This window comes from Talpa europaea, assembly GCF_964194135.1.
Source record: "Talpa europaea genome assembly, chromosome: 2".
Taxonomy (NCBI): domain Eukaryota; kingdom Metazoa; phylum Chordata; class Mammalia; order Eulipotyphla; family Talpidae; genus Talpa; species Talpa europaea.
Window position 1 is genome coordinate 37,035,583 of NC_140068.1, and position 72,089 is coordinate 37,107,671.

The following is a 72,089-nucleotide window of genomic DNA, read 5'->3' on the forward strand; positions in this document are numbered from 1 at the left end:
AGAGCAGGCAGAAGGACCGAAGTACACTGCTGAGGGGAAGAGCGAGCGGCAGGAGAGGTCTGCGCGCCATGTGGGACCCTCCTCTGGTGGCCAGGGAGCAGCCGGGGATCGAACCGGCGCCACAGAGGCCGCGGGCAGCTTCGCAACCCAGCGCTCAACCGCTGCGCCACCGGGGAGGCCCCCTCCCCAAATAATTAACAGGAAAAGATTGGAGCATTTTTTTCTTTCATTTAAGATCATGACACATTATCTATTACTTGTTTTTGAGTTTTTATTTTTATCTCAACAATTTTAGCCAAGTCGGGGCTGGAAATTTGGGTTGGATTTTGGAATGGTCTCATAATTGGGAGCCGATGCCTCTGAAAAGAGGTCAGTACTAGCTCTAGAATCAACTTTTGGCTTTTGAAAAACAATTTCACTATCCCAAGAATCCTGATCACTTTCTCTAATACTGTTTTGTTAATACAGGGCTGTCAGCTGAGTCCTCTTTGATGTCCTTTAGGCATGCAGACAGCCATAATTTTCTTCTGTCTTTTGGAAATCAAGAACAACACATCTCAACAAAATTTAGGAAACTAGCCAATTGCGCATGAGAGATCTTAAGGCCTCTCTTAACAAGTATACTTTATATCAATAAAGAGTCCTCTTTCCCTAGACTCAATATGGCCCAATAGCTTCTCAACGATAAGACACTCACTCGCCTTATCATGTAATAAGACACTCACTCGCCTTGTTATGGTTCTGACTTACCGTTGCTCCCCTCAAACCTGCTTTGCCCTACCCTATGGAGCAGATCCTAGCCGTCCCCGCACGGGAAAGAAATCTTACCTTTCAAGTCCCTGCTCCAGGTGCCACTTGTCCGGGACCAGCCTCCAGCAAAACGTCGTGTCAGGGGTTTCCGAAAGGATGAGATGGCATCGGTGAAAACGAAAGGGCTGAAACTTAAGGGCTGAAGGGAAGAGGATGAGGTAGTGAGGAGACACTAACACTTGGATGAGGTGCAAGCATCTTCTGCCGAGAGACTCAGCAGGTCTTTATTCATTTTTAGTAAGCAGAGAAAAAAAAAATACATTGTCATGTGTAAAGCAGAAACAATTAGTGTATTTTATTCCCATGGACTACTGGCTCCTACGGGTCCCAGCTAGACGGTAGCCTTCAAGGTTAATAGATAAAAAACCAGACCTAACACTAAAACTTATTTTTTCAGCTAGACAATTATCTAAGACAGTGGAGAGCCGCCAGTGCATCCCTATCAGCTAAAGCCTAAGCATCAAAAGACTATTTTATTCACATGGCCTTCAGTTAGAGACCAGCTGCTACTCAGCTATCAGAACTTTTTCCACCTACAAACTTCTTAACACAGTTAACTTCATTTAAAAACTTTCTTAAGAAACTTTTAAATAAAAGGAACCTCTAAAAAAGCAAAAGAAGGACTTACTATAATAGTTGTGCTGGGTTGCTTGTCAGATATGTACAATAAATCATCTCCCATTGTCAAGTGGGCCAAATTGTTTAATAACTAATATCTAAACAGGTAATTTTCCATGCCAATTGCTTGCAGTCTACTGATACATATAATTTACTGCCCAATGTACTTTTCTGATAAATTTTTCTCTTTTTATGACCAAGAACAAAAAATAAAGGAATGTTCGATCTTCAGCCCCACGGTGTGAGGCACAAGGAATCTTCAGCCCCACAGTGTGAGGCCCTTTACCTTCCAGTGTCTTATCTGGCTGGGGCATCAAGGCCTCCTGCAGCAATTAAACATCCTTTTGTTTTTTGTTCTTGGTCATAAAAAGAAAAAAATTCTCAGAATATATATTGGGCAATAAATTATATGTATAAGAATATAGGGCCTCCCCAGTGGCGCAGCAGTTGAGCACTGGGTTGCAAAGCTTCCCACAGCCTCTGCAGCGCCGGTTCGATCCCCGGCTCCTCCCCGCCCACCGGAGGAGGGTCCCATATGGTGTGCAGACCTCTCCTGCTGCCCACTGCTCCCCTCAGCAGTGTACTTCGGTCCTTCTGCCTGCTCTGCTCCCTGCTCTGGCTCTGGTGAATTCTCTCACCCTCCCAAGCTTCTGACTGTACCCAGTGCGTGTATAAATAAATAAATAAATACTTAAAAAAAAAAGAAGAATATTGTAAGTACATGGCCCAGAGAATTACTTGCTTAAAAATTAAATGCTGAACAATTTGGCTCACTTGACAATGGGAAATATTTATTGTACAAGAGCATGCCTGGTAAGCAACCCAGAGTTGGCTGCAATTTTCCTTATATAGAAGTTCCGTGAAGAAGTCTTTCAATGGTTCATAAAGTTAATTACATTAGGAATTTCTAGGTAGAAAAAAGTTTCTGATAACTGATAACCAGGAAGCAACTGGTCTGTAGCTGGAGGCCATATAGATAGAGGAGTCTCCTAATATTGTAGCCATGGCAATAGTACCAAGGACTATTAGCTGTCTTAGGTAGTTGTTTAGGCTGAAATAAGGTTTTAATATCTAAGTTTTTTCATCTATTATCTTTAAAGGTCAAAACAGGTAAATGCCAAATGTCCATGAGAAAGGAATGTACTGATTGTTTCTGTTTTGCTTCTATGCATATGACAATGTAATCTCACCGCTTGCCTTAATGTATAAAGACCCGCTGAGACCCTCAGTAGGAGGTGCTTGCACCAGGTGGAGTGTCTGTGTCTGCCTCACTCCCCCTACCTCTCAGCCCTCAAGTTTCCCCAACACAGTCTCATTCTTTCAGGGACACCTGACTCGACATTTGGCCGGAGCTGGTCTTTGGCAATTGTCCCCCTTGGTTGAGCGAAAGTTATCGAGGTGTCCTTACACCATATCACAAAGGGAGAGACAGGTCCTGGGGATGGCTCTTCACCATTGTTTTATGCCACCTTTTTTATGGATTCCACATTCTGTCCAGTTAGTTTGTCTTCTAAATAGAATGGCCATGAAAAATAATTATTCACAGTTTATACAAATTCCTTCTATATTCACTTAGATTATTGACCATAACTGCTACTTCTCATCTATTGTTAGTGCTTCCTGAATAATAGCAACTTCATGAAATAATCATGACTCTTTTGCATTTGTTGATTTTACACTGGACACATAGCCTAATTTGGAACATAACTCAAGCTCTTCCTAATACTGTTCCCTTCACCCTTATTCTGAGCACTGTACCCAGCAGTCAGCTGTAGTTCTTACTCAAACCTACTGTTGGTAGCTTTGGAGTTCACGTTTTCATCTTTCCTATTATCACATTTGAAAAAATATTTGATCCAAAAAAAGACTTCAGTCCCTTTTATTAGAGAGGTCTCTAATAAAAATAAGGGTTTAATGTGACAGAAATTTGATCTTGTAATTATTCAAACTGCTTTTTTCCCACAGTGATTTCTAAATCTTTAAAAAAAAAAAAATGTCCTTTCATGGGGGGTGGGGGGCTTGCTGCCCCAGCCAGGTAAGACACTGGCAAGCAGCTAAGAAAAGGGCCTCACACTGTGGGGCCAAAGACTTTTAAAGAGCCTCACACCATGGGGCTGAAGATTAAACATCCCTTTGTTTTTTGTTCTTGGTCATAATAAGAAAGAACTTCTCAGTAAATACATTGGGCAATAAATTATATGTATAAGAATATTGTAAGTACATGGCACGGAGAATTAGTTACTTAAAAATTAAACACTGAACAATTTGGACCACTTGACAATGGGAAATAATGGGCAATAAATTACAGAGCTGGTCATAATATTCCTCATATGAAAGTTCCGTAAAGAAGCCTCGTAATGAATCATGAATGATTACGCTAGTGGTTTCTAAGTAATAGAAAAAAGTTCTAATAACTGATTACTGGGAAGCAACTTGTCAGTAGCTGTAAGTCATATAGATAGAAGGGTCTCCTGATATTGTAGCCTTGGCGACAGGGTGGTACCAAGGACTGTTGGCTGATCTAGGTAGTTGTTTAGGCTGAAATAATGCGTCTAAGTTTTAATTATATATTAACTTTTAAGGTCGTTTCTTTTCTCAAAAACACACAGGTGACAAAATGCTATGGGAAAGGAGTGTACTGATTGTTTTATTTTGCTTCTATGCATACAATGCTGTAATCCCATCGCTTGCCTTAAACATATAAAGACACCCCCCCCCCCTCCCCCGGGCCTCCCCGGTGGCGCAGCGGTTGAGCGCTGGGTTGCGAAGCTGCCCGCAGCCTCTGCAGCCGGTTCGATCCCCCACTGCTCCCCGGCCACCGGAGGAGGGTCCCACATGGCGCGCAGACCTCTCCTGCCGCCCGCTGCTCCCCTCAGCAGTGTACTTTGGTCCTTCTGCCTGCTTTGCTCCCCACTCTGGCTCTGGTGAATTCTCTCACCCTCCCGCGCTTCTGACTGTACCCAGTGCATGTATAAACAAAACAAACAAATAATAAATAAATAAATAAGACATGCCTCTAAAAAATAAATAAATAAATAAATAAATAAAGACCCCCTGAGACCCTCAGCAGGAGATGCTTGCACCAAAATAAGAGTGTTTTGTATCTGCCTCACCTCCCCTTCCCTTTCCCTTCCCTTCCGCCCTTAAGAAAGTTTCGCCTAGGCCGCCTCATCCTTTCAAGGACACCTGACCCTTCATTTTGCCAAAGCTGGTCTCCCGCACTTTCATGAAAACAAGGTGTTAATGGTTAGAAAAGAAAAATGGTGAGTCCCTTTCTAAAATGAATAACTTGAGGAAAGTAAATCAAAACTTATGCTTGTTGGGCCTCCCCGGTGGCGCCGGTTTGATCCCCGGCTGCTCCCGGCCACCAGAGGAGGGTCCCACATGGCATGCAGACCTCTCCTGCCGCCCGCTGCTCCCCTCAGCAGTGTACTTCGGTCCTTCTGCCTGCTCTGCTCCCTGCTCTGGCTCTGGTGAATTCTCTCACCCTCCCGCGCTTCTGACTGTACCCAGTGCATGTATAAACAAAACAAACAAACAAACAAATAAATAAAACATGCCTCTATTAAAAAAAAAAAACTTATGCTTGTTAAACTTTTTAATTTTTGCCAATATTATAAGGATGAAAAGATGGGGCAGAAAGAACAGCTTATAGTTTTTAGACACAACTTCTGACCTATTATTTTGTATTGAGGTTATGTTGGTTTACAACTTTATATATAATCAAGGGATAGAGATTCACATTTCTTCAAATATATAAATCTTCAAGACTAGGTGAGGTTGAATTGCCTAAAATACAGAATCAAATATAGAGAAGCAGGAATAAACTATTTGATGAAGAATTCAAAGTAATGGTTATAAAGATGCTCATCATGCTCAGAAGAAGAATGGATGAACTAGAAAATTTAAGAACAAATCAAATAGAAATCACAGAGTTGAAGGACAATGGAATAATATATACAGTAGAATACATCAACATCAGACTGTATGAAGTAAAGGAATAAACAAGTCAGTTGGAAGACAAGTAATAGAACTGATCCAGATAATAGCAAAATGTAAAAAGAATTGAAAAAATTGAGTATACCATATCCTAAGTGGAATAATATTCACATTACAGGATAGCAAAATGAGAAAAGTGAAAGGGCCAGAAAAGTTACTTGAAGAAATAATCACCAATAACTTCCCTAATATGAGGGTAGAAGAAAACATCCAGGTACAGAGAACTTAAAGAGCTCCAAATAAATAGAGCCCAAAGAGGTCACACCAAGACAAATAATTAAAATGATAAGATTTAAAAGAGAATCTTAGCAGCAGGGAAACACCATAATCCTGTCAGCTGATTTTTGGATAGAAACCCTGCAGGCTAGAAGAGAGAGGCATGACATACTTTAAGTGTTGAATGAAAAAAACATTGCCGGGGACCAGCCTCCGGCAAAATGTCATGTCAGGGGTTCCTGAAAGGATGAGACAGCGTAGGTGAAAACGAAAGGACTGAGGGGAAGGGAATGAGGTAGAATGAGGAGACACTGACACTTGGTGAGGTGCTAGTATCTTCTGCCGAGAGACTCAGCAGGCCTTTATTTATTCATTATTAGTAATAAAAAAATACATTATCATGTACAAAGCAGAAACAATTAGTGTATTATGTTCCCATAGACTACTGGCTCCTACAGGTGGCAGCTAGACGGTAGCCTTCAAGGTTAATAGATAAAAAACCAGACCTAATGTTAGGGGGAAAAGGATGTCCCAAAGCTAATTCCATACAGGCTTTGTGGACTCCACCCCCACCCCAGGTCAAAGCCAAAGACACTGGGAACTCCAAATCCCATCACCACCAAAGGGAAGGTAGCTGGGACCTGAGGGTGGGGTTAAGCAGCCAGGTGGATATAAAAGGCAGACACGTGGGCTTTGGGGAAATCCCCCATTTTTGGCTCTCCGCCAGCTCGCAGCATCTGGCCAGCTCTGAGAGTGACTTTGGGTTTCCAGGTCGTCGGATCGGGTAGGACGCATTAAAGACTTTATTTCCCTATTTTCTCCCTGAGTTGTACATTTTCCTTATTTCCTTTTCTCTTGTAAATAAACCTTTTATTAACCTTTTGTGTGTGTCTGTAGTAGAGTATTCATAAGTCCCTTTAAAGCGCGCGGGTGAGGACCCACAGCTTGGAACCCGTTTAATATCGGGGTTGCTCTATAACACTAACACTAAAACTTATTATTTCAGCTAGACAATTACCTAAGACAGTGGATAGCCGCCAGTTTCTATTTAGAAACTCCTAACTCAAATAGCTTCATTTAAAAACTTTCCCAAGAAACTTCAAGGGAAGGCAAAAGAAGGACCTACTATAATTATTGTATTGTAATGCTTGTCAGGCATGTTCAATAAATTGTCTCCCATTGTCAAGTGGGCCAAATTGTTTAATAATTAATTTCTAACAGATAATTTTCTGTGCCATTTATTTGTAGTATACTAATGCATATAATATAGTGCCTAATGTACTTTTTTGGGGAATTTTTTTCTCTTTTTATGACCAAGAACAAAAAGTGAAGGAATGTTAAATCTTCAGCCCTACGGTGTGAGGCACAAGGAATCTTTGGCCCCACGGTGTGAGGCCCTTTGAGTTTCACTGCTTGCCAGTGTCTTATCTGGCTGGGGCAACAAGGCCTACTGCAGCAAAACATACAACAAAAACATCTATACCTATCAGTTACTATTCAGCATTGAAGGAGAGATCAAGAGTTTTCCAAACAAACTAAAGGTGAAGGAATTTATTGCCACTAAACTGGCCTTACAAGAAATGTTAAAGGCACTTCTCTAAACTGAAAAGAAAAGGCACTAAACAAAAACATAAAAAAACTCACTAGAAAAGGTAAATTTACAGTAAAAGTAGTGAACCAGTCACCTAAAAAGAAAGTGAAGATTACAATATGAGAATGATAAAATTAAAACTGTAACAATACACAACAGAATTTATATAACATAAAAATGACATCAAGTAATAAGACATCAAAAATATAGAACAAATGACATCAAAGATACAAAACAAATGGGACTCCATCAAACTGAAAAGCCTCTGCATTTCTTTTTCGTTGAAGAATGAAAAGGCAACCTACTGCATAGAAGACATTTGCATTGTTGTAAAGCAGTATCACCTCAATATAACAAAAATTAACAGACTAAGAGACTTGTCAAAAACATCAATTATACCATAATATATAAAAGAAGGAAAGCAAAGAAAAAAGCAGAAAAAAAGAAATTATGACCCAAACTTCCCAAATTTGATGAAAAGCATTAATCCATGCATCCAAGAAGTTCAATAAATAGCAAGTAGCAGAAACATGAACAGATCTATACCTGGCATATAAAAGTCAAACTGTTGAAAAAAATGTTTTATTTGTGAAGAATGCCTTGTGAATTTTGATAAGGATTGTGTTGAATTGACCAATATCTTTAAGTCAATGACTAAGTTTTTTAAATATTGACATTTTAATATTAATTTTTCCAACCCAGGAATACTATCTATCTTTCCAGTTGTTTATGTTTTTGATTTCCTTCAGTAAAGTCTTGTAGGTTCTTTTTGTATGGCTCTTTCATTTCCTGGGTTAATTTACTGCTAAGTATTTTATTGCTTTTTAGGTTATTGTGAATAGGATAGTTGTGTTTTTTTTTTTTCCCAAATATTTCCTCATTAGCGTAAAGGGATTAAACAGATTGCTGATATTCAGTTTGTATCCTGCCACCTTCCTGAAATTGATTACTTTCAGCAGTTTTTCATAATGAATTCTCTGGAATTGTCTATATAAAATTACACCATCTACAAATAGTGACAACTTTACTTTTTTTTAAACTAGATCACTTTTATTTCTCTTAGAGTTTGGTTGCTGTAGAATTATCATTTTTCTTTTGTGATATCATATTACCATGATTTTTCATAGTGTTTGATGAAGTGTGCCTCTATCTCATTTGAAATAATAGACACCTTTCTTATTTAAAGAAGGTTTTGTTTACTTTGCTTCTAGTAGTTTATGGGTCGTCAATTAGAAACCTTGCCTTTGTTTTCCATAAGGTGGTGCTATCACTAGTTTGGGGCTTGAGCAGCATGAACTGTTGAAGTTGGGTGCATGCCTTAAAAAGCTGACATCACAAAAAAAGCTGGAGGCAGTGGAGGACGGTATGGGTTCAGTAATTGCGGATTTGGGTGTGCCCATAGTGTGTCAGGGGATCCTCAAGTGGGAGTTATCCCCAAGTCCATGAGTGACTGCTGAAATTCTGGAACAGATAACAAGAAACAAGTTCCTTTGACTCTGCTTTTTTCCAATCCCCAGTCAGAGTTTCCTACTCAGAAATCCAGGTTATGCTATAGAGCAACAGGTCCTTCAACTATAGCCTAAGCATTTTCATTTTCCACTAGCTGTGCAAAAGAGTGTTGCCGATGCTGCTGCCACCCCCTTATTAAACGGTCACCTCCTCTGCAATCCGACACACCTACTTCCAGATGCACAGATGGATGGACCTCTCAAAGTGTTCTGCACAGGCACTTTTGTTCAGTTTTGGAGAATTATTTGTAAACACAGAGGGAGAGAAAAAGGAATGACTATTGTCATCATGATGCTGACCTCACTCCCTATTTTTCTTATTTCAATGGAGGTGATTGATTGAGAGACTAAAAGGAATCTCTTCTGAGATTTTATCTAATCAGGACTGAGATGAGATTTAAATGAAGTACAACAGGTATGTGGACAACAATAGGAAGGCAGGAAGAATTAGGCAGGGAACCTAATGGAGGCCAGATTCCAAGGAACAATTGCAGGTGCCTGTTTTTCTTTATGAAATATAAAAAGAAAAGAGACTCCTACTTGGAAGGTCAGGTTTTGTCTGAGATCACTCTTGTCTAGATGAGTTGAAAGCTCAATGTGGCTACTCATAGCTCCACAAAATTCTAGAATCAAAATACTATTACCTGAGTTCTGATTCCAGTATAGCAGTGTAATCCTCCTTCAATTAGTCTTCAAACATCTTAGGAAAAAAAGACTATTATGAATAAATCATTTCTTACAAAACAGTAATAATGTATTTGTATTATATGGCAGTTCCAAATGAAATTCACATAAATCTCATTTCTCGCATTCACATCAGATAAACTTATCTAATGAGCTTATTTTTGCACATTTGCCATCATAAGAAATATGGAACAATAAAAAGAAAAGCTTGGTTTATTTGCTCCAGCACAAGCACTACTATCTTTTTGAAACAGCTAGTACTAAATATTCTTGGTGTATAACAGCAGTACCTACATGACTTCCATACTTACAAGTATCTTTAGTGGAGTATCCTCTATGCATATTTATTAGCTAAGGAATTTGCTCCCTAGAAGTCACCTGATTGCACTGATTCAAATTCAAGGCAAGGCTTTAATTATATTTATCTCATTTAATTCTCCCACAACCAAGTAAAGGGGTTATACTTTGTGACTCAGCAGCATATGCTGAGTATATTTCTTGTTACCAATCTCATCTTATTCTCAACCCTCCTTCCCTCTACAAAACAAAGAAAATTAAATCTATGGATTAAAAATCATATATCTTCTCCAGTGATAAGCAGTGACTTGAGGGAGGTGAACTTAATAAAGACAATTTAAATTCCCTGTGAGAGCTGTTTCTCCCCTCTCCGCAGTTCTTCCTTATCCCTCCTTCTCAGAAAGGCACACGCGTTGGAAGAAGCCCAGTGTTCAGATATTGGTGGAGGAAGACCCTGTTAGTCTGAACGCAACAAAATATAATCCTTTCTCAATTTACATAGCAATTGCATTTGTACACAATTCAGTAGTTACTGACACTGTACAAAGCAAATATTGAGTTTATATGCAAAATGGAATGAAGCTGAACACAGGTAGTTTTTTTCAGTCACAAAAGTACAGAGGAATATTAGAAAAATTGTGCAGGATTCTTAAGTTTTTTCGTGTTACAATGCTCCCTACACCAGGAAATGTCTTCTATCCCTAGCTTTTACCTTTTCTGATATACTGTGACAACCAAAAATACTCCCCCACATATCCAACCCCACCCAGAACCACTTCCCTATCTCCACTTGGGGTGTGTGGGTAACACAAGGGCACAAACTCAATACCCATCTGTAGAGGCAGGACTGGACACTGAGCAGGTTTTCTGATCCAGCAGACCAGGTAAAGGAGGAGTCAGAGTCCTCAGTGGTTTTGCAGGTTTTTATTGGGATTACCAGGTACACGGCAGGCAGGGGTGCTGGGAGGCCTCCCAGCCCTCAGCAGGTCTTCACTCTGGGCTCTCCGGCCTTCTCTCAGCTTCTGCTGCTCTTGCTACTCTCTTGGCTTCTCTTTTGGCTTCTCCTGGTGTCCCCGTGACGCTGCCCTTAAAAGCCCAGTCTTAGCCCAGGTGAATCCCATCTACCTCTGCCCACACCCTATTCCAGGTGCCCGCCATCAGGCATGCATTCAGGACCGCAAGGATCTATCATCTATCCTGATGGCAGGAGGGCAGAAAAGCCTGACATTTTTCCTTGCCCTACACCATCTGTAGGGGCCAGCAGGAAGGCACAGTGCAGATTCTCTATGACCCAAACAGACAGGTAAAGGAGAATTCTGGAGCCCTCAGTGGATTTTTTTTCAGGGCTTTATTGAGCGTTTACCAGGGACATGGCAGGCAGGGGTGCTGGGGGGCCAGGATACTGGCAGGCCTCCCAGCCCCCAACTCATCTTCACTCATTCTGGGCTCTCTGGCGTTCTTTCGTGGCCTCTGCTTCTCTGATGGTTCTGCTGTCTCTCTGTTGCTTTCTCGTTCTCTGCTCTACTTCTGCGTGATGCTGCCCTTCTAAGCCCAGTCTCAGCCCAGGTGTGCCCACCTATGCATACCCACACCCTACCCCAGGTGTCTGCTATGAGGCCTGCATTTAGGACCACAGGGATCCATCATTAATCCTAATGGCAGGAGGGCAGAAAAGCCTGATACTTTTTTCACTTACTCTACACCATCACACTGAACTTTTGCTCTGAGCAGGTTCTGTCCTATCGTTATTCTGCCATCGGGTCACCATGATGCTAGAATTTAAATCACTTTGTAAGATGTTTTAGTTTGTGTTCTCCCAAGAAACAGACATAGGTGCATGTAGATCAAAGAAGTGCTCTCAGGACCACCTGTGAGGGAGTGAAGAAAGCATGATAGACCAGGGAGAACCTGACCTGTAATACTGTGGCCACAAAGGCCAAAACTGTATGTATTGCATATGGAAGAAAGGAGCTGGGACTCCCAGAATTGTTCGGACTTAAAGTGGTTTTGCTGCCACAGATGCAAATGTAGCATAACACTTAGGCAACTGTAGCTGGGGGGAGGAGGGAAGCCAAGCTGGTGTTGTCCAAATTGCTAAATAATCTGTTCTCTCTCTGAATAAGTTTTTGATGAAATATTGGTAAACAGAAGATGGAATGTTGTCTTAATCTCTTTAGGCTGCTATAACAAAAGAGAAAAATATAAGACTGAAAAGTCTATAAACAAGAAATTTATTTCCCAGAGTTTTGGAGGCCAAGAAGTCCAAGTTTATGGTATCAGCACATTAGTGTCTGGTGAGGCTTCCCTGCTTTTTCACTGTAACTTCATATGCCAGAAAGGACAGGGAATTTTCAAAAATCTCTTAGGAGAGCACTAGTCCCATTCATCACCTCCCACAGGTCCCACCATCTAATATCATCACCTTGGGAGTTAGGATTTCAACATAATATATTTGAGGGGGTCAACATAAACTTCAGTCCATAGCAGTGTATTTCTTCGTAACTTAATGGTAGGGCAGATGAAATAGGTGGAATGGCAAAGTTGAGAGAGCTCAAAGTCTTGCAAAGAACTTCACTGGTAACAGACTACCAATACTGAACATGCTTATTAGTTTTCCCTTTTAAAATAAGTCTTTCATAATAAGAAAGTATTACAATCCCTACTTTACAGATGAGAAAACTGAGGATCAGAGGGTAAGTCAATTTTTTTCAAGTTCCCAGAGTTAGTAGAGGAGTTCATTATTCCAATTCTCATCCTTACCATATATATTCATTCCAAGGTGCGCACTAAATTTCAGTGGTGAACAAAAACATTTTACTTTAGTATTAAACTTTTTTCCCCTGTTCTCAAGTTCCCTGGGGCTGGCTCAAGTGTGCCAGTAAATTATCAATTGAATATCTCTGTCAGAGACAAATCCTAACCTCCCTATATAAAACATACACATGCACAGATACAGTTCCCATCTCAAATACAATCCCATAAAATTAGTTGATAATAAAGGACTTTTAGAACTTGGAGAATTTGCCAACACTCTCCTTTAGCATTATTTTGCATAAACATCAATACTTATCTTTTAAAACAAATACCCTTAGTATCATATGCTAATCTCTTAAGGGCCTTTAGATAAAAATGGATAGATACATTTAACACCTAAAAAACAAAATTAAATCAGAAGGTACATTTAAATTAATATCATGAAGTTTTTTTAAACTATCACAAAAGTATATGTGAAAAATGTTCTAGATTCCTATTTTCAAAAGTCTAAGATCCAAAAAACCCCAATCTATTACAGTTACCATTTTGGATTCATTTTAACAACCATCTCATATTTAGATATATTTGGAACTGTAATGATCAAAACGAACAACCTATTTCTTAATATCTTAGGCATGTGGTCGTAGCCCATATTCCAGTAATTTCCAGACCCTGAATTTTTTTTAGCTTAACTATTTGTTTGCAGCTGTCAGTAATAATGATTTCATCTGTCCACTGAGCCTCTTCATTTATGCAAAAAAAGTCTCTTTACCTGAAAATTCAAAGATTCCACCTCCAGGCTTTTCTAATATTCTTGGGGATTTGTGCGCTCCACTTCAAAAATACATAGTTTCTGATTAATTCCCAGAATATAATGTCAACTTGCTGCACTTCCCCCTGCAGTGACCTTTAGAGCTAATGGCTTTCGCCACCCTCCCTAGGTCGGCTGGGCACCAGCCTGCAGGGGGAGAACAGCAAAACACCCTGAAGCAGGGGAAGTACAGCAAAGTTCCCTGAAAAGACAAGCTTATCAAAAGATAAGACCACCAGGAACCACTACAAGAATGCTAAAAAACCTTATCCTGTCTTTCTAGAACTACTTTCTAGAACTACAAACTTCAATCCCTTATTGTCTTTCTAAACTTCCTTCTTTCTTCTATAAAGGTCATTGCTTGTTAATTAAAAAATCATATGAAATCCTTAAAACAAGGCTGACTCAAATGAAACATTACTAAACCCTGTAATAATTAAAATACAGTTTAGGTAAAAAAGTAGTTAGTAAAAAATGCGATTATATAGTTTAAAAACAAAACTAATGGTCTATCTACTTAAGAATGAGGCTGGGTCCAGATGTAAATCACCGCCCTGTCAGTGATAGGCTGAGCCCATGAGCAAGCTGATTTTGTTGATATTCATTGTTCCTGTGCTTTTGGAAAATATATATATACTGGTCACAAACTCAAAGAAAATTACACTCAGATTTACACTCTCTCTTGAAGTGTGTCTGTTTGTCATTTCTTTAACCGAATCCCTGACCACCCTGCGCAATCTCTCAACCCTGAGACGGCCTCATCGTTCACTGCTGTGCTGGTCCGCGGCATCAACTTACAAAGTTTGTATCTACTTTGGATAAAAATATCTGGAACCATTATTAGAACAAATCAGCTTGTCTTCCTATCATTAGGTTCTGCCTGCATTTTGAAATGACAGGGCAAAAATTCACTTCAATACCTGTAAGAAATATAAGATTTTAAAACATGTGTGAACAGAAGGTGGAATCATTAACACTTCAAGTCTTCACTGACCTCAGCACTACATTGCCCACCATTACTTTTCTAGACCTTACTTGAATAGCCTTTTCAGATTCTTTTGCATCTCCTAGCCACTTTCAAAAGGGATCTCCTCATAGAAAAAGTAAAGTCTCATTTAACGTAAACTTTTGTACTTCTCACTGTATAGAAATACTGAGTATTATTGCTATTCCCTTCTACTGGTCTAGAGTCAAAGATAGTGAAAAACATTAAATTCCTCAATGAAACGTTTGTCTTCAGTTATTAGGTTTTTACCTTAAGGTCTGATTCCAAAAATAAACATGGATTTGATATTGCTTTGTTTGTATGTGGCATATGTGCTCTTGAATAGATAGTTATTTGCAATAGCACAAGTGATTTCTGTTGGGGTGAGCTTCTTCCCACCAATAAGAGGAATTTGACATTTCATATTTGAAATTTTAAGCTCAGTTTATTAAGTTCAATGATGAAAGTTATCAGAAGAATATTCTCCTGAAAATTATTTTTTCTTAGAAAAAAAGAAAGGAAAATTAACACCCTCTCAGCAAAGCCACAGATGCTGTGGCAGTCAAGCCTCTCTGCAGATGGGTTTAGTCCATTAGTCAGTCAAATCACTCTCTGGGTCAGCAGGATTATAGTCTGGATCATCCTCATCATCTTCCAGCTCCAAGTCATCCATTTCCTGGAACAGAGACTCATCTACCTCCACATTGTTTCCAGCTGCAAAGAGAAAAGATTTCACCTTCAGTTTATTCTCAGGATGAAAGATACAACTCATTGGCAGAATCAAACAGAAACTTGATGCAATCCTAAACTACTACTGCAAATCACACCAACAATGATCTGCATTGGTGGGCAGAAATGCACACTTTTTAAGAGCAACTTCATGCTTCAGTTCATAGCCTAAAAAGAGAAGTTATTACCAAAAAATCCTGCCTAGAATGAATTATTTATATGGCAGAAACTGAAGACAATGATGATATGTCCTCATTATCCAAAGTTGATTATTACTGACCATGAGACTGCTATCAGTTTGTCTCTTCCCACAGTGGCAGCAGATACATTATTAAATAAAGCTCAACTATTCTTCTCAATTAAATGATAGATTTGATTTGATCTTTGCCCTCATCATTCAGTTCTCCTGTAATCAGTGGTATGCCTTTCTTTCTTTGTGAGATTCCAAGTGTTTATAGGAAGGCCTGTAAGGGAGCAATACCCAGACTTTGCATTAAACCTCTTGCTCCTCAGTTTGTCTAAAGTACAAAAAGGTAGGCTATTTCAGCACTCTCAGATCATCACAATCTCTAGCCCATTGCAATTTAACTCAATGAGAATGAGTCTTGCTTCACGCATATGAGTTCAGTACTAAAAATAACTGGTAAGTACAAGCCAAACAATAACAGACTTTTGATTCGGAGAGGTAAAAAAGGCTTCAGAGCTGATGACATTTGAAATAGTTTCATGATAAATTTGAATTCACCAGTAAGAAAAGGGACCAGGATGAAGTCATTCCTAAGTAGAAGTATATATAAATGCAAAACGACCTCAAAGGCTTCCAACTGGAACAAAAGATTCTTGAGGAAAAATTATCTGGGAATAACACAGATGAATAACACAGTTGACATTATATTCTGGGAATTAATCAGAAACTATGGTTTTTTGAAGTGGAGCGCACAAATCCCCAAGAATATTAGAAAAGCCTGGAGGTGGAATCTTTAAACTTTCAGGTAAAGAGAGTTTCTTTGCATAAATGAAGATGCTCAGTGGACAGACGAAATCAGATTAAAGGATTGTATAAATCAACCTTTTCCTCTAAAGAGTAGAGAACCATCAATGGGTTTTAGGGAGTGAAATGCTATGACTACATATGGGTTTTAGAAATATCACCTCAGAGGTAGTAACTACAGAGTACATCTGAATGAGGAAGAGACTAAAGCAGGGAAATAATTTAAGAGGCTCAATGTGAAAAATAATAATACTTTCAAATCAGGAGGGAGGAGCTGAAAAGACATTTCAGAGGGAAAAAAAATGGACAGATCCTGGTAAGTTATCAACTATCAGGAGATACTTGATCTACTGGATAGGAAAGGAGTCTAACGTGAATGAAGATAGTAAAACTTCTAAAACTTCTAAATTGTTGTGAAGCTTAGTTTTTTCAGTCTAAAATATCTTAACACAATAATTGGTAAGGTGAGCTCCTAATGTGAGAAGGGAAAAGATGAGGATGTCCTTGCTGTTTTATTTTGCTTTGTGTTTTTTGAGGTTCTAAAGATCTTGGGACAAAAATGTAGTAAGATTCTTGTATGAAAAATTATTAAAATCAGTATTTAAAACTTGTCCTGCAAACAGTCCAGGAACAAGGTTGAAAGGCTAGATGATACATGATCCCCAACTAGCAAGAAGGGCATGACATGCAAAACTGCAGTTTGCATGAGTGGAATGGCTAAGGATGGAGCCCATTTAAGAAACAATTTAAGTCATAAGCTTCCTGAGGGCAGGGAATTATCTATACTATTCTCTGCTGTATCCTCAGCAGCCAGGACAGTCTTTGGCTTATAGCAGGAATCAATAACTATTTATGAATGGATGGATATAAGACTGAATGAGTGGTAAGGATTAGGATATAAAGGAAAAGGCAAGCATAAGGGACTAGATGCGTCAGAGACTGCAAGAGTAGCAATGAAGTATAAAATTTTTGGTTAGAGGGCCTCCTAAGAGTTCCAGATTTGAAGTTTTCATAGAGCTTCAGGACAGACCATGGAATACAGTTTCCATAAATTTGTGACACTAGAAAATTGAAGAAAGCAGGTCACCTGAGTCAGGGTGGCATGGTTTAAGTTGTTAGAGGCCAATATGACTATAATTGTTTAATTAATGCTATCTTTACAGTTGGTTAAGTTATCAAAAAGTTTTAAAAAAATCAAACACTAGACTTTATTCTCAAAGTGTATTTGTACTGTTGAGAAGAAAAATTAAGTTATCACTCTGATCTTCATGGTTCAATATTAAAAGCAGCACATCATATGGAATTATCTTACCATCCTCCAAAAACTGGATATCAGATGTGTCAAGATTATGATCTGTTTCAAATAGCTGTTTCCCTAAAAGAAATAAATATGTTAAATTCAAATTAGAGAGTATTCTTCCATTTTCCCTACAACCTTTTAAAAAGTACAATAATCTAAGAAAACAGGTCTGAAAACCTGTTTTTCTGTGAATTTCAATACATTTATGAGATCAGTAAGCAGCTAAGAGGCATATAAAATGTATCTTCATTAAAATGGAACAAGTAAAAACTTTGTCTGCCTAAGTCTTAGAAAAACAAATGAGTTTGACTCCACTACTTCTAAGGTATGACCCTGAAAGTCATGATAGCCTTATCTGGGGATTTATTACTACAACATTTAAATCAAAGTCATAAAAATTAATTATAGTTATGTGTGAAGAAACGTCATGCTGTAGAGGTTACATGTTCTCTTTTTGTCCTAGACACCTAAGGATTATTATTTTCTTGTACAAATCTGTCCAAATAACCCTGTCCAACAGGAGGTTTTGCGGAAAACAGGAATGGAGAGAGGGGGGTTCATACCACTCAATTTATTTTTCCCTGCTTGTTCTTCTTCTTTCATTCGTTTCTTTTTTATTTCCAAGAGTTCTGCATCAAACTTGGCTTTCCAACTTAAGAAATTCTCAATTGTAACAGGAGTGCCATGAAATAATTGCTTAGAAAATAAAAGACATAAATCACCAGATAAATGAGACAATAGTTTAAACACTAAAGCTTAATGTCCCCTACACAAAAGAACAGTTACAGAACTTACTTTACATAAAAATTAAGATTTCAAGTTTTGAAATATTTAATATGATTTTTAGCTACACCAGCTACTCTCACTGGTTGTGGCAATTTACTCTGGAAAAGTCTACTTTTTATTTTTATTATAGAAAACAAAGATAATATGGAATTTATCCCCATTGCTATTCACCATTATGAACAGTTTTTGCTGTATTACTTTGTTTTGCAACCACATCAATTTATAATGCTAATATAGTTTATCTTTTCCACTTCATTTCAGAAATTGGGGTTTTCTTTACATTTAGTAAATACCTAAATCACTCTGGTGGGGATTTTATAATTATAAATTCTATGCCATATTTCTCAATCTTACCTGCATGAGCTTTACTAATATTTACTGATTATGAATCATTATTCATGCTATGCCAACAACCCAAAGAGGGACTTCTAAAATTTTCCTTAGTAAAGATTTTCTTAAATTCTCTTTATAAAGCTTTACTAAAATTTATTTTTATGATTTCCAAAAAAAAAAAAAAAATCACTGAAATTTCCAAAAACTAAACAAACAATTAAAAAAAAACTAAACAAACAAACATGGATTTAACAGAATAATGAAAGATGATTTGGCTTTTAAACACACCTTTTCGGCTTCTTCTGCTTCTTTTTCTTTTTGTTTCTTTTCTTCTTCTCTTCTAGTTTTTATTTGATCGACTATTTCATTTAATTTTTCTTGCACAGCTGTCACTAAAGTAAAAATCATCACCATACCAAGATTTTCTTCTGCCTATTTTAACAGTAAAAAGAGTTGTAGTAGGAAATGTAATCCTCAGATGAATAAAAATTAATCTATGAAAAACATCTAGCCATAGTCACTGAACTCTATACATTTATATATACTATATATACCCTCTCTCCCTCTCCACACACACATGCACACGCACGCACACACACAATATGACCACTAGTTCAATTACACCACAAGTTCAGACACCTGGATAAATGAACATTTAAAAGCTAAACATATATGTGATATTAAATGATATTAGAGTTAGTATGTCATTCTGGTAACAGTGAACAGGATACAGGATCAGTTTAAACTCATGTCAGATATGTCCTCTTTCAAATTGTACTCTCTAATAGCTCTAGATATTTTTAAAATACCATAGCTGCCATTTATAAATTTAGGGAGAATGAGAGGTGAGAAAATGAAAAATCCATCACCAGTCCTCTTCCCAGATAGTAGGCAACTAGCCTGCAACTGATCAGAGGGAGTGGGAATTTTAAGCATTTCAAAATTGGAATTTTAAGCTGCATGAGACATTCTGAGAACCAAATTGAAATGGTGTTTATTACAAGTACCTACTGGGCTTTTTAATCACCTAAAAGTCACAGTGCTGACTAAGCTTCAAACAGGGGTAGAGAAACAGCTTTTCTTAGTCAAATTTTAAAGATACGGTACAAAACAAAAAGTAAGATGCTTAGGGAATATGCGTGTGTGTGTGTGTGTGTGTGTATACACATATATATCATGAACTTTGCTTTTTCAATGTACTGTTTTTTATATATATATATATATATATATATATATATTTAACAGCATTTTCTGACTTTTAAAATTAACCTGTAATTAATTTTATAAATGTTGTTAAAAGTTAAATGTTAATTACTTACCTGCAATGCTAATAATTTTAAAATGTCTGAGACATCATTATCTTCTAGATTTTCCTGGGAGAATATTTCATAAAGAGGAGCTTCATCTGGGTATTTTTCACTGTATGTAAACTTGAGGGTAGTCTGGACAGCTAAAGAAACAAGAGTCTGATATGAATACCTTAAGATATAAAGTATGGAGAGATCAACATTTTGGCTGAACATGTGTCAATGAAAAGAAGCACATTAGATTTTTCCGGCAAAGAAAAACAAGGTTACTATGGAACCAGATAATCACTAACATGAACAAGTCAAACCACAAATATAAGTGAAAAAAATATGTAACTCATGATATGCTTACTTCTTATTAGTATTTTACCATACTGCATATCTGAGAAAGAGGATGAATGAAAATTATTCTTTTTAAAACCCCCCTTAAAGTGAACAAAAAATACTGAATCTAACGTATAGAAAAAGTACTACCACCTGAAACTCTCAGAATCAGTTTCCACTCCAGAGATATGGCTTTAGTTCTGGAGACTATATTTCTATCTGTACAATGCCAATAAGTAATTGCTAGTAGGGCATCGCTATAGAACATGGTTCTGAAATGCACAGTTTGAAAAGTGGTTTAAGAAACTTTTTTTTTTTAAAGATTTATTTATTTTTAGACAAGCGCTGGGGTACAGGCCAGAGGCTAGGAGGGTGAGAGGATTCACCAGAGACAGAGCGGGGAGCAGAATAGGCAGACGACCGAAATACACTGCTGAGGGGAGCAGTGGGCGCGACAGGAGAGGTCTGCCACGCCATGTAGGAATCTCCCTGGCCTGCCAGAAATCGAACCAGTGCTGCAGAGGCTGCGGACAGCTTCACAGCACTGCACTCAAGCCGCTGCGCCACTGGGGAGGCCCAAAGAAACTTTTTATCTCACTCATCCATACAATCTTACTCACTCTTCTGTCCTGTGCCAATTCATGGATCTGAAACAGGAGTGAGATTTTTACAGGCATATCAGAGCAAGGTATCTCTTTCTGCAGCCCAGACCCGTAAATTTTCAATTCTATGGAAAATATCTGCAATTAAATAGTAGTGTTCAAGAATTTGTGTTATATTAGCAACAAGTGATCCTTTATCTAGATTTCACCTTTCTTGTAACCCACATTTTTAGTTACTAAAACCTGATTTAAACTCAAATATAGATGTTTCTCCATGAGAAGGAAAAAACATCTTAAAATGTGCTGGTTTGATTTGGTTTTAGAATTGTATGAATCAATGGATATATGACGGAATGTTACATCAGTAATAAATGTATAGTATCGTTGATGTTTTTCTTTCTTTCATCAGCACATTTCTAATTTTATTTTAAAAAAATATTTAATTAATTTATTTATGCATATAAGAGCTGGGGTATAGGCCAGAAGTGCCGGGGGTGAGAGGATTCACCAGAGACAGAGTGGGGAGCAGAACAGGCGGACTGACTGAAATATGCTGCTGAGGGGAGCAGTGGGCAAGACAGTGGTCTATGCCATGTGGGTTAGGTCCCTAGCCGGGGATCGAACTTATGCTGCAGTGGCTGCTGACAGTTTGAGAGTGCTGAGACTTAACCCCTTGTGCCACGAGGGAGGCCCCACATTTCTAATTGTATTACTAGAATAAGAATTTTTAGATTTACTGCTTATTGATTTATTAATATATTGATTCTACTATATGATGTAATGGATATTCATTACAGAAATTTAGGATCACACTAAGGAAAAAACAGAGTTAATAATATTAATACAATTAACAATTCCATCAATAGCCATCACTGTATAAAATATATATATAAAAAATGATATCCAACTTTTAATTTAGATTTCAGGAATATCTCAATGTTAACCTCAGTTTCAATGGTTAAAATAGGTTTAGAGTTATCACAGGATACCACTGAAATTGTATTATTGACTGCTAATGCAGAATTTTAGTTGACAAGCTTAGAGGGAAAAAAAATCCTTGAGGTTAACACAAACTTACATGTTTTCAATACACTACAATATTAACTGAACTAAACGAAAGGTGGCAATGAACTTTAGCCACTCCACCCCAACATCTGCCAAATTTGAATTACTTTAATTTTAATTTACTAGTTTTATCATTGCTTTATTTCAATTTGTGTATTTGTCTTAGTTCTATAGTTGTACAAAAGTTTTTATGCTGATACACATTTAAATAACAGTATACTATCCATTCTGAAAAGAGAAGGAACATCTAAAAATGTGTTTATCCATCCCAATTTATAACAGCAAATGTCCAATAAACAATCAAAATAAAAACACACTCAATGGAATACCACAGCAACCACTGAAATATGTGTACATACAGACTTGTTTTGAACAAAAATCTCCTATCTTTTTGTTATCTGCTATATTGTTAATGTTTCTGTTTCACTTAAAAAACTAAGCTATTTGTGTCAAAATATATTTCACTGACTTCCTATATGTCTCTAGAAATCATGTTTTACATAGTAAATACTGGGTAGAAACACCATACTCATAATAGGACCCTAACAGCACTGCAGCACTTCTACCCCTGCAATGGCCAGTACAATGGCGGCAGAATGACTAAAATTCCTGAGAGGCTCTAAAAGTACTCCAGCAGGGATTTTTATATAAACTTACTTTCATCATTTTCCCCAGCCTCAGATGTCACAGTAATGGTGAAGCTGTGTGGACTTTCTGATAATACTGCAAGAAAATATACAGAGAGGTTAAGTTATTAAGATCCTTCCTAAGACAGATGTTTTCCCTTATTAGCAAACTATCACTGCTCTCTCCAGAAAGTTGATCCCTAGCTTGTCCTGCCATATCCACAAACACAAACTGAACACAACATTCAAGTGAAAAAATTTTCACCTATTTTTCTATTCAAAACTAAAGTCATCATTAATCTGGAAAGACATCCCAAATAGTAGATACCTTTTAATCAACTCAAAATAATTTACCTTTTAATTCCAAACTTCCATCTATACATAGGAAATTACCTTCTAAAACATTACCAAATAGAATTGCAAAAAAAAGTTTATTATTTCCCATCAAAAACTTTGCACTAATAAATATTCATCATGCTCACTAACTTTTGTACTTATATATTCCAAGGAAAAATTCAGACTCTCCATGACAAAGATTAAATGTTAATTTGTTAGTTTTTGTTTTCTAGCTATCTCTTTCCCCCACATCATGCCTAAAACCAAATTTTATTCTTTTACAAATTACTGAGCTTATACCATCTTTCACGGACTTACAAAATTCACCTTGAACCCAAGTATCAACTTACTTATAATTTGTTAAGTAGACAAGACATGTAATCAATATTTACATAAATAAGAAAGTTCTATATGCTATTTTACGGCCTGATTTTTATCTCATACTATATATGTTTAGTACCTATTTCCCCAGATGAATACTGTAAAAACTCCATGAGCGCCCCTAGATTAATGCTTGGCAGTATTGACAAACACTAAATTCTGGCTTACTACCCTAAGGGGAATGAAAGGAGAAAAAATAATAACAAAGAAAACTTATATTCAGAACCATCAGAAAATAAACAAGGAAAGTTCAATTCACCCATGCCTGTTGCTGAATCTCTAAGAAAAGTTTGTGCTGCATTCCTGACCTGGGAAGCACTGAACCCTGTCAAGAATGGTAGCAGCTCAGGGCCTTTATCTGAAATGTAAGACAAGGGGGGTGTCTGCCCAGTCACCAAAGAAATGACTTAGCTTTTTCTACTTGAGAACTTCAAAGGACATCATAAACATTATCAATGAAACTTTTAAGATAAATGCCTTCATTTTAACTGAAGGTTAGAAGTACTTGAAGCAATGATGAGCATCGTGATTATTAGAACAGTGCTTGCCAGGAGATAAAAGACTCAATGAACTCATTTTAGTGGGTATCAGGCAGGCAGTCCATGCTGAATAAGTGCCTAGAAGGTAATTATAATAAAGATTTTATGATTGGACCTACCAATTTTTTTAACAAACATCTGTAATACATAGTGTCATTTTCGAGGACTCCCTGAGGCTCTATCTCAGTAACAGCTAAAGCTTATTAAGCATTACTTTGTGATGTGTTGTATATTTATATGAAGATCCTTTCATTCTTTTACCAAGGCCATGATTTCATACTGTTACTGTATTTCACCAAACTTAAGGCCATCAAGTATGAGAGGCACCCTACTTTATGTAAGTCAGGAGACTTAAGAAAGGAAAAAGAAGCTTCCAATTAAACTATTATATATAATCAACTGTAAGGCAAATTTCTAATTTGGAGAAGTGTAAATATGTAAAAATACATCTTAGAATCAATGAACTATAATACCCCAATTTTATAGATGCAGAAGTTAAGACAAGGAGCTTTCATAATTTGCTTACGACTATCCAGCTAGTAACTGGCAGAACTGAATAAATTAACTTAAGAGTTTCAGGATGAAACTAGATAGCTATTGAAATTGTCCCAGTGAAGTTAATGAGGTTCTGAACTTGGCTGGCAGCAGCCACAAGAATAACAAGGAAAAGGGAGGAATCTAAGACAGTGTCGGATGGTATTTTGAATTCCCACACAGAGGAAGATGGTACAACTAACAGACACAAGAAACATATACCAAAAAATCAGCTACAATACATTTGAAGGACACAGTGTACTCTCAGTTCAGTATGCAATTAGAAATGGGTAAATGGAGCCAGAGAGCTGAATTTAATTTGGGATCATTCAAAGAGAGCCATTAGACTAAAGGACACAGTCAGAGAGAAAGCAGAGAGAGAAATTAGGGCTAACACCAGCTCTCCCCTCTAAATTTGGAGGGGAGGGAGGAGTAAGAGAAAAAAGTGCCCGGTTAAAGGAAAAGAAGCAGTCAGGGAAGGTAAAAACAAACTCAAGACAACAGCATTATGAAAATCAAGGGATGAGTTTCCAGAAGAGGTGAAGGATGATCCTCCCCATCCCACCCCATGCTACCCCACTGTCTCTTGTCACTGAGTTTCCTAGCAAACAGATGTTCACATCATCATCAGCCTACTGTATGCTGTACACAGTGTGTTGGGATCAGCTGTGAGCATGGGTTGGAATCATAGTCAGCACACTAGAAAGTATCCATAATTTGAACATGAGTTTATTTGTGAGGCCACCCCAGCTATGGAGAGCTGAGTATGACATGGCTGCGTGTGTGGTGGAGGTGGGAGGGAGGGGGGATAAGTGTGGGTAGATATAGGTAGACAATGATCCCCTGGCCCATAGGATCATATTTAAATCCCCAACAAGGCCCTTTGTGATCTGGGCCCTGCTAACTTTTCGGGTCTCATTTTCCATACTCACTTCTCCCTTTATGTTCCAGCAATTTCAAGTCACTTGTCCTTTGAATAAATTTTGCTCTCACAGAGTCATGCTTCTACAAACCCTGCGTCCTTCCCCAGTCTCATTCACCTGGTAACTTATCTCCCCTCATTCTCCAAAACAATTCAACCCCTCCTCCTTCCTATGCTCCAACTGTATCCTATATATGTCTCTTTGCAAGAATTAACAGAATGTTTTGTAAATAGTTACCAGTTGTCTTTTTGAATAGATTGAGCTTGTAATAATGCACATGGCAAATATTTGTTAAATGAGGAAATATGGAGGACATGTAGATTCTGGCAAGAAGATCAAAGAACTGTTCGATGTTGGGAGATACACAGAACTGGGAGGCGAGATGGACAAGAAAGAAGTTTATGAATTATTAATCCATGAGAAATCATGAAAAGAGGCATGGTCAATAAAAGATGGGAATGAAAGAACTGTAGGGCTACAAAGTTATAGTGAGAAAGAAAATTTCAGAATACAAAATTTTTAAAAATGCATTTCCAAGGTGTGGCTTTGCATCTAAAAGAAATGGAAATCAAAACTGTTAATTGACAAAGATAAGGAATTATGAAGTCATATCAGAAAAATGAGCAACTAAGATAGTAAATTTCTAGTAAAGAGTATCCTACATTTAACAGTTACAAAATACTTACACTTACATTATTCCTCCTTAAACAGGTACGGAAACTGAGGTATGGAGAAATTATATAATTTGTCCAAGGACATACATACAACACCCTCGCTGCCAACACAGAGAAAAAGTTATGAGCCAGGTACAATAACAACCAAAAAAGAAGATAGTGGAGAAAACTACTAATAGTCCCCCAATACTCACTCTCCTCCCATATATTCATCCCCTCCTCCAGTTATACCATTTTCAATTGAGCACAGTGACCCACAAGAATAAAAAGAGGCATGAAAAGACCGTATTTTTCAGACTCCCTTTCAAGCAGCCTGAGCAAATGACTAAGTTCCAGTTAATGAGATAGAAGCAAATAATTCCTTTGACAGTTTCCCATAAATTTCCTTCAAGAAACTGCTCTTTCCCCCCTTCATTCTTTTATCTGCTCTACTGCCTAGAAAGGAAATGCTGCCATCTTGACCATGAGGGTGAGATTACATCTTCAAGATGACAAAGAACTAAGACTCCTGGGTCCCTGAGGAGCTTTTGGAATGGAGCCACATCTCTCTTTTCATATGCAAGAGCAATAAACATTAACCTTTTTTAAAGGTTTGGTTGGTTGACTGGTTATGGGGGGTGGGGGGGGTGCAATTTCTGTCAAAGATGAATCTAATCAAACAAGCAAGGAAAGAGATAATGTTTCTTTCTTTTTTTGTGTGTGTGGCCGGGGATCGAACTGGCGCTGCAGAGGCTGTAGGGGCAGCCTCGCAACCCAGTGCTCAACCATTGCGCCACCAGGGGAGGCCCAAGAGATAATGTTTCAAAGCTTGGAAGTGACTAAAATAGGAATGGGAAAGTTACTTAACTGGATTCATGAGTTCTGATGAAGGAATAATTAGCCTTCACTAAAGCTACCAGATTTTCACCAGTATAAGTGTATCAATATACTTCTGAGACAAAAAGTAAGGTTGTTGGGCTGACATAGGGATAGATGATGATAACATTTTACAGACTAAGGATTTCTGTCAAGAACAGAGATAATGGAGACAGTAGCAAGAGGTACACTAAAAAAACACACAAAAATGACATTAAGATTTTCACAAAGAACTAGACAATTGTTATTAAAATAAATCCCTTTGGTTCTTAGGAAGTATCTGTCTTAGAAAAAACTGTTTTCACAAGATCACTTCTGTTCCATCTCTAAGATGCAATTATAACTGTTATATGTTTATGGTTGCTACTGATAAGCTTCTGGTAAGCCTGACACCAAGCAATTTGTTCCAACAAAACTTCTATACCCAGAGGTTTTGATACAAAAATAGAAATAACCAAATTCTACTACCTTAGCAGGGCCTTGCAAAGGAGATAGTAGATCGGGAGAGACTAGTATTTATATTTTAGAAGGCTAGCTGTTAGGAGGGTTGGTTCAATATACAATCTAGCCACAGAATAGGCAAAAAGAAAGTGAATAATGGTTTGTTATAATTCATAACAAATGCAACACCAAACCAAAAGCTATTTGCAAGAAATCAAACAATGGACTTGAAGTTAAATCAGGTCTATATGGTTAGGACTATGCCTGGCTGAAACTGTGCCTCTTCAGCATCCACAAGAGGATCATGCTGTTTAACCAAAGCTTCAATGTCAAGCACTCAGCAATCTATTTAAAAATAAATATGCAGATTTTTTCACTTTCATCATCAACAGCATTAAACAATTACCAAATCTAATATTAAATGCGATTCAAAATGACATTAGAAAACTACCACAAGTAAGTTCTTCCCTAAACCTTGTATGAAAATATTAAAGTTTGGAATCCTCAAGATTTCAAAAGAGGAAACATTTTACTCCAAAATCCTGAGAGGTTTCATAAAGATCCTGATTAAGTGTAAGGCAAAGTTCCTCAAGAACTATTAATCAAGGCGTTTTAGTTTATTTACTGCAAAACTTGTAGGAATGTTTAAAAGGATGACAGACAGGCTCAGCTGATATTGCTGAATACTTGAATGCAGCAAAGATTCATAAATGGCTTTTCATTATCCTGGCTCAGAATCCACAAGGGCCTTTTCATCTGACATATCACATACTAAATTGTATCAGAGCCTAGTACAATTTGAAAGAACCACAAGATTGTTTTAGAGTTAAAATGAATCACTGTTATAAATGTTTATATGTACAGTATTCAATGAGAAATACCTTTATGTCCAAAGAAATGAAATGAATGGCACATTTTATGCTTTCTTGACTCTGTCTACACAGTTTTCATGCCTAATTACATTTCCAAAGCATTGGAAATGACCAAACATCACAATTGAGTATATTCAACAACTGACCCTATGTTCTTTTGTTATTTAGACATTGATATACAAGCAAGGATAGAGAAGGGAGCTAGACTCCATACACACTCACCCAGTTAATGACACTTTTAAACCCCTCTTCACTCATCCCCTTAAACATCCTCACAGCACAGCTGTACTGCTGGTGAAAGAGAACATGAACAGGACTGGCGCTATACAGGGGTAGCTGAGAGACATCTGCCTGTTGGCAAAGCAGAACAAAATTTGCTACCATTGCAAGCAGTGGTCAAAAAGTGGAGCTAAGGAAACTAAGCTAAACAATGAAAGGGAGAGGGGCTGGAGTTTACTAATTGAGAAAAGGTATCTTAGGCTCTGAATTCTCATAACCGGTGATGGGCAACACTAGAAGGAAGGGATGGAGCACTTAAATACCAGAAATTTAGGTTCTATTCCTTGTACTGGCTGTATTTGATCACTTCTCCGAAATGGAAAGTAAATGTGAAAGAAGCCCCATTGCTATGGTTATCTTACAGCATTTTCAGACTCATCTGGGCCAAGACCCAGTTTATACTTAATGAACTTGCCAATCCTATTTATATACTTTAGGCCAACCTATCAAGTAATCTTTTGCTCCCCCTCATCCCACCTGGGGCTAGATCCCAAGTCCCAAACGTCTATAAGGTAAAAGAGGGGTCTCCCTGGTGGCGCAATAGGTTGCCCACAGCACTATGAAGCAGTCAGCAGTCTCTGCTGCACGAGTTTGATTCACTGCCGGCTAGGGAGCTACCCACATGGTGCCGCAGACCTCTCCTGTCTCGCCTGCTGCTCCCCTCAGCAGTGTATTTCAGTCAGTCTGCCTGTTCTGTTCCCCAGTCTGTCTCTGGTGAATCCTCTCACCCCCCCCCCCCGCAACTCTGGCCTGTACCCCAGCTCTTGTATGCATAAATAGATAAGTCTTTAAAAAAAAAAAAAAAGAAAAGAAAAGAAGAAGAAGAAGAAGGTAAAAGAACAGGAAAAGGTTCCAGACCTAACTCAGTACCAATGCTGCCGCTGAGGGCTGGGTAATCCTGAGAAATCCACTTGCCGGTTCTGGGCCCCATTACCTTGCTTGTGGCAAGGGAGTCCAGGCTACAAGATGATTAATAACCCTTCCAGTTTAACAACCTGTGCTTCTACAATGGAACTGAAACTCGGATCACATCATTTATTCATCATTCTGCACAAAATCAGTATATTTAAAAAGGAAAGAGAAACGACAAATGTCAGGGACAACACTACCCTCAAACTGATTTGGGGTAACTTTAAGGCAGCACTCTGAATCCCACGGACTTTAAAACACCATTATACGAAAAACATCGTTTACTCAATGGAAGTGAAAGCTGACACCTTTGTGGCTCTACAAAGAGTACTTCACTCCCCACCTGGCGAATGTGTTTTTCATGTAGTTTGGCTAAACCTCGAGTTTCTGGAAGTTACACCGAAACCTAAGTGCCCCTGACTCAATTTCAGGCCTGACATGCAGGGACCTCCCCCAGACGCTTAGATTGCAGGGAATAAGCGCAGAAAGGGAAATACTCCTGGAGTTACCCGATAAGTGCCTGAACGTGTCAGGAGAGGAACTTGAGAAGAAAGTGACGGCCCAGGTGACCACGCGGCCTCGCGGAACCCGGTTCCATCCCCAAGCCGGAGGCCGAGGGCCGCGGCGGCCCCGCCATGCGGCCCCGGGCACTCGGCCACACGGCCTTCCAAGTCACCTGTGAAGGAGTCGGGGTATATGGACTCCAGAGCCTCCAGCTCATTGCGCTGCTCCTCGCCGTAATCTGTCATCGTGGCCCTCGCTGCAGCCCATGGATCGCCCAACACGCAGGCGGCGCGCTGCAGCGGGACCGCGGCCCCGCCGGTACAGCTGGCGGCGGCCACACGGGCGCAAGCGCAGAGTCCCCGGCTGGGAGGCCCCGGGTCCAAAGCCAGACCCGGCCTGCTGAGCAACAGCCCCGCACCGGCCTCCGCCTGCTCCCTAGTTCTGCGCTCTACTGGTTTGGTCTGATCCAAGGGCCACTGATTAGCTGCCTGCCCCACGCCCGCTCGGAATTTGCTTGTCTGGTGAAAGCTCCCGGTCAGGCATTCGCCACGGACACCTAGCGCCGGTGCCCGAGCTTTGCAGCGCCTGAGTCTGAGAAGCCCCTGAGCGCTGCATCCGCGCTCGATGTTTCTGGGCTGAGGGCCGGCCTCTCCAGCTTGGGCTGGACCGTGTCTCCGGAAACTGCTTACCGCGGTGTAGGCGACTTCGTCACTTCCGGGTGCCGAGGGCGCCCCTCGGGCCCCCGCGCGGTGGGCGGGCGAGTTGTGAAGTAGGCTAGTGGCGGAGTACAAGGGGTTTCCACGCTGTTCGTTAGGTCCAAGTTCCTTGGGCAACCTCCGGGAGTTGAACCAGGGACCTAGTCCAGTGGGCAGAGGGGCGGAAGTTCTGCTTGTGCGTCGGTGGGTCCGGAAGAGTCGACCCAGTTGTTTAATAGCCAGTCGGGGTGAATCCGGGGGCGGCATCTACTGGAAGTTCGGCGGCCTGAGTTCTAGGTTCAGATTTTTAGGTTCCACTTTGGAATTTGTAAATGAACGCGACTGGACATAGATTTAAAGATGTCTCTGATGGCGAATTTCTACGAGTTGATAAAGAGGGTGGAGATTTCAGTAGCAGTTTTGATAAGCAGTGTAAATCAGTCCCCTGAAAAATGTCGAGAAACTTTGATTCAGGAGAGTAAAGTTGAGGAAGTCGTACTTAAAATATACATGTGTGGTTATCTCCAAGTTCATGGCAACAGTTATAAAGTCTGAATAACAATAGCGAAAGCATGGCACTTTTATGAGGTTAGATAGCTGCTTATGTTTCTAGTAAAGTAAGATAAGATTGGAAAGTAAGATAAGATTGGTTATGATAAGATTGGAAAATGAAAGAAAATACTCCCAACATATTAAAATATTTCTTTCTTTGTATTTTGTTTTGTTTTCTTCCCAAAGTTGATTTCACTACACTAGTAGTGGAGGAAAGTTTTTAAATAAGCTAGTGTAAATAAAGTAAGAAAAAAAAAAATGGGACTAATCAGAGTTTGGGTAACAATCAGAGCTGGGAGGCTGTTGAGGTGGTCAGCAGTCCAGGCACCCCGGGACATGCTTAGATGTGTTCAGAGCCAAGAAGAAAATGAAACCACACCAAACAAGCCACACACCAACTTGGAAACCATGAATCACTGCTTGACAAACGTTCCACCAATCAGAATTGCACTGACTGAAAACTTTTACTTAAAAGTGGACCTGCCCTGTCCAGTGACCATATAAGCAAACTTCTGTCAGAGTTTTTTGGGTATTCAGTTCAGGTGCTTCTAGAGGCTGTGTCCCTTGGGCTACATTCTGCAAGCCCAGAATAAACTTTTGCTAAATGTGTGCTGTAACACATGGATGTAACACTGGTGGTTGTGATGCAAACAGAATTTGGTATAGAGTTGGACACTCCCTAATAATGAAGGCTCAGATGTTTTCTTCATGGACCAGAGATGCATCTTGATCTTTTCTCGGGAAGTAATCCTTACTGTAGCTGAGGTCTACATTAAAACAAGCATGGGGAGGGGAGTATTGGGGAACAAAGAAAAAAGTTGAATATAAACTGGCAGTGATAATCTAAGCAAAGGACAATAATGACATGGACCAGGGCTGTAAGGGTAAAAGTGGTGGAAGAGTGAATAAATTCTGGATATATTTTGAAGGTAGAGCTGACAGGATTTGATGTGGGTTAAAGAAAGGGTTGTCAAGGATGATTTTTGACTGGAAAAATTGGAAAGATGTTTTGTTAACCAAAATGAGTGAGGAAGAAATGAGTTTGGCAGGGAAGTTGGTAACTTTTCAATAAACCATAAATGAAAGAAAAAGTACATGTTTTAGAAAAATTTCCTAACTGAAAATAAAAACCTAGCAAATAAGAGGTGTGCAGTAAATAACTAATTTAAGATTTATATTAGAAGAGTAAATAATGGTTACACAATTTAAGCATGGTATGGCCCCCTATTTAGTTAACTATTTTTTAACATAGCAATAGAATTTTCATTTAAACATCCTTATTAAACCTATTATATATTTACTGTAAAGCTGTCATATTTCAGAATGCTCTAGTTATTTTTTGTTTGTCTTTATAAGTAACTTCCTAAGAGAGTTCCCATGATAAAATAATCAGGAGAATGTACCCCCAAATCTTTGTCACACTTACATGGGCATCGTGATCTCTAATTTCATTTTGACATTTCACAGATTCACTTCATTTTCTGAAAGTGAAGATTCTTTATGAGGCAAATTGTTTCATTTTTAATTTATTGTTGAAGATGTTATAGGAGAAATGTGGTTCATGCTCTGCAGGGGGGCAAACCATGTGAGCATAACCATCTGGAGCCAGAAGTGAGAAGTCCAATCAGAGTCATTTACAAGCTAAATACACTTAAAAGATAAGTCAGATAAGATGAAATAATATATATAAATGCACATTGCAAATTCTAAAATACAGTATCAGTGTTATTAGTAATCTGTGTATATATATAATATATATATTATCCTCTGAAGCACTCATGTTCTCTACTACTGTTCTCCATCTTTATTGCTAAAGAAAAATTTCTGCTAGAGATTCATCATACTTGTTTCATTCACCTAACTTTCTTCTGCAGATAGTGGAAACTCACAGTTGCTATTTCCTAATTTTATCAGTCTTTAAAAATTGTTTTGGTGGGGGCCTCCCTGGTGGCGCAGGGGGTTAAGACACAACCTATCAAGCTGTCCACAACTCCTGCAACACAAGTTCGATCCCTTGCCAGGGAGCTAACCCACATGGTGCAACAAATCTCTCCTGTCTAGCTCACTGCTCCCCTCAGCAGTGTGTTTCAGTCAGTCTGCCTTTTCTCTTCCCCGCTCTGTCTCTGGTGGATCCTCTCACCCCCCTACCCCTGCATCTCGAGTACCCCAGTTCTTGTATGCATAAATAAATAAATCTTTTAAAAAATTGTTTTGGTGTTTATTTTTACTTTTCTGTGCCAATGTAGCTCTTGTTACTTCCCTGAAATTATCTCCTATTACTCTTCACCTAATTTTCTGCTCCAGCTACACAAGCTTCCTTGCCACTCCTCAAATGTGCAAGGCAGGTTCTCCTCCTGAGGCTTTGGTACTTGCTGTTCCCTCTGCTGTAATATTCTTCCCATACCCACATGATTCACTCCATCATGTCCTTCAAGTTGTTCCTCAAATGTAACATTCTCAGTGGGTTACCCAGACCACTCTACTTAAATGTTGAACAACGCTCTTCTAGCACTATCTATTCCCTTTATCCTCATGTATTTTTCCCATGGCAATTTAAAAGTTGCACTAGAATTAATGCTTATTCTCTCTCCCTACTAGAATGTAAGTTCCATGAAGGCAGGTATCTAGATTTATTACTGTTGCATTTTAGCACATAGGAGTGCCCTACACAGAGTAGGCACTCAGAAAATAAATTTGTCTGAATGAATGAGTGAATGAATCTAATTGAGTGGTAAAATGGAATGGTTTTAAGCACACTGTACCAGGGACTTACAGGACTAGTATATAACTCTTCTTCACAATTGGTTTACCATATGTATTCAGAGAAGACACATTCTCTTTCAGCCCCAGATTTCCCATCTATAAAATGAAGGAGTTTGGAAAAATTATCTTTGAGATATTTTCCAAATTTTAGAGACTGTGATTCCTTAAGATTGTGCTTATATTGGAACCACACTTCAGTTCACTTTTAACAGCTCCAACCCAAGGTGTCATGGTCAAAAGAGTGATGTCTGTGGATGGAGTTGTTACCCGAACATCTGTGATGCTAACACTTTTGAACCATGTAACAGTATGGGAGCCTCAATTCTGAGTAACAACAAAGCACAGATGACAGGAGTTTTAAATGGGCTATACTTCCAACAATACCTTGCCTGTAAGAATAATGTACAAGATGGACAGACAAGAAACAGCGTATGTACATGTTTCTTTTCTCCTTCCTTACTACCATTTTGATCATTTGTATCTTTGTAATTTTTTTTTCTCCTCTTCCTCTCTTCTTTCCTCTCCACTTGCCTCTCCCTCCCCATGCATATCTGTTTTGGATTTGAAAGGACTAGGTCGGGAAGGAGGAGAAAAAAATCTTAAAGGAGCAAAAGAGGGATAGAAAAAGAGAAGGTTAGTGAAATTCAATATGAAATACTTAAAATATGCAAAGGAAAATGAACTTGAGAATTAAAATGAAAAATAAAAATTTAAGTCCAATTCATCTTTCATCCATCTTCCAGTAAAAAAAACATAGTGAAGGGTTGAGTCAAGGATACCATAATTGTAGACAGGCTCCTGGGTAAATTCTTTTTATGATGTCCCTCCCTATAAGGTAATTTTATTTTTTTGAAACACATGGACCCATGTAATATATAGTGATTTATGGACAGATTTAAATATGAAAGTGAAGATATTATGCATTTGTTTATTGTTTAATAAGTATCCTAAAGATGCTCCATAGTGTCTATACATCTTTTCTTCCTGTTCTTAATCTTCAAATACGTTGTTGCTGTCTAATTTCATTGTTGCTGTCTAATATCTTACACGTGATTACAAAATTACAAGTAAGTAGCAGCACTGAAGTATTCAAAATGCCTTGGCTATTTGTAATTTCTGTTGAAACAATATAGTTCTTGCCTTTGCAGTATCTTAATGCCATTTATGCAATGCTGGTCAGATCATTAAGTTTCACTAAGCCCTCATGCTGCTCTCTCTGGTTTCCTCAAAGAATGTGATATCCAAAAATGCAAATCTTATCCAAAGTGTGCCGGAAGATGTGAATGATCATTTGCTTTCAAGTTTGTTAAATTTAGCACACATCTTCCAGCCATCTTTATTTCTTCAGCCCATAATCACAGCATTCCTAGAATGAGATCTTTTTCAATTTTAGCTGTTCCCTGCCGCCCAGGCTTTGCCACCCAGAGCTGTGCAGACCACCAGGCCCGTCTGTGTCAAGGCTACAAGTGCCATTTGCCGGCGAGACTGCCATTGCCCAAAGCTGGAAAGCACAGCGTAACCCAGCTATCAGGACTCGAGAGGACGGCGATCTGAAGGGCTCGATGTCTGTCACCTGTGACATAGTAGTCGCTCCAGCCAAGAGGATTGCCTAATGCTGGTCACGCGATCTGCGCGGGTGCCCACCCTGGGTGCCAGCGGTGTGGCCCCCTGAGTTAAGGACCTGCCACCTGCGCGCAACTTCGGTGCAGTAGACGCGAGATGCCGCTGGTGATGGGACTACCCCGGCTCCTCTCACTTGGGACTCATAGTTCACCAGTTATCTAGTAAAATAATTACATCAATGAGAAACCATTTCATTTCTTTAGGACTTTGCAAAAATACCTTCCTATCCTCTATTTTTAATGTTATGCCAGCAAGTTATTTCGTAATGTGACTGCTTACCAGTTTGTTGTAAGGCATAAATGGGGTAATTTGTTTCAAGTGGCTTGTTTGTAGTAAGCATTAGAATTATTTTTACTGTTGCTGTGACTATGAGGACAGATGGGTCCTGTGGGGGCCACCAGGGGGCAGCAGAGGAACAAAAAGGAATCTGAAGTTTGGGCATACTGAGATTAAAGGTTTCATTTTAGTTGGTACAGAAAAAGTTTGGGTGGAAAATGTAATATGCTTCTCTTGAAATACCATCCATTGCTCTTTGGTCTACAGGTCACACAGATTGTCTCCCACACCTCTAGGAGTCGGCTGTGTTGCTGTCTACTCTGAGATCCACCTGCCATTACCTATTCTGCAGTAACCAACGACAAATTTCAGTAGACTCATTTAATAAGATAAAATTGCATCTCTAAACCTTTTATTTTGAGGTAGCAAATAGCTGCCTTCCCTTGTATTTGGAAGGACTTTAGCTGACTGTGATACTCCAAAGTTTTGAAATCAATATGATTTTCCTTTTGTGCTACACAAAAAATGCAAAAAAAAAAAAATGAAAATCACTTTATTTCGTCTTACAAAGATGCATTCTTTTTTTAAAAATGGAATTAGAGACCACGATGGAAAGGGGAAAGATGATGAGGGTAATCGTGGCTCCACACTTTAGCTTTGGAAAAGATAAAGCAAGCCGAGTAAAACACTTCATAATTCCAAGCATGGTGTAAAATATTGATTTAGCTAGTAGGTCCCAATAAAGAGAAATATCAAAAAAATTTCAGATAAAACATAGGGATTATAGTTGTCTCCCAGAAAGGAGGTAACTTAGATTATAGTGGAAAATGGGGGAGTTGACCAAGTTGAAGTTAGGAAATGAGCAAGTGTGTATTCATAACCAGCCACAGCATGTGAGGTAGTAGCCAAAAGCATTTGGCAGCAAATGATAAGGTAGTATTAGCGCTTAATTGATTTTAATTATACGTCTCATAAATTACATAAATCCATTAAGCATAAAGGTGAGGAAGTACAATGTTCTTAATGAAAAAGTCTTCTCTAACTGTGAAACAAAAGAATATTCTTGACCAAAAACATAAAATATTGGGAGCTTAATTTATTTCATTTGAAATGGATAATACACCATGAAATCTCAAAGATGGTACTACCCTCTAAATGTTCATGTAAATACTATAAGTCATTTAGAGCTAGTAGTGAAACCAAAAAATACTTATAATCCTGTACTACAAAGCAATGGTGGAAGATCAGAAGTGGTTCAAAATATAGTCTGTGTGTCATTCATATTTTCTTTGATCTTGTTCTTTACTGAAAATCTTGTCAAAGTGTAATTACTATGTCATATTCCCAGAAAACTAATAAAATAATTCCAAGCATGGTATATGTCCCAATAAAGAGAAATATCAAAAATTTTCAGATAAAAATAAAAATTTTTAGAACAGGAGGAGGCCATATAAAAACTGGACTTGATCTTTTTTATTTATTTACACAGCTCATTTATGTTAGAGCCAAACTAGTACTCTAGTTCCTTTCCATAACTTTTATTTTTTTTAAGCTCCCTCTTGTAATGTGAGTACTGACTTAGGAGACAAAGTAGAATAGCTTTCCTTGTTCTCTAGAATAAGATCAGTATATTAACATTCTATTAAAAGTGGATGCTAGCAAATATCTTTAGAGAAAACTCAGGCTTGAACTCAATGATACTTTCCTGTTCATAGAAAACTCCTGGGCCTACTATTATTCAAGAAAATTGTATAGTAACATATTGACCTATATATACACATATCGCCATGCACATAAAACTCTTATTAAATTTAAAAAGGACATCAAGAATTTATTTGGTTCTGTTCCTTACCTTCTAGCAGGTAATGTAGTCACTATCTCTATTGTATATTGAAATAATTGAGCGCCAGAAAGACCAGTTGACTTAATAAGTAATGGAGGGCCTCCCTGATGGTGCAGGGGTTAAAGTATCAGCACTATCAAGCTATCAACAGCCACTGTAGCACAAGTTTGATTCCTGGCCAGGGAGCTACCCACATGGCTGAGCAGACCTCTCCTGTCTTGCCCTCTGCTCTCCTCAGCAATGTATTTCAGTAGATCCACCTGTTCTGCTCCCCACTCTGCCTCTGGTGAATTCTCTCACCCTCTGTACCTCTGCCCTACACTTCTTGTATGCATAAGTAAAATCTTAAAAAAAAATAAGTAATAGTGTGGAAGTGACAGTTTTTTTTCTAGCAAAGCACCATACTACCTGCCTCTTATTGGTCAAAAAAGAAAAAAGGTGCATTCTTAAAATTTATTTTCTATTTGTCCCTACTAATTTTGAGGAACCCCTAACTTCACATAAAATAGACTCTCCCATAATTGTGTAAAAATAGATTACCAAGTAATTGATTATTTATTGCATTTTATTTTTTTTTAAGAGGCATGTTTATTTATTTATTTATTATATTTGTTAGTTTGTTTTGTTTATACATGCACTGGGTACAGTCAGAAGCGCGGGGGGAGGGTGAGAGAATTCACCAGAGCCAGAGTGGGGAGCAGAGCAGGCAGAAGGACTGAAGTACACTGCTGAGGGGAGCAGCGGGTGGCAGGAGAGGTCTGCGCACCATGTGGGATCCTCCTCTGGTGGCCGGGGAGCAGCCGGGGATCGAACCGGCGCAGCAGAGGCTGCAGGCAGCTTCGCAACCCAGCGCTCAACCGCTGCGCCACCGGGGAGGCCCTATTTATTGCATTTTAAATAGTGCAGTTCTCTGGGCTCCTTGAAAGTGAATCTTGAGTCAGTTTGACCATTAGCGATCAGTCTAATACCCAGTAAGCAGGCATTGTTTGGGTTAAAAATAAATCAATAAAAATCCTCATCTTGCTTACTTTAGCCAGTGAATCAGTTGCTTAAGTGAATATATGAAAATCAGGCACTGCATATATTAGAAATAATTATGATAATTTAGAAAACTGCCAAATATTAAAAGTGCAAAGTCATGCAGAGAAAAATCAGGCCATCATTTCCTTTTGGAGTTCTGCACAATGGATGCACAAATGTAGCTTGCAGTCTTCTCCAAATGGATTTTGAGTGCAAGGGTGCAATTTGATAATAAAAAGGTCCAAACTATGTCACTGTGGTAGAGTACAGAGGGGAAGCTTTTCAGAATATACTTTCATGTTGTAACTATAAAAATGATGGTGGGGTGGAGGTGCTTCAGACAACATTTATGATGCTAGTGATACAGCAATGAGTCAACTTCCCCTGGGTATGAAGGATGATGAAAGACCCTCTTGTGTGGGCTTCTCTTACATGTTACCAGTTTTATAAGTTTTTTTTTGTACTGGTTCCCAAAAGATCATGTATTTAAGCTACAAAAAAGAGGAGGAAGTTGTGAAGTTTCTGAAGATTGTGTTAGAGGTAGAAGTAAGAAATCCAGAAATGGGGAGACAGGGAAAATAGTGGAAGAAGACATAGAATGCAAAAAGAAAGGGAGAGAATAATATTTATTGGCACTTATTTTATGAAAGGCACTGTTTATATTACCACATTTAATCCTCAAAGTCTCTATGAGGTAGCTATTATGTGCAAATAACAAAATGGTACTCAATATTAATTTTCACACAGCTACTAAGTAACAGACCAAGATTCACATTTTGATGTGATTTCAAATTGCATAATGTTTAACATAGAACAATATGACAATAAAGACATTACCAGATCATCAATGAAATTTCAAAGAAAGAGAAATTGTCATAATTAGCAGACAAATTGATTTTGGAAATAGCATTATGGATGGACTTATGAAACAAATATCAGAAGAGAGAAAAAGATGATGTTGCATTGAAATTCCATCGTTATAAAAATAAAATGGCAGTTAAGCAAACTAAATTAGGAAATGTGCTATAATCAAGGTTTTAATTCAATACCTCCTGATTTGTTTTCCTCATTCTCCTCATCTACCCTGTCTCCAAGGAAACTATAGTGACCTTGAAATTCATCTCCCATGCATAAAAGACTGGGTGCTGAAATGTCTTTCCAATCCTGATATGAAGGAATTCGGATGTTTTTGACATCTTCACTTCCAGGAATGAAGCCAAATAGTTTTTTTATGCGCTGCATGATGAGGATTCGTGAGTGCTGCTCTGCAGCTTGTTCAAAGAGCTCTCTCTCATTTTGCAGGTGGTTGTTCCAGTAGTAATGTTGCAGAGAAGTGAAGGGGGAACATCACCTTGCCAAACAGCAGGAGAAAAGTACAGCAATGGTTGCCAAGGTGATCAAAATCCAGCCCAGCATCTTCACATTATTATAAACAGAAAAACAGAAAACACCACATCAAATATTCAGAAAATCAGTGACAGAAGTTCCTGCAAAGCCAAGGACTAAGATGTAAATAAGATAATTGCTTTCCTCATTTTTAACATATTGACAAAATGCTGATTGTGGGATGTGGATGTAGATGTGATGGAGGGTATAGGTCTAACCAGGTTTTGGGATTACAAAGGATTTTGATCTCTTAACTTGGACTAGATTCTAAGCACTGCCCTTGAAATGGCAGATGCTATAACCCACCAATTAATTACCCTTGCATAAGTTACATAAACTACCACCTTTGCTTTTAGCTCAACCTTACCTTTCAACTATCAGGTACTGACCCATACATTCTCTAAGTGCCTAAGGAATATTTTATTATAATAAAGATGATGAAAATGAATATGATGGATAATAATGGCAGTGCCTTAAGGTGTCAATGATATGCCAACACTATTTACTGACATTCCTGACTTGTTCTTTCCTTTTATTTTTTGTCACCAAAGAAGAAAGTCAGCACATAAAATTTTATGTCCCTAAATGAATGACATCTTATTATATTCCTCATCTCCCTGCCCTTTCAAATAGTCATCTGATGATCAGTTTTATGATTCATTTATGAAATATACTTTGAGTGGAAAACTAACTAGATTTTAGTTTCTACCTTTGAAGACTGACATAACTATTTTCTACTTTTAGAGTCTTTTTTAAAACTATTCTTTTTTCAAGATAAACACATGCAATTTGCAGCAACATGGATGGCGCTGGAAGGGATCATGCTCAGCGAAATAAGCCAAAAAGAAAAAGAAAAATACCGGATGGTCTCACTCATAGCAGGAATCTAGAAAACTTACATAAAGGACCAGGAAAATGAATAACTATAAGAAAGTGAAAATCAAAATCAACAAAAACTATGAACTAGAGACACTTTTTGGGGGGTGGGGGGTGGGAGGGGAGGGATTGGGGTCAGAATGGAGGGGTTGCAATTGTATGGGGAATATAAAAATAAAATTTATTATTTAAAAAAAATAAAAATAAACCAATTATTTAATTGAAAAAAAAAAAAGACACAACCTATGAAGCTATCCACAGCCACTGCAGCACGAATTCGATTCCCCAGACAGGCAGGGAGCAATCCACATGGCGCAGCAGACCTCTCCTGACTCCCCCACTGCTCCCCTCAGCAGTGTGTTTCAGTCAATCTACCTGTTCTGTCCCCCACTCTGTCTCTGGTGAATTCTCTCGCCCCCCAACCCCGCACCTCTGGCCTGTACCCCAGTTCTTGTGTGCATAAATAAATAAATCTCTAAAAAAAACTATTCTTTTTTCAATATTTAGCATGTTATATAAATTGAGACAAGTTCCACATATTTAGGGAAGCTAGCAACATGAGACACAGACTGGGAGGTAAGTTGTTGTTTTTTTTTTTTTCTTTTCTTTTCTACAGCTTGTGGTTCACCAACAAGCCTGGCATTACCAATGTGTGCCAGATGCACTTCTTGAAGGCAGATGCACTTCTTGAAGGCTAAAACATACCAAGTGATTCATCACAATTTAAACTAATGGAGGCTGGTATGTGGAAGGAAAGGCCATCTCAGATGCCCATTATTTCATGAGCTATCATTTCTTCAGCCCCAGGTTGACCTCCAACCACAGTTAGTACATTGTGCTTTGTTAGGGGAACTCCAAGATGAATAATTTATGACACATTCATTCTTTCCAGGGTATTTAAGACTAAAGAGAAAGACAAACCAGCAAACCAAGAAATAATGGTAGAAAGTTTTTGATATGAGTAAACACAGGGCTCATGGAAGCACAATGGAAGAAAAATCACTTATGTCAGGGAGAGGAGTATCAGGAATGTGTCCCGGAAAAGATAATGCTCAGTCTTAAACTATTAAAGAGGATTTCACCAAATCCAAGAAGCTGAAGAAAATTTTTAAAAGGGAAGTAGACAGAAAAATAAGAGTGTGAAGAGCTGGAGAACCTCAGAAAGTTTGGATTCACAAGGTCATAGAAGCCATATGAAAAAAGTGAGCATGAGCCAGATATTGAAGGAATTTGAATGGCATGCCCAAAATTTGGCTTTGTATGTAGGGCATCAGAAAATCATTGAAGGATTGGGGTGGGAGGGTCATTATCTAATTTGCACTTAGAAAGATTTTTGGGGGGCTGGGTGTAGAAGAGATATTGAAATGGGTTGGAAGTAATGTCAGGAAGATGTTTTAGGAAATATGGATGGAAAAGATCTTTGAGCAAATAGGATCTTATGTCAATACAGAACAAACCAACTGTGTGGAATGTGTGTTCCTCAAATAAATTGAAGTTCAAGGTTGCAAAGACATCTTGGTGAAATAGAAACAGCATGATCTTTGGCTATCTTGTCATTTACTAGCTCTATGAACTTATGAAAGTAGCATGAACTCTCAGAACTTCAGTTTTCACTAAAATGGGGTTGTTTATAACTGCCTCTCAAAATTATTAGGATTAGAATTAAGATATGAAATATTTTTATACTATATAGTATCAGTAAATATCAGTTTGTTATCACTAAACAAAAAATCCTCTGACATTTTGAACTACAAAACTATCTTTTCACGTAAGTCTGTGCAAGCATTAAATAAGACATTTTATTTTGACTTTAAGAAAATCTTACCATTGTTTATTACATCTTAGTATTTCTTAAGCAAGAACAGTTTTTTTTTTTTTTTTAAGATTTATTTATTTATTTATACAAGCACTGGGTACAGTCAGAAGCACAGGAGGGTGAGAATTCACCAGAGCCAGAGCGGGGAGCAGAGTAGGCAGAAGGACCGAAGCACACTGCTGAGGGGAGCAGCGGGCGGCAGGAGAGGCCTGCGCACCATGTGGGACCCTCCTCTGGTGGCCGGGGAGCAGCCGGGGATTGAACCGGCGCTGCAGAGGCTGCGGGCAGCTTCGCAACCCAGTGCTCAACCGCTGCGCCACCGGGGAGGCCCAAGAACAGTTTTTAAAGTTAAAATTTCCCCATTGATCTTTTTACTTTTCACATATCTTAACTCTTGTGTCTGTACTTTAGGGCTAATAGAATAAGGTTTTGACAAAACCTACCTAAGGGATTTCTAATTTTCAGCACTTACATGTTGATAGTAAACAGCATTAGCACTTCTAAATTTTAATAACTGAAAAGTTCTGAGTCAAAGAACGTGAATGTCTTAGCAATAAGTGGTTTTAAAAATAACAGGTGTTTACTACACTGCATAGTTTGAAATGCATTTCCCCCCAAATCCTTTGGAGACATTGATGAAGGCCAATGACATTCAAATGACAAAATATCCCTTTTTGCAATTTAAAATATAACATAAATATAGTAATTTCAGTCCTCTCCTCACCTCACCCCACTACCTGACATAAACCTGTTCATGGACACTAAATTTGGAAATGTCCTTGGAATTTATTTTTAATCATTAGACTTCCTATCATTTTAGATGATATTTTAATATACAAGAATGCATATTTAAGGATATATATGCAGAAAGACGGAACTTAATAATATAGTAATATAATATTAATAACAAGTCTAAAATTCATTGTTTTAAATGTAGATTCTGCACCCAGTACTGAGCACTTTAAATGTATTAACTCATTTATTCCTCACACCAGCCCTTTGTGGGAGATACTATTAACATTTAATATTTAATAAAAGTGAATCATGGGTAAGTCTTGTAATTTTCTCACTTTTGCAGGTTAATAAATGGCAAAACAAGACTCTAATGCAGGTCTGAAGATTCCAAAGACCAACATACTAACTATATTTATGCAGCCACTCAGAAATCACTTTGATGAATGGCTTCTAGTTTATATTCCATACAGACCATATGAGAAGCAGCAGGACTATGAAATGTTGCCAATGGGTCTAGTAGCGTATCAGGGGGAAAAAATCAAGAACTTACTTGTGACTGGTATCTGTGCAGAAGAGTTATATCATCTCTCACCAGCGTCATATCGGGTAAATCTGATGAGTAACATGGAAAGCTAGCGAGGAGCTCTTCTCGTTTGCTGGCACTGATATTGTCAAACACTGGGTAATGGTCCACAGATGCAAATTCACTCGCTGCACATTCATAGTAGGTACCTGTCAGCAAGGTCACCGCCAGCCAAGTTAATGGAGCCACAAGTGCCCTCTTGGTGATGCTGAAAAACCTAAGGCAAGCCAGCTTGCGTTCCAGGAGGCTGATTTTCCGGTGCCGAGGGGCACAGCTGCAGCAGTATTCAGTAGTAATTGTCCACATCTGGCTTCTCAGAGCATAGCCCACAACCAGGAGGATCAAGGTAGGGATGACTAGAAAAGCAGACCCGTAATAGAAATTTTTCCCAACCTGACAGGGACATCCAAACGTGAAAGAGGAGAACAGTTGTTGCCCACCAATAGTCAAAGCACCAATTAAAGAATTAATACAGGTTCCACTTTTCTGCAGAGAAGATATAAGACTCTGAAAAGTCGGGCTCATCTTGGGAAGCTCTTACACAAATCAGCTGTGGCCCTTTCTGATCGCTGGACTCCAGCAGCTATAATCATTTTATGGAAGCTTACTGGTTAAACTGGTTGTGTCAAGTGACCCATCATCCTTGCATGTTTAAAGGATTCTAGCATCTTTCCTTGTGTAGCCCATGAATCCTGAAGCAATAAATGCACTTCAGATTACAGCTGGAAGAAACCACAGGAGGGATTCATCTGGTATAGGTGAAGGGAGAAGATTCTTCAGTATATCTTTGCACTAACAAGAGGATGATTTGTTTGCAAAGCAATAAAATGATCAAATATTTAAGAAGTTTTCTCTATGTAATTAGAAAATATTGTATAGCTTCTAGATAAAAGGCATGCATGGATTAGATTTGGTTGGACTCAAAAAATGAATATCATTTTTTATTCTCAAATAAACAATGTTTATTCTCAAATAAACATTCTCAAATAAACATTCTAATATATAATCAATGAATTAAAACATCATGTTGAGGAAATCACCCAAAGATTAGTACACAAAGACAATGAAATTAAATAATATATTTTAAAAAGCAGTTATGGAAAACAGAAAGGAGATTAAACACCTCCATGGTTTGTATAATAACAGTTCCAGAAGAAAAAAAATGAAAGTATAGGCAGAGAAGTAATATTTGAAGAGAAATAACTTGAGAATGTTGTGGAATCAAAAAAAAATTTCACATCAAAAGAGTGTTAGATGTTCTTAGCAGTGTTAAAAATAGACCTAAGTGTAGTTGTATCATAGTAAAACAGCAGAATGTGAACAATAAAAGACATAGTCTTAAAAGAGAAAGAAAAGACATAACCCACAGAACAAGGCCAATAGACTGACAGGGTACTTCTCATTAGGAACAATAGACACCAGCCAACAATACCCGATGTGCTTGATACCAACTAAATTACCACTTAAGACAGAGCAAGATAAAGATATTTGAAGACTAAGGGAATTTAACACGCTCAAAACTTCATTCAAAAGATTATTAAAAGATACAATTCAGGGCCTCCCCGGTGGCGCAGCGGTTGAGCGCTGGGCTGCGAAGCTGCCTGCAGCCTCTGCAGCGCTGGTTCAATCCCCGCCCGCTGGTCAAGGGTCCCACATGGCGCGCAGACCTCTCCTGCCGCCCTCTGCTCCCCTCAGCAGTGTACTTCGTCAGTCTGCCTGCTCTGTTCCCAGCTCTGGCTCTGGTGAATTCTCTCACCCTCCCGCGCTTCTGACTGTACCCAGTGCTTGTATAAATAAATAAAAAAATAAATAAATCTTTAAAAAAAAAAAAGATACAATTCAGCACAGAGAAAAATGAACTCTGACGGACGATACAAGTACATATATATTCTAAAATTCCTTTATTTAAAGATTAGCTGTAGAAATATTTTTATTTCAAAAGTTACAACTAAAACACTACCTAGTTATCATCAGATATCACTACGAAAATCAATAAAATTGAAAAGACTGACCTTGCCGGTCAGGGGATAATGCAAGGTAGCTGCAACCCTCACTCTTAACTTTGGAAATGTAAAATGGAACAGCCAGTTTGGAAAATTGTTGTTTTCTTTAAATGTTAAATATTCTCCTGCCTTATAACCTAGTCATTTATCCCCTAATTATTTACTTGAGAAAAATGAAAATATATGTCTACATGAAAACTTGTATGTCCATAGCAATTTTATTTGTAATAGTTGCAAACTGAAAACAACACAAATGTCTATCAACGGATGAAAGAATCAACAGTGTTATATACCTATATAAAAGAATACCACTCAGCAAAAAAGAGAATAAGCTATCAACATATATACAATAACAGGAAGGAATTAAAAGTAATTTTCTGAATGGAAGAATTCAGGCACACGACTACAAAATGTATGACTATATTTAAATAAAATTCTAAACAAAGTAAATTGATCTATATGGACAGAAAACAGACTTGTACTTGCTTAGGGGTGGAGGAGTAGGAATAAGAAGAATCTCCAAGAGCATAAGTAGACTTTTGGGAGTTGTGTCCATTTGTAGCTCTAGGATCTTAATTTATGGAGGTGATTGAATGATAACCTGGAATGGTCAACGCATGGAAAGAAGAATTATTGTTTTGCCATTTGAGGAGGGCACAGTAGGCTGCTCAGGCCACCAGAATGGGACAGAAGGCAAAAAGAGGAGGGGAAAGGCTTAGCCAGACCCTGTACTGGGGTTTCCATGGGAAAGTCAAGGGAGGACAGGGAAAACATCTCAGGACTGGTGGACTTTGGGGAATGCAGACTATGGCTACTTGGCTACTCTGCAGACTACGCAGACTATAGCTACTCTGTTACCTGGTCCTGTGTCCATCTAGAGCAGGGGAAATGTTGGCTTTGTGTATGAGTTGGAAAATGTGGTTCAGCGTGGGCTCTGGATCACAGGGGAGATATACACTACCTTGACTGTTATTTTGTCCTCATAACAATTACCATCGATGCATGAAAAATAGGCAAATAAAGAATCTGAAAAAATAATTAAAACAGGAGTGATGGAAATGTTATTACATTGATTTGATGATTTCACATGTCAAATTAATCAAATTACACATCAATTATAACTCAATAAAGCAACAATAATTGGATAATCACTAAATAATAATCACTAAATAATAGAAATACAATATATAGACCATTTAAAACAGAGGAAATGAAAAAAAAATGAAAGAAATAGTAAACAAAGGGGAAAGGATGGTAAAAAGAATACACAAAATAATGGTCAAAATGAGACCCAACACATCAATAATCACGACAGAAACAATTTTAGATAACAATTTACTACATGCCAGAAACTATTCTAAACCCCACAATAACTTTATGACGTAGTACTAATGTTATTATCAGCTTTATACAGATGAGAAAACTGAGGTGTAGAGAAATAATGGAAATAGCTCAGGCCTCACAGAGATGAAAGGGAGAGCCAGGATTGGGACCCAGGTGGTCTGGCACATGCTCTTACCTATCACATCAGAGCCAGAGTAAATTCACAGAGTGAATAAAAATTAATCATGCTGCTTACAAGTGACACACTCCAAGCTGTACCATAAAAATAAAAAGTATATCACCAGAAACAATAATGTTTTAGTATAGCCAAGACTGAACTGAAGGCGAAATTTGTCAAAAGGGCTAATTTTAACTACTCCATCATAATAAAATTAGCAAAGATATTATGCCTTTTGTCATTTTCTGTGTGCCCATTATATCCTGAATTCTCAGGGTGGCCCTGATGTCACCACACCAGAATCATCAGAGCTCAATGAAACTGATTCTTACACCACAACTCCCCGGCTACCAAGTACATAGAATTTTTCTGTTTTTCTTAAAGAATCTCTCATTCAGAACCTAGAACTGCCAAGAGCAGGGAGGATGAATAAGAAGAGAGCTGCTGTCCCCATACCTTAGTAGCTTATATGACTCTAAAATATTTCACTTTAACATGGAATGAGCAGCAGAATTTTTTTTTCATTTGGAGTCAGCAAATTTAGTTCAACCCCATCTTTTGTGCCTACTCTCAAGCTAACATTGAACAAATTTCTTAACCTCTCTGATTTTCAGATTCCTATCTTATAAAATGGTTAATAATTCCATATTGACAACCTCACAGATTGTCGATGAATTAAAAGGAGATAAAAAAGTGAAAATCATGTTGTAGTGGTATTTCTTATATAGATAGAGGTATTATTGATTTGCTGTTAAAAGTTCCCCATACCCCACAACTAAGCAAAACTGATTTTCCTGAGAATGGAACATACAGCATAGGTACCAACAGAATTACCTTCAATATTGTAGCAGATAGCCACCTACAAGAACAATCTATAGTAATTAGTGTTTGTATAGTTCATTAGAATGTGTTTTATAGCACACATTATCTCTTTGATACTCACAATTATTCTGTGAGGTGGTATTATGACTGCCATTCGGCAGATGTGGAAACTGAGCCATAGAGCAATAAAATAGTCCAAGGTCATGCAGCCTGTAAAATGGTGGCACTGTGGCTTAGCTTGAGTCTTCCAACTCCTTCCAGATTCTTTCAACTACACCACAGTTTGCTTCAAAGACAGCAGTCAGTCACTTTATAGGAAGAATTTTCCATCAAATAGGGCTAATGGATTAAAACTTTAAGATGTAGAAACTATTTACTTAACCTGTATTTTATACTTCTATTTTTGGAAGAGTTTTGACCTTTCATGTCCTGCAGTTGTCAAGATAAAAGGGTTTGTTGTTTTAACTTTAAATATCTACACTTCTACATAAATAAAGAGAGCCTTAAAAGCAAACATTTCAGGGACTATCAAAAGAAAACTAAGACGTTGCTTTCTCTGCCAGAATCATTATACATTATTAAACTGTAGAACACCCATTTTGATCAAGTTTTATAGGAAAATACCGGCACACAATTCCATCACTCCTTAAAAAATTGCTCTTTATGATGACTTGAAGTTTGTCATCACACAAAATATAGTTCTGTGAGAGCCTTTAGAGTTGATTAGGTCTGAGCCCAGGATTTAGTGCCTATGGATTGCTGATGCTGTCTCTAATTCACACAGCAATCAATAAAAGACAGAATGATGCTAACATTTAGGTCTATCTTGGATTGTGAAGATTTCTGATTGTGATATTACAACAATGTCTTGGCATGAGAGCAAAACACCACTCTTATACTCCCTTGGGCTAAAGAATTTTCAGTAACTGGTGCTTCTGGCCTGACTTCCCATTATCAGCTTTTATGCTTCTAAATTACAATTCCTCTCCACCAGTGAAGTAGTGTTGGTCAGTGGCAAGGAACGTGGTTACAAGATTGAGTCCTTTTCTGACTGTTTTCCTCTTGGGCTCAGCAAAGAGCAAAAAGCAATAGAGTGCAGCAGTAGCACTGTGTCTCCAAGCAAGGAAGAACTTGCGAAAACAAAAGAAGATCAAAGATTAATAATACCTTAAAGGTAAAAGCCAACAAAAGAAAATCACATTGTTTATCAAGAAATATGTCTCGACGGGCACACAGAAGACCAGAATATCATAAAATAGTAAGAACTTTTGATAAAAATATTCCCAAAGAGATTTTTTTCTGTTTTGTAGAAAACTTTTTTGAGTGATTTCTGATTTATTTTGAAAGGTGATGCTATCAGCTGACTTTTTCAGCAGTACTAGTATTTAGAGGAGTAAATCATAGATGATGCTAGGGTCTCCTTTTCTGACTAATTTTAGTTACAGAAGAGCCAAGTTTTTGTCTCTGACAGAAAATATGGAATGATTAAGCAATGCTTATATTTCCTTATAATTTGTTGTATTTCCTAATTCATGGACTAGGAAATGAAATGTATATAATTTATGATATGGTAATTTAAATAGGAATAGGTCAACAAAAACTCAGTATCAAAATTATATCTCCTAGTCTTAAGTAGTTTTGATTGTAAGTTTGTATGTACTATTATCCTTCTGTATAGTCTAAGTGTAGAGCGATATTTAAAGCAATTATTTGTAAATTACATTTGGGGAAATCTTCAATCCTCTCTGATTATAGTTTTAGGCATTCAAAAGTTACAGATGTGAAAATGAATCATTAAGTTTAAAGTCCTGTTAATTATTTTGGAAGACTAATAGACATTGCATAAAATTATGTAATTTCAGCCATAGTTACTTAGAATTGTCTGACTAACTGGCACATCTCAGGGGAATGACTACAGACGTGCCCTCTGATATTCTAGGATCTTGATTTATTTTTATGTGGGACTTTCAAATACTAAAAAAAAATGTAGATACCTCTTATTGTACCTAAATCACCTGATTTACATATATCCAAAACCTCCTGAAAGAATTAATAGTGTTCTATTTCTCATATATGAAAATAATTGTTTTTTATTTTAACAACTATGGAGATAATCTATGTTGACCTTTCTTATGATCAGTGGTATGAGTTTGAGGCCCTTTCGGGCATGTCTTCAAGGTACCGATTTGGTCATGAAACTGAATCAGAAGACTGGTATTTGTGGGTATTAAACATGAAAGTCAGCTGGAAATTAAATATAATTAATAACCATCAGAATAACAGAGAGAGAGAGAGAGAGAGAGAGAGAGAGAGAGAGAGAGAGAGAGAGAGAGAATAGGTTTTTGCTAGCAGAAGTAAAACAAAAGAATTTGAAAAAGAGAAAAAGGAGATAAAAATATGCCCTAACTACATGGCAGAGCTTCAGCATTGTGTTCATTAATAATTATAATTTAGACCAACCTGAAATAATGACATTCTCTCTCTCTTTCTCCCCCCACTCTCCTCTTCTTGCTTCCTCTCCCAACCTTTGCTTATTTTCTGCAGCAGTATCAGAACACAGCAGTAATTAATCTTCTGCTGCGACCCCTTAATGTTTGGCAGATAGTTCATATATAATTTACAGGCATTTTCTGTGATTTATGATTAGGTTTTTGAAAGATTTAAATAGGAACAAAATTAAAATTGAACGTATGGCAACCCTTCAGTGATTTAAGAATATTTTTGTTTAAAATACTTGCTTTACATCCCTTGTTTCCTAGTAGAAATATTAATGTACTCATTGTTTTTCCATATCTGAATTGTTTATATTAGTGTCCTTAATGTAATGTTAATTAATGTATATAATATATAGTCCACACATATTGGATATTTTGATCTATACTTTTCAATCTTAAGTATGTCTCCATGTGCCATATAATAGATTATATCTATTAAAATTTATTTAATTATAACATTCTACCCAATTACAGACATATATTGCCATGATACAAACCCTTACATAAGAGAGTGAACATTGGTATGTTGGGTCAATTTTGGAAGAATTTGAATTAAAATTATGTAACATTTTATAGAAGTCACTTTTTTAATTTATATTTTTATTGTATCGTTTTATACTGAGGTAACATTGGCTTACACACTCTAGATGATTTATGGATATAGGTTCATACCTCTTCAGATGCATTTTCCGCACTGTGCCCACCACCAAAGTCCACAGTCCTTTAGTCCACTGGACACCCCTTACCACGTAGACCTCACTCCCACATACTCCCCTCTCATAGTCTCAATTCCACAGTCATATCTAGGGTTTGTTTTGGTTTACTTTTTACCTGTTTCTGGTAATTGTCTTTCTCCTGATTTATTTTGTACTTTTTATAGCTCAGTCCCCTCTCTTTCCATCCATGCTGTCACAAATGTTGATTTGTTGAACCATTTCCGCCTACACTTAAAAGAAAAAAATAAAATCCATACTATAAAGGCCTTATTTTCCCCCCACCCCCACCCCAATGCTAGGTTACCCAAGATATCTGGGCCTAGAGTAAGGATACCTCTTGTACCCTGGAATCCATGTTTGACCTTTTTTTTTTTTTTTTTGTGGGGCCCTCGCCGGCGGCCGGGAGCGGAGCTGCAGAGGCTGCGGGCAGCCTCCCAGCCCAGCGCTCAACCTCTGCGCCACCAGGGGGGCCCTCCATGTTTGACCTTTTATGAAAATGCAAGATCATGCAGAAAAAGTTATCTTCCACAGTGCTTCCCTTTCTTACCTCCACCTCCCACCCACTTGTATTCCAGTGTTTGCTTTTGTGCCCTTCAGAGATAATTGCTATGTCAGAGTGGAGCCTTCAGTCAAGGCTCCAACCCAGCTCTGCCAAATGCTGGGCAATTGGGCAAGTCACTCATTCCTCCCAAGACCTCATTCCTGCTTCTGTAGGACTGAGAGAATTTGAATAAATTGTCTCTAAAATCCCCTTTCCTTTCTTAAATAGTATTAAAGCATAGAAACAAAAGATTAACAAGAGAGCAGAAACAAATAGATTGATTGAACTTAGCATTTTGTTTCCCTTATTTTCACCCTATCTATGCTAAACTAAACCTAAACTATCCTAGTATTAGTTTTACTTTTAATTCACTCCAAAGATTATTTTGGAGATCCAGAAAGAAAGTACAAATTCTTTTCTCTAAGTGTAAAGAAAAATATAACTTATAAACTTCTGCTATAATTGGGTTCATCCTGATGGTCCCCTTGGCAGATCTGGAACCCATGAGGATTGTGCAGATTCCTGAGAAGTCCCCCTCAACTCTTTATAGCATGGTCAGCATATACCAAAGGCCATTCTAGAACAGTAAGAATTTATTTTGTCAGTTTTTTAAAAAAAACTTCCTCCATGTAAATGCATCACAACTTACATTATGCAAGCAAATGCATAAGATGTTTTAATGTTAAGAAATGTGTATTATTAATTTCTTCTCCCCCCCTCAACGATATATCCAAATATGGGTGCAGTGCTCTCAAAAAGTAAAAATTGTTAAATAATTGTTAAATAAAATTGTGAAAAAACTGTTAAATAAAATTGTTTAAAAAATTGTTAAATAATTAGTAGGAGATAGAAAAAAGGAACACATGATCTTGAAGACTACTTTTGACAATAAGATTTTTAATTTTAGGAAAAAAGTAATTTATTGTTGGTAATTTTATCATTATCTTTCTCCAGAACAAGGATCTTTTTGTTCTAACCTATGGAGCCCTGGTTGCCCAACTGTGTAAGGATTATGAAAAAGATGAAGATGTGAATAAATATTTAGATAAAATGTAAGTAGAAGTCTTTACTTATTGTGGAAAACACAGCATGTCTCAACATCCTCTGCATTTTGTCTGCCTCTAACGACTTCCCTTATTCCATTTCACCAGCACTTTTAGTCCAATAAATTGCATCGTAGACTTGACATAATTCCCTACAATGGCATTTGGGTTGGTACCATAAAATAAGGAATTTTTTTCCTATGAATTTCAAGTATCGGACTTTTTTAAAGTTAGAAATAATCTATTTGCTAGTCACTTACAAGCAAAGGGTGTGGTAAAACTGAAATAGTTCTCCTAACAATATGATGGCTAATTAAATTGGGTCCTTCCAGTCTTTTAATAAAACTCTTTCAAACATAAATGTATGCTTATACAAGCATAGACCATCTGTGGAAGTCTACGCAAAAAGAACTACTAATGGTAGTTGTTTAAGAGAACTGGGAGATTGGGAATTAAAGATAAAAGGGAAATTTTCATTTTCTAACATAGTGTTTTTATTATTTGAATGATTTTATCATTATTCTTTATTCTAAAATCTATACTGAATAAAAAAACCGACACCATTCTCTTTTATTTTTTTTTATTTTTTTTTTTATAGAGGCATGTTTTTTATTTATTTATTTGTTTGTTTGTTTGTTTTGTTTATGCATGCACTGGGTACAGTCAGAAGCGCGGGAGGGTGAGAGAATTCACCAGAGCCAGAGTGGGGAGCAGAGCAGGCAGAAGGACCGAAGTACACTGCTGAGGGGAGCAGCGGGCGGCAGGAGAGGTCTGCACACCATGTGGGACCCTCCTCTGGTGGCCGGGGAGCAGCCAGGGATCGAACCGGCGCCGCAGAGGCCGCGGGCAGCTTCGCAACCCAGCGCTCAACCGCTGCGCCACTGGGGAGGCCCCCATTCTCTTTTAATAAAGCTCATTCTCCCTGCTTAAATAATGGGGATTTCTCTGCCTTTTAAATTCCTCAGAATTATAAGATCATCAGTAATCATCAGATTATTGTCCAATAATCAGATATCTGTCAATATTTTGAATCTTTCAATTATGGATCCTGGAAAGGGTAAAGATTAGAAAACCTGTACTAATTAGAAAATTTAGTTAGACAGAAGGGGAAACAACCTTATTGGGCATTCTAGAGCTTTTTAGAAAAATGATTTATTGCAATTTCTGTTAGAATTCAGAACAAAAAAAATAGAAAGTTTGAAAGATTTTATTTGAAACTTTGGTTCCTTCCTTTCAGTATGCTTAGCCTTTCTCTATCGAAATTTTCTTTTCCCATTGTCCTGTGTTTATTTTGGCCCATGTGATTTTTTTTTTTTGTTACTGCATTTTTTCTTAATTATTCAAAAGCATACTCTCAACTAAACTGTGGGAGCTTCTTAGTTTGTTTTACTTAGGGCACACTTACACATGTGATACAGCATTTCCAGAAGTTATTCCATTTCATTTAGCTTATGTTAAGTTGCATTATTGTGTGGAATAGCTGTAGAAAATGAAGACACACATCTCATTAAAAAATACCTTTTTGTAAGTATTTAACCAGTTTTAACACTATGAATGAAATATTGAAGAATAAATTTTGAGTCTCCAGAAAGACCTTAGAAAAAGCAGTAGTTCACATTTATATTTCTTTAATAGCTTTTGCTTAGTCTTTTTTTTTTTTTAAGATTTATTTATTTATTTATTTATTTGTACAAGTACTGGGTACAGTCAGAAGCGTGGGAGGGTGAGAGAATTCACCAGAGCCAGAGTGGGGAATAGAACAGGCAGACTGATGGAGAAATATACTGCTGAGGGGAGCAGCGGGTGTGGCAGGAGAGGTCTGTCACACCATGTGGGACCCTCACCGGCTGCCGGGGATTGAACCGTTGCTGCAGAGGCTGCAGGCAGCTTCGCAGCCCAGCACTCAACCACTGCGCCACCAGGAGAGGCCCTTAGTCTTATATTTTTAATGTAATATAGACATAGTATATATAGTTAGGGGAAATATACTTTTCCCCAAGGGCATATTTCTCATATATATATATACATATATATTACATATTGCTCTGATCACAATATTTTGACATTCCACCAGTTTCCATCATGAGCAACCAAATTTGTAGATTTGCATAATGATATACAAAACACTGGAAACATTTTTTAATCCTGGTACAACTATATTTGCAAAGTTCATGTTCTGTTCTTTTAAGGTCTTGTAAGAGTGAACATCCTGGCTAGAATTATAAAGCATTTTTCTCAAAAGGCAAGTAAGCTAAAGGAATTATTTCTGTGTTCAGAAACATAACATAGATATAATGACTTCATGAGCACTGTGACATTAACTCCTGTTCCTTCCCAACCATTCAGTCATCAAATCTCCCCTATATTACACACTATGTGGGAAGTATTACCTCTACAAACTGTGGTGCTTTTATCTCTTGTATCCTCTATTGCTTCATCCAAATCATTCCACTTGTCTGCATACATGTTGCTATGAAATTAAAATATTTTTTAAATTTATTTTTTATTTTTTGAAATTAAACCATTTTTATGACAGTGGTTTATAAAAGTATCTTTATTCCTCTTCATTTCCACTACTAAGTTATATTCCTCAACTAGATTGAAAGTTCTCAGGCCTATCTCGTTGAAGGTGTCTGCCCAGCCATTTAGCCACACTCAATTCTGTGAGCGCATCTTAGTAAATGCCTTCAGAATTGTCCTTCAGCCATTGGCTGTGTGGTGGTGTGCACAAATAATACAAATACCCTCTCTCCCAAGTCCCATAGATTCAATTTCCCTGGAATGAGAAATAAGTTTTCTAACTTGGCTCTTGTTTTTCTTTTCATTAAATATCAGAGTTCTAAGTGCTAAAATCTGCACTGGCAACAAAAATTGATTTCTCAATTTCCTTCTTCCTCTCCTTTGAGAACCTATCCTGGACATGTCTAGCCGCCTAGCCTAACAGCTATAGTAAGCAAAGAGTGAGAATCTAGGTGCCCTCTCCTGTAGCAGACAAGTTAGCTAGACCCTCGTTCTGATCCTCTTAATAGCTAATTATAAGAAAGGTAGTTGCCAGTGAGAAACGTTAGGCTAAAGACACCAGCCTTCTTTGATTTTAATTTACACTGTCAAGTTTGGATTAGTCTTGATTCCAGTCAGACTCCATTGCTCGTAAGAGACTGAACAATATTTTCCAAATGTATTGGTCTCTGCTTCTGCAAACTGCGGGACAAATAAGGAACCCATTGCCAAATAGCCATTTGACAAGTTTGGTTTTATTTATTTTGCACTTGTGCAAGTGCTACACAGAAAAATCAACACTGCCAGATTTCACTAATTACTTAAATATCATTTTTAGAATACACTCTTTCCTTCATCTACAGGGGATATGGCATTGGAACACGCCTGGTAGAAGACTTTTTGGCTCGATCCTGTATAGGAAGGTGCCATAGTTATGCAGAAATTACAGACATAATTGCTCAGGTAAATGCATTTCAGCCCTGTCAATATGGTTTTAAAATCTTTGATTTCTTGTCAGTGTGGGGGGTTTCTGCACTGGTTGAACAGGTTTCATCTATATTCCTTATCAGGTACTAGAAGAGGAGGTTCATATTAATAAGCCATTTTATTTTAGCGCAGAGATAAAGCTATTGTCAGCAGAAATACTTTCAGGCATGTAAGCATTTTTAGCTTTTCTGACCACTTGGCATATGAGGATTGTATGTCCTACATTGGGGAAAATGTTATATGAACAGAAGTAGCATGTAATAACAGTCGTATGGCATGCATACTCAATATCAATTAATTTCTTTATATAATCATTTTCAGCACATGGGAGAAGGTAGATTTTGACTGTCTCAGAGAATATTGTTGTATCATTTTATTCTCTGAGAAATGTTTTCCCAAGAGAAAGATAAAGCTTCCCATAAATGTTACGTACTCTAAGAACTTTCACTTCTGTAATACATGAGAAACAACTTGGAATCATGTGAGACTTGCTCAAGTTTCATAGATGAGATCAGGAAATGCATATGTACACAAAGTTCCTTTAATCTGCAGGTCTATTGTGGTAAACATAGAATTGTTCATTTGTGGGAGATCTAGAAAGTTTAAATGGATATGAGATATAAATTTATGAGGGCCAGGTATTTTGCCTCCAGTTTTTTAAAAACATCCAAGTAAGTCATTCTCTTTCTTCATTACTCGCCTGATTTTTGATAGTTACACAACGTGAAACTGATTCTTCATCTAAATCATCATAATAGTTCTACATAGGGTTTGGTGATTCCAGATGGTTTATTTTATCTTTCATTCTTATAGGTTCCCTGAGAAGTAGGCAGCAGATTATCCCCATTTTATAGATAAGAAAGCTCCCAGAAAGAATATGATAAAAACTGAATACTAGTTGATGTGAAAAAATATATACATTCAAAAACACAATCCAAACAAATTGTTTCCCATTTATTACTTTTATCTCATGACGAGTGAATCATCATGTTGAAATTGAAATCTATATGTTCCAGTCCTACTGCGGTGAGTTTACTACCCCGCTAAAGAGTTTTTAAAAAATCTCTTTCCATGTTTGCAAAATGTAACTAAGATCCTGAAGTGGTAGGTTTGAGAAAGAAAAAGAATTTTCACTAAACTAATTCTATGGGCAATGCTACTAGAATAACAACTATTTCATGGAAAGTAAATAGTTGAATTATAGATATAGATGTTGTGTTCTATTTCTGTGAAAAAAAATGCCCTTGAAATTCTGATAGAATTACTTTGAATCCATAGTTCACTTTGGGAAGTATAGAAATTTTAAAATATTGTCATGAGCAAGGAATGTTATTCCACTTGATTGTGTCTTGCATAATTTCCTTCTTTTTATAGTTTTCTATACACAAGACTGTCGCCTCCTTACCTAAGTTTATTCTCCTTAGTTAACTTTACTCTTAGGCATTTTATTCTTTCTTGGTGCTATTGCTTAATAGGAGTGCTTTCTTCTTTTTGAATAATTGTTAGTATATAGAAACCCAGCTGATTTTTGTATGTTCATTTTGTATCCTGCAAACTGAAATCATTTATTAGTTATAATTTATTTTAGGAGTCTTTAGGGTTTTCTACATATGAAAAAAATATCATCTGCAGAGATAATTTTACTTTTTCCTTTCCAATTTTTATTTATTTATTTATTTATTTATTTATTTATTTAGAGGCATGTTATTTATTTATTTGTTTGTTTGTTTGTTTGTTTGTTTTGTTTATACATGCACTGGGTACAGTCAGAAGCGCGGGAGGGTGAGAGAACTCATCAGAGCCAGAGCGGGGAGCAGAGCAGGCAGAAGGACCGAAGTACACTGCTGAGGGGAGCAGCGGGCGGCAGGAGAGGTCTGCGCGCCATGTGGGACCCTCCTCCGGTGGCGGGGGAGCAGCCGGGGATCGAACTGGGGCCGAGGCCGCGGGCAGCTTCGCAACCCAGCGCTCAACCGCTGCGCCACCGGGGAGGCCCCCATTTTTTATTTTTATTTTTTTGCATAATTGCACTGGCTAAGACTTTCAGCACTGTATTGAATAGAAGTGGCAAGTGTGGGCATACTTCCTTTGTTCCTGACCTTAGAGAGAAAACTTTCAGTTTTTCACCATTGAATATGGCAATGAGGAAAGAATATCTTCTCAACAAATGTTACTGGGAAAAATGATACTTACTTGCAAAAGAATGGATTTGGAACATATACTCAAAAATAAACTCAAGGTAGATTAAAGACTAAAATAGAAGTTCTGAAACTAAAAAACCCTAGAAGAAAACATAATGGAAAATCTTCATGATGTTGGTATTGGCAGAGATTTCATGGATATGACACTAAGGGCACAGATAAAAAAACAAAATGAACAAGTGAGACTATCAAACTAAAAAACTTCTGCACAGCTATGGAAGCAAGAGAGTAAAAAGACAACCTATGGTATGGGAAAAATATTTGTAAACCATTTATTTGATAAGAAGTTAATGTCTAAAATATGTAAGGACCTCCTATAACTCTAGTTTAAAAAGAACCTAATAACCCCATTAAGAAAGGTTAAGGATTTAAATAGATGTTTCTACAAAGAAGACTTTTATTTTTTAAGATTTATTTATTTATTTATACAAGCACTGGGTACAGTCAGAAGCGCGGGAGGGTGAGAGAATTCACCAGAGCCAGAGCGGGGAGCAGAGCAGGCAGAAAGACCAAAGTACACTGCTGAGGGGAGGTCTGCATGCCATGTGGGACCCTCCTCCGGGGTCGGGGAGCAGCTGGGGATCAAACCAGCGCTGCAGAGGCTGCAGACAGCTTGGCAACCCAGTGCTCAACTGCTACGCCACCAGGGAGGCCCCTAAAGAAGACATTTTTAAATGCTCAACACTAGTCACTAGAGGAATGCAAATCAAAACCATAAGATAGCACCTTATATCTGTCTAAACGACTATTATAAAACACACATACAGGGCCTCCCCTGGTGGCGCAGGTGATAGAGCACAGTGCTGTAAAGCTGTCCACAGCCTCTGCAGTGCCATTTTGATCCTGGCCACCCTGCCGGCAAAGGTCCGACATGGCACAGCAGACCTCTCCTGTCACTCCCTCTGCTCCTCTCAGCAATGTATTTTGCCAGTCTGCCTGTTCTGTTCCCCACTCTGTCTCTGGTGGATTCTCTCACCCTCCCACGCATGTGGCCTGTACCCCAGTTCTTGTATTAAATAAATCTTTAAAAAAAAAACAAAAACACATGTACACACAAAGATAACAAGTGTTGGTGAAAATGTGGCAAAATTGAAACCCTTGCACACTATTGGGGATAACAGTGCAGGCACTATGGGAAACAGGAGATGGTTCCTCAAAAAATTAAAATTTAACTACTATATGATCCAATAATTCCACTCTGGGTATTTATCCAAATAATTGAAATAGAGATCTCAAAGATATATTAATACTTTTATATTTATTGCAGCAATATTCACAATAGCCAAAATGTGAAGACAACTTAAATGTTCACTGACAAACACAAATAAATGGATACAGAAAGTGTAGTTTATAAATTCAATGGCATAGTATCCTATCTTTTATTTTTTAATTTTTTCTAAAAAAATTGTTCAGCAACAAAAGCTAAAAAGATTGTAGGCTGATTTTAACAGAGTATCCTATCTTTTAAAAGGAGGAAATACTGCAGTATACAGCAACATGATGATAGACAAATCCTTCTTGATTCCACTTAAAATAGTCTTCTAAAATAGTCAAATTCATAGAATCAAAAAGTGAAATGGTGGTTGCGAGGAGTTGAGGATAAAGTAAAATGGGGAGTTACTATCCATGGGCATAAAGTTTCAGTCAAGCAAGACGAATGAAGCGTAGGATTTGATGTTTTTTAGGCAACATAGTTTACACTTAAAAATGTGTTAAGAGAGTAAGTTTCATGTGTCCTCACCACAATAATTTTTAAAAGCTTAAAAGATAGAGGTCTGTTTGATATAAAAATAAGAACATGAACAACATCTACTTTTCAAATATCTCTTCTCTAAACATTTCACATCTTTATGACCTTTCTGATGTCATGGAAATTTTTGTCTGCTCATGCTCTCAATGGACTAGGTAATGATCCACTTCCACTCCCAGGTGAAATTCCTCCATCACCCTCACACCATTTTGTGTAAAGGGTTTGTCTTTTGGTCTTTGCACTTTTCTTCAAAGGTCTGATTTCTTCCCTCTTAATCATTTCCACTTCTCCAGCAAATGTTCTTTTGCATGTGGTGATGTTGTACCCAGTTCTGGAGTACTTGAGCACAGGTGAAGGCCAGACTTCAGCTGTGTAGTCACCTGCCCATGCCTTGCTTGTAATTAGCAACGTTTATTAAAAGGTCTGAACTTCAGCAGCGTTATCACATTAATCCTTGTAATCACTGCTCAGAGGAAGCAGGTGTTAAATGTGACAGTGTCAGTTTTATAAACAAGGTAGGGTCCGACGACTTTTAGCATAGTCACATGCTGCCTGTGGATCACAGCAAAGTCAGAAGGAGGACCTAATGGCTGTGACTTTTGTTGGGCTGGCCTCTCAAACATGCTCTCCCACAAAACATGGCCACCAGCCTCTCCAGGTACTCAGCACGTATATACCGTGGCTTCCCCAGAACTCATGATCTCCGCCCCAGCTCCAGAGGAGGAGAGGTTGAAAGAGAAAGAATGCATATGAAGATAATCTATTGGATGAAGAAAACTGCCTAAATAAGTGCACAATTCCTCTGAGAGTCAGTCAGTGAACTACTGCAAGTAGGAGTAGGTCTCCTGACCCGATACCTTACTTTAAACTCATTTTCCTCTGAGAGAGGATTATGTAACTTCTGGCATTAATAACATTTCCCTCTCTTGTTTTCCTCATTTTGCCATTTTCAAAGGGGCGGTCACTTGGTTTGACACAGCCTTTTGACAGGCTTTAGGCAACAAATTGCGCCATCTAGTGGTCTGAAAAGAAACCCGTTGGTGGATGCCAAATCAAAAAGGGCAAAAGAAACCTTAGTCTTTATATTTTACATAAAAAAGGGCAGACTAATTCTAAAGTCACCTTCCTGCAAGATTAAAGTGTGTTTGAAATATTTTATTTTGTCATATACAGTCTATTTTTGCAGTGATTGCCTCAAAGTACAATTAAAAATCTTAAATTAGACATAACTTATAAAAATTTGTCATAGCATAATTATCATATTGAAAAACCTTAGATTTTTTTTCAGGAAAGGTCAATGTAACTCCCATCTGTTACCAGTTTTTCCCTTAGTAACCTTATAAACTAAAAAGTACATCTGCCATTAGCCCCAGTGTACTGACAATGTAATTGAAACTTAGATCATATCACCGTGGACACATAGAAAAGTCATCTTAAAAGTCTTCTGACCTTGTTCCAGTGATTTTTTTCCTCAAAAATAAGTTGCTTCTTTAATATACCTTAAAGAGTTTCTCCAACTATGATCATTGTTATAGAAAAATGAAAGTGTGGAATTTACAATAATCATAGCTCATGTGTGTGATGGTAGTGAAAAATTAGAAAGTTTAACTGTAATTTAACAAGCATTAATCTCTTCCAGTGTACCACAAAGGCTAGTAAAACTTACAGTTGTATCTTTTCTGGTCCAAGGTCTAAAACACATTTCCTTAGTTACACAAAAATATAGTCCATGGTTTCTAAACACATTTATAAGTTTTATTATTTGGAGAAGTTAATTAAAAGTAAACTTGATGATTTAAATCAAGATCATCATAAAGTTATACTTTACAAAAAAATTATGTTGCTTTTCAAATGTAATTTTTTTTTCTTTTTGAGGTAACATTAGTCTATTAACACTCTAGACTTAAGGTGCACAATTTCTCACCTCAGCAACTGTATATATCTCACCACGCCCAATACCAAATATACAGTCATTGTGTACCACTGACAATTAAAAGTAATTTAAACAAAAGGAGCTCTGATCCTCATCAGATTCTGAATGATAGTCTCACCAAATCCAATGTAGTAGAGATAAAAAGATAAAACCCCACATCCTGCTCAGTTACATTCCAATTGTGTGAGCCTGTACCTCATTTAGCTTGTTAGTACCTCAGTTTCTACCTGTCAGATGAGGCTTCATTTAGTTGTTCTCCTGATTTTGCAGGTCTTGCTTTTCCCACCTAAAATCTTGACACAAAGCTATAACCATAAATAGGGAGTATGGTGGGTGTTGTGTTCAAGGCCTCCTCAGAGCACCTGTACCTTCTGGTTCTAGATCATACTTATACTGCATAAATTCTGCTCATCAACTCTGAGAAAGCTTTTTACTGTCAAGTCAATGTGATGATGGTTCCTTAAGGGGTACAGAAGGAATTTCTCACTTTAGTATAAACATCATATCTGCGCTGTTATCACAGTAAGAGGAAATTTTAAAATAGAGAAAAATATGATGTAATACAGAATATAAAAAAACTTGTTAAACTTGAAATACTGATTTTTGCTTAAAAAATTGGAACTCAAAAGCTTGCGCGTGTTTTGGAAATTCTGGAAAACAAAACTGACATCCTTTCCCTTTAATAGTAAAAGTTGAAATTTTATCTTAATTAAATGTGTGCAATGATGTTTTGGGTGAAGGATATAAAAATCAATGAGATAATTGAAAGGAAATGTTTATAGGAGACAATATAAATGAGGATGCTTGAAGCAATAAACGAAGTCTAAATGGTGAATGTTGTGAGCATAAACTTGAGGGCAAAAGATTTAAGAATATAATCTAGAGAAAAATCTAAATAGCAGAAGGAATTGCTATTGAGTCATTTTTACTTCAATAAAGTGATCCATTTAAGATTCAAGCTGAGTCCACATTAAAGAGTTCCAGCAAAACCAATTTCTCATATTTAAAAAATTCAGATCTGAGTGTTCAAAACTGCCATGGCTCAGTCTATACAAGTAATTCAATTATTTTGCAGCCGAAATGCCTGAGTCATTTTAGAATGGTAGCAGCTCCAAGGTCAGAGAATGTAACCTCTGATACGAATTTGTGTTCAGAAGCACTGATTTCACACTTCCATAGAGACATCCAAATCTGACTATTTTAGTCATTTCAGAAAGCAGTGCCATGGCATGCAAAATGAATCAGTGAGGGCCATCAGGTGACAAAATCCAAACAAGCATTCCCACAAAGCAGGCTTAATATGAAAATTATTAACTATTTTGAGGGGATTATTTTACAAGAAAGAAAAAAAATGTTAAAAAACATGTTGGTGTATGGGGAATATAAAAATAAAATTTATTATTTAAAAAAAAAAAACCATGTTGGTGCTGAGTGGATACCCAAAGAAACATTTTTGAAGGTATCCCCTTCCCTAGGCTGGGATTGCGACGTCCTTGGAGATAGGTGTTTGTGGTCCATGGAAAAGGTTGCCAGACTGAGACTAACAGGCTGGGAATTATAGGTCAAAGTTGGTAAACAGGAAACCCCCATGGGGGCATAAGTGGGCTGAGGCAGCCATGAGGGAACTCCAGGCTGGATTTAGCAAACTGGAAAGTGAGCACCCAAGTATTCCATGTACTGCCAGTTGCAATTTCCAGCAGGAGCAAAACAAGGAAAATCACAGTAAAGGCCAGGAAAAGAAGTCCCTTCCTCATGCTGCATTTATACAGAATCTCCTTCTGCTGGCAAAGAAGAAATGTTTCCAAGATTAAGTTCCAGCCTAAGAAGGTGATGAAGAGTATACGGAGTTGAGGTAATACGTCAACAACTAATACCAAAGGCATGAATTGGTGTACTTGTTACAATGGTTTTATGGCAACTTTGGCAGTCTCATGTATGACCCTTTCCTAACACTCTTGCCCACACAGGAATTATTCTCACCTCCAAGTTCAACTCTCACTAGCTTATAGAAATGAGGCAAGGACAGCCACAGTCTTTTCTCAGCAGGGTGGTATTAACTTCCTGCAATTGAAGACACAAAATAGACTAAAGAGTACAATTTTCAATGTTCAAACTTTTCTCCTGAAATAGTCTTTTAATAGACACTAAAGTTCATTAAAAGTAGTCACTGTCTCTTTTTCTCCAAGTGTCCCTATAACAAATTTATGTTCTCTCTCTCCCCTGACTATTAAGTTTGTTCTATTTTATTACTGTCAGACATGCTACTAAATGACATTATGGCCCAACCCCAAGTATATAGCTGGCTCAGAACTTGTGCTTTCTGCCCTGGAAGTTCAGATAGTGAGATGCAAAGCACAATGTAATTTGTGTTGAAAGCTGGAGGTTTAGACTTACAGTCTGTATAAATATCTCACAGGCTTTAAATCAACCAGGTCCACTCTCTGAACTATCCAAAGGTCTTAATGTGCAAAGGGTGAGACCTTGTTTGCATTGCAGGAGTCAGGAGTTGCACTGTTGAGATGAGTAAGCAGATATGGCAGAACTTTGAAGGGAACTTGTGATTAACTTCCCTCAGAACATCATCACTATGAAAACAGAGCAACAAACATCTGCATTTCACTTGAGTGTCTTCATCATCAGTGTGTGAAATATAATTTTATTGTGTTCTGTTTATTAATTTTCCCAAAATTTGCTGTTGACCAGTTTCATTCTATATATTTCTAGTATCCATCTAAGTAGAGCAAAAGTTGCACAAAAAAGGGAAAGAATACAGAGATTTCTCAAATCACAATGAACTGATATGATACTTATTTTCTATCTAACAACCTTTTCTAATTTCTGGAAAGTTCAATTACCCATCAAGTCTGTATACTTTTCAAAAGGAGGGATAATTTCAGGTATTCTTGGGATTTGGCCCACCAGGCCAGGCAAAACAGAATATTGTAGACATTCATATTGTTGAAGTGAATTTAAAAAATGTATGCAGATCTTATCACTCATCTACCCCTTGATCTGCCCAGAAGGGGGCAGTGGTCCACATTTATTTCTAGATTAAAGACTTCCTCACCCTCCCCTTCCACCATCTGCAGATGTAATCAGTCACAACACTGAAAATCCAGTACTACAAAATGTTCAGTAGCTCACAATAACAAGATTTGGGCAGTGACAGGATCCTGGACAGGAAAATAGCTCATTCTCATTACATAATAGACAGTGAATTAATCTTTATAATTTTCTTTTTTTTTTAAAAAAAAAGATTTATTTATTATTTATTTATACAAGCACTGGGTACAGTCAGAAGTGCGTGAGGGTGAGAGAATTCACCAGAGCGGGGAGCAGAACAGGCAGAGTGGTGAAGTACACTGCTGAGGGGAGCAGCGGGCGGCTAGGAGAGGTCTGCGCGCCATGTGGGACCCTCGCCTGGCAGCCGAAGATCGAACCGGCCCTGCAAACGCTGCGGGCAGCTTTGCAACCCAGTGTTCAACCTTTGCACCACTGGGGAGGCCCAATCTTTATAATTTTCTTAAAACATTTCTTCTGTCCATTCTCCCAAACTGACTTCTCTGGGTGTTTCATATTCAAAGTCCCCCAAAGAGAAGCTGCAACTGCACTTGGCCTCTGTTAGGTCAGCTTTTGTGTTAGGCCACTTCAAGACTCCTACTTCAACAATGAATGGACCACTGAGTTCTCAAATGCCCATGCTAGTCCATTAACTGCAACCAGAATGGCAGGGTAATGAGGCACAGAACGTGGCAATCACAGGAAGAGGGGTTTGGGTATGGAAAACATTCTGAAAGTTCCCAAAATGGGACAGAGTATTTAGCAGTGACCTTGTTTGACCTGTCTAGGAAATTAGCAACAATAATTTGAGTCTTACTTTACCTACAAACCCTCTTCGAACTCTATTCATCTTATTGAGGCTGAGGTTTGTTTTCTCTTGTTTCAGAGGCTAGATTTCATTTATAGAAAGAATAGTATAGCAGGCTCCATTTCACATGCCAGTTTTAAGTTTTTGAAGTATAGAGAATTGTCTTTGTTATACATTATGCAGGTAATAATCAAGTAAGCAAATCTCAGTGCCACCCCCTACAAAAAAAAAAGAAAAGAAAAGAAAAGAAAAGAAAAGAAAAACACTTGCCCTAGGAAGAAGTCTGAGGAAAACCATATTGTTAGTTGAAAGTAAGTGTTTTAGGCCATTAGCAGACATTTCTCAGAATAGACTCAGAGGGATGCTTTGACAGAAGGCAGATAAGTAAATTCTCTTGAGAAAAATGACGTAAAACAGAGTATTAAATTTTCTATTGAGTGTCTCACAAAGAAACCAATCATAAAAGTTTGCTCTGGTCTGCTAATCCTCTGGAGATTTTTCTTTTGTTTCTGTTTTCGAAAACTTTTACAGTTCTTTGTCTTAAAATTCTGTGCTTTTTTTCCAAGGAATGTTACCATGATGACCTGATTTTTTATTTTAGTAGGGTTTAAAACTGCCCAGATTAAATTATCTTGAACCAGCCACTCAAGTTGGAGACATCAGACATCGTTTTAAAAAAACAAAACAGTCTTGCTCCTTATGCGTCTGTGTCTTACTGATTTCATTTGGCTTCCTTCATTTTCTAAACATTGTACATTTTATAAAGAACTATATTTCCTAGGGCCTCCCTGGTGGCACAAGGAGTTAAGTCTCAGCACTATGAAGCTATTGGCAGCCATTGCAGCATGAGTTTGATCCCCGGCCAGGGAGCTAACCCACATGTCACAGCAGATGTCTCCTGTCTCACCTGCTGCTCCCCTCAATAGTGTATTACAGTCAATCTGCCTGTTCTGCTCCCCACTCTGTCTCTGGTGAATCCTCTCACCTCCCCGTACCTCTGGCCAACACCCCAGCTCTTATATGCATTAATAAATAAAATAAATCTTTAAATATATATATATATTTCCTAAGTCAACATATTTCCCAATTCTGGGTACAAGCCTAAATATAATGCACCCAGTAAAATGTTCAGTACTTCAATTGTGCTGATGTAATTTTTTGCATAATACTGTCCTTTTAAGAATAAAATTTAAATCTCACCACGTTTTCCTTTTACACTAAGTTTCCATTAAGGAGCAGACTAAAAGATGCAGCCTCAGATGCATAAAATTGTGGGGGCCCTGGGATCTTTTTGTTATTAGGCAACTCCTGCCCTTTGTTAAAATCACTCACTAATGTGGAGGCCTGGTTTTTGCTGATGATCTTCTCAAAAAATGATTCATTCTTGCTGCTTTTGCCTCCTTGGCACCAGGAAAACATCACTGCCACCCCTTGTTAGTATCACCAGATGGTAATGTGTCCTGGCTCAGCTCTCCATCCTCTGGGACATGAGGCCGAGGTACTGTGTTCCTGGCACAGATAGTAAATGAAGGGGAACTTCCACTCAGCCCAAGTCTACTCCACCACAGGCCGCTCAAGGCTGTGCCGAAGTCAACCTGTCAGGAAATGTGCACAATGCCAGTGGGAAGGGAGGGTGAAGGTGCAGGGTATCTACCACTTATTTCACCTACACCAATCAACCGACAGCTGTGACTTTGCAGTTGCAGTCGCTGAACGCTAAAATATTTAGGCATCTTGCCATTGACTTATACTAGAATAACTTGGAAATAGAAGTTTGCAAATTTAGCCATTATTGCCTGTGCCTCTCACCCCCCACCCAAAATACCAAAGTAGTAAACTGAAGAGCTGGAATGGTAGAAGCTCAGAGTCTAGGCTGGATTTGGGAGCCAGACATTCTTCACTCTGTCACTCTTGGGGAGCTGAAGGGGTGGTGGGAGAAGCCCAGAGAAAGGCTCTATCATTAATCAGAGGGTCTAGGCAGACATCATTAATCAGAGGGTCTAGGCAGACATCATTAATCAGAGGGTCTAGGTGACCAGGTCACCGAGAGCCATTCCCAGGTTAGGACAGGCAGGGTGGATCTGGAAACCTCAGCACCCACTTGCCTCAATTCTCAACACTTTGCAATGATTACATCTTCCTTTCATTGCTCAACTGGACAATGGAAGCTAGCTAGAGTTAGTCTAAATAGAATATATTTTTTTGCTATTAATTAGTATTTTTCAAAGGTTAACTCAAAATTTATTCATTTGGGCCTATTGAATTACCTTACTTTTTCCAACATATGATATTAAAATAAGTGGGAGCTCTTGCTAAACTGTGGTTGAATTCCATGGAAGTCACAGCACAACACCACACAGCATTCCAGAGAAGGCTGGCATCAGCTTGCTGAATGTCAAGCTATTTTCCTACTTCATAGCATTTTTGAGCAGGGAAGAAGGGAGTGGAGGAAATTAAAGGAAAGAAAAAACCCTTTTTAGTCATAAAATTCTTAATACTAAAAAAAAAAATGAATATTAACAGCAAAAGCAACCCATAAAATATTTTGAGAATTCCTACCATGTGGGTCAGAATCATGGTAGCCGGACTTAAAAATAAGAAATTGTTTGAAGCAAAACAACTTAATCTTCTTTCTCTACATAGGCAAAAAGTGCTTTATGTAAACATCCACACATTTGGTCTATTCTCCCTTGTACCTCTGGAAAGGAGGAGAGAAGAAAAGCGTAGGATGTTTTCATTTGTGGGAAAACGTTGTGCATGTAGCCACAAAGTCTGTGGATTCTGCAGAGTGAGTGTAATCCAGAAGCACACCGCAATTACTCATGGCAGCGTTCCATTATGAAGCCAAGTCACCTGCAGCAAAGTAACCCTTAAGCCTTTATTATGACTGTATTTGCATAACATTTTAACATCAGTCACAAAAAAGTATCTTTTCAGACTCAAGTCTCAGTGAATTCTTAAAGTTACCTTCCTTATAAATGTCCACCTTCCACTTCCACTTCTGTGGAAAGTTTCCAGCATGAAATAGGTTGTCATTTCTTTTCTTCTGAGTGGAAAAGCCAAATTTAGAATGTGATCTCACAGAGAGACAAGCATTCTTTTGAGTAATTCAATTTTAACAAACAGTTGAACATGAAAAATATTTCAACCTTACTAAAAGATTTCCTTCCAGAATCAAATATGAAACTTTGTATTTATAATAAGCATGTTCCAGCCTCCAAAGGGGATTAAGCTACCCTAATGCTCTTTATTAAAATCTCACTCAAAAAGGTGTAAGTTCAGGGCCTCCCCTGGTGGTGCAGGCGGTTGAGTGCAGCACAGTGAAGAGGTCCACAGCTTCTGCAATGCCGGTTTGATTCCAGCCAGCTTGGTGAGGGTCCCACATGGCGCAGCAGACCTCTCCTGTCTTGCCCGCTGCTGCCTTCAGTAGTGTATTTCATCAGTCTGCCTGTTCTGTTCCCCACTCTGTCTCAGGTGAATTCTCTCACCCTCCTGCGCATCTGGCCTATACCCCGGTTCTTGTATAAATAAATAAATAAGTAAGTAAGTAAGTAAATAAATAAATAAATCTTTAAAAAATAGTGTGAGTTCAAAGTCACAGCCACTTGCCTTTCCTACATGTAATATAGGTTCCCTTCTGAGTTTACCCTCCGTGATCAGTCTCCAACCGTAATAGCTCAATTTGCCCTTTTGCATCTCCTAAAATCTCATGATGTCTCATGACACATTTTAGGCTTCATTAGGCTTAGTCAGCCACTGCTATAAATGATTTGAATTAGAGCCAGAGGCTCCCCCATGTCAGCTGTGCAGGGCAGTGCAGGCTCCTTGGGAATTTTGGGCAATGATGGCATCAGATTAATTACATGATAATGATCAAAGCAACAATCACACAAAGGAGAAAAACCCTCATCCTTGCACCTGCAGTATAAGAGGTTCATATGGAGATCCTCTGCTTGCTACTATTTGCCTCATGGTTAAGGAGCTGCAAATGCAAGAGAGTTGAGTCTTGACTCTATTCTAGTTGCATAGGAGGGCAAAGGGGAAGGAAAGGGAGGAATAGGTAAAACAAGAAGCAAGACCACAATATTAACTTGATTATTCTAAAAAACTACTATTCTTTGGTTTCTTTCACTAAGCATAAAATACCCTCCAAGTCCATCCATGTTGTTGTAAATAGCAGGATTTCATCTTTTTTATAGTTGAATAATAGTCCTTTGTATATATGTACCATATCTTTATATTATTTCACTCCTATGTGGAATAAAGAGAAAACAAACAGATGAACTAAATAAAACAAAATAAACAGACTGTAAGATCAGTTAATGGTTACCACAAGGGAAGGGGATATGGGTAAATCAGGTAAAAGGGGACAATTACATGATGAAGGATAACATTGGACTTTTAGTAATGAACTTGCTAGTAATGAACTTAGTAATGTACATGCTGATTTTCAATGCTACACGTATGAAACTTATACAATGTTATAATGCAATGTAGCTTCAATAAAAATGTTATTATTAAATTAATAAAATTCCAGTGGGATGCATAGTAGTGGCTTAGTTGTGAATCCATATCTATGTTGTTTCTTGGAAATCATGTGAAGCAACAAGGAGAATAAAGGAAACTCACAAACTCCATTTTCTTTAAACAAACAAACAAAAAAGATTCTCTATAATGCAAGAATATTGTAGCAGGGAGAATGGATATAAAAGACCTATATGAATTTATATTTAATAATGTTATTTGACTTGTGATAAAGAAAAAACCCTGTGAGAATATAGACAAAAGCATCATATCAGTGCACAAAGGTGCTGTCATGTTTTTCCTTAGCAAACTTCAATGACAAAAGAAAATGGAGTAACATTTACAATATATTTAGGGAGAAGAAAATGCAAACCAGCGAAGCTGTCTTTCAAGTGTAGAACAATTTGAATATCTGAAAATTTGTGTTCCTGAAAATCTGAGAATATTAGAGGGCAAACACCACAATCTTGATGAAATTTCAGTAAAATAATGGAGAACATATAATTTGTATCATTGTGTAACTATTATGAAATATTTTAAACATACACAAATGTAAAGAGAATGTAATATATCCCATGTACCCACTATACAGTTTCAACAAATATTAATATTTTGTCAGTCTGGTTTCATCTTTTAGTTCTCATCTTTTGTGCTGAAATATTTTAAATTCTGGACATTATCATAATTCATATATATTTCAATATTCATCTCTGATTCATTAGGATTTTTTTAAGAACTATTATAAGTCACCATAATAATATGTAGCAAAATGAAAACTTCCCATCAATCAAATACCCTTTTAATACCATTCGTTATTTCCCTAAATATCTCAGAGACGACCTAGTGCAGTGGGATAATTTAAAACAGGATACAAATAAGGTCCACTTCTTGCTTCGACTTGTTATGTCTCTTAAGCCTCTTTTTTACTTTCCTTTTTTATGCCATTGGTATAGGGAAGACTGGGTCGTATGATCAAATAGCATGTCCTATATTCAATACTTGATTGGACTCAGGATTCCTTCTAGGAATGACCTTTCACAGGTGGTATGTGTGCTAACTCTTGTACATGTCTCATGCAGAGGCACATCTGCCCTTCCCGTTTTTAGGGACACTGAGATAAACAGTTACATGGATGGAGCTGCAGGGGATTATCCTGAGTGAAGTGAGCCAGACAGAGAAAGAATGACCCAGTGGTTTCATTTATATGTGGATTCCAGAGAAACCCTTTGTTTTAAGGGTCAAACACAAGCTGAGAGGGATCCTTGAAAGCAGGCTGTAGATCTGAGAATTTTGGGAGGGGAGGAGCAAGGAGATTAGAAGGGGAGTGGGGTGGGAGGGGATCGCAATAGAAAACCTAGAAGAGTGGCTTCAAGTTGCCTGCTCCTGACCCCATCATGCCTTCATCTAGTTTAGAATTCAGTATTGTCCACATTCATTATGTCATTTGGGGGGTTGCAA

At 37.9% G+C, this 72,089-nt stretch overlaps 3 protein-coding genes across 3 annotated transcripts in view; 1 reads left to right on the forward strand and 2 right to left on the reverse strand.

Annotated features, from left to right (window-relative positions):
- Positions 1-14,717: 14,717 nt before the first annotated feature.
- Positions 14,718-29,828, reverse strand: RWDD1 (RWD domain containing 1; the record flags this gene model as incomplete). Its single annotated transcript, XM_084228037.1, has 7 exons — positions 14,718-14,987; positions 17,306-17,368; positions 17,857-17,989; positions 18,701-18,844; positions 19,732-19,862; positions 22,368-22,433; positions 29,756-29,828. The coding sequence occupies 7 exons, from the start codon at positions 29,826-29,828 to the stop codon at positions 14,866-14,868; spliced, it is 732 nt and encodes a 243-aa protein (XP_084084163.1). The 3' UTR covers positions 14,718-14,865.
- Positions 29,829-39,384: 9,556 nt separating this feature from the next.
- On the reverse strand, positions 39,385-44,276 carry CALHM4 (calcium homeostasis modulator family member 4; the record flags this gene model as incomplete). Its single annotated transcript, XM_084229077.1, is given in 3 exon segments — positions 39,385-39,702; positions 39,706-39,771; positions 43,719-44,276. Coding segments are annotated over 3 exon segments (942 nt in total).
- Positions 44,277-49,293: 5,017 nt separating this feature from the next.
- Positions 49,294-72,089, forward strand: part of TRAPPC3L (trafficking protein particle complex subunit 3L) — a gene marked incomplete at both ends in the record, with an annotated part of 41,070 nt that continues 18,274 nt past the window's right edge. Inside the window, 3 exons of the mRNA XM_084227702.1 lie at positions 49,294-49,335; positions 52,784-52,881; positions 56,235-56,334. Coding sequence (XP_084083828.1) covers positions 49,294-49,335; positions 52,784-52,881; positions 56,235-56,334 — 240 coding nt within the window. The remainder of the gene's footprint in view (positions 49,336-52,783; positions 52,882-56,234; positions 56,335-72,089) is intronic.